Here is a 57,302-nt window from a genome sequence, read left to right on the forward strand (position 1 = left end):
CTTTGTCAAGGTTCACCATCAGCTCTAAATATGAACAGCATGGCAAAAGTTAAGCATGCGTAAATGGCAGGAGTTTAGTCTTGACTGGAAGTTGTAGCGAGTGTAACCATACCGAGACATGTAATGAGAAGAAATTTTAAATTGCTGTGGGGAGGTAAATAAAATGTAACATGTTTTACTTATGGCCTATGCTTACTCTAAGGTAAGTGACAAGTTGATTAATTAAAAAAAATGAAATTACCAACTTTTGGCCAAGTAACCTTATTTTAATGCTTTAATAATCGTTTTATTTTTCACTCCTACCTCCCTATTTCCAATCCTGCTTAAATACTGAAGAATGACTATTCTTGCAGAGTTGTTTTGGATATGAAGTTATCCTCAGAGTAGCTGTAGCACTTGAGAATTTTGGAGGCGATTCGAGGACGCCATTTGCAGCAGCTAATGATTCTCAGACCTGGTTTGGTACTTAGGTGATTCTGAAAAAAGCTGGTATCAAAAAAAGCTGGGAGCTGTTTTTGTGTTTGGTAAACATTCAACTTCAGCTTTTTTTCACAGTTTTGGGTGAAAAAAAGCCAAAAACAAGAAGCTGCAAAACCTAGCTTTGAAAAACTAGCTTTTTTTCACATCCGTTTTACATAAAAGTTTACCAAACATTGTAATACTGTTTTTTTTTTTCAAAAGCACTTTTACAAAAAAGTTTACCAAACACTCTGCTACTTTATTTCACAGCAGCTTATTCACACAGCACAGCAGAAGCAGTTTTTTTTCAAAGCACAGCAATACCAAACCAAACCAACCCTCAATCCCTCGAGTACACCTGTGAAAGTCCTCTATCTTCATTTCTCATAAACATTTTTTTTTCTTCGGATAACATAGTTGACATTGCTTTTAGCCTGTTATTATAATTACTGTTAACAGTTACTCTTCATCAAGCTCATGGTTAATTACAATTTACAAATGAACACACGATTGGAAAATTGCGTGAATTAGAAGATTGAAACTGCAACCAAGTTCTAGTACACACTACATAGCAACAACAAAAGAAAAATGACACGCCCGATCCCGATATCCCCAAATACAAGGATAGGCACATGCTGGCTGACACCTGAGGGTGACGAAGCCATTTTAACATGCAGACAACTAAAATAAGTAATTAGAAAGCGATACACCAATGCAGAACTGTGTTCAGAGCATACAACTACTCAAGAATAATATGGAAGAATTATTATAAAAAGGTATGAACAAAGGAAGGGGTCCTACCCTGAGAAGACTCGAAGATCCCTATGCGGAATTGCCTTGACGCTGGGATTGTATGCCTCAAATCTATCTCCTGAGGGGGCACAAAACAAAAGGGTAAGTGTACCAAAGTTTATAATATAGTACTAATAATAAGGAAATCATTTTCTTCATGAACATACTAACCCCCTGTTTTTAAAACACATATATAATACTATATAGTAGGTTTTCTGAAAGCTCTAGCATGCCATGAAAAACATTCCTAAAACATGTATGTGTAAAACAATGCTCGATAATGGTGTTATCGCCGCTCGAAGGTAAATCCATAAATCTCATCAATGATGTACTCACTAGGGGTACCATAGTGGCCCGAAGGCATAACCATCATCAAGGGTGATGTTGTACGACAATGGGTTACACCAGTGAAGAAACCATGGTCCATCACCCGAAGGTAAAGCTATCCGACTCCGGGTTACACCAGAGAAGAGGATATAACATATATATGTATATGTAGTGGGTCCATCACCCGAAGGTGAAGCTGTACGACTCCAGGTTAAGTCGAAGAAGAAAGGGGCAGTCTATCACTCGAAAGTGAAGCTGTACGACTCTGGATTACGCTAAAGAAGAAACATGTACATATACATATAACATATCACACTGACACTAGCCCTGGGCTAGTGAAGCTGGGGGTATATCATAAATCTCATCAACAGTGACCTATGGCCATAGACTTCTACATACCCGGTTGTGTGTATGTGCTTATGATAACCCGTTAGATAAGCACCGAAAACATACCTCAGAATTTATAGCAAATTCGGAGCTCAAAAGCTCAAGGCCTCACACATAAATTCATGATAATTCACATTCGTAAATACATAGAATTCCATATATGAAAATCCCATAATTCATAACCTTTAGTAAAAACGTAAATTTGATAAATCATAAATATTTCGTAAAAGCAATTTGAATAAATCATAAACACTGCATAAACGTAAAATCATGAAATCATTCGTGAATGCAAGCCTAATATTTTATAAAATTATGCAAGTTAAGAAGGGGTCCACTCATAGATATTTTGTTGCCCAAGAGCCGCTCCAGCAAGCGAGGATGGAGTCACTTCCCACCGATGCGCCTAGACACATATAATGGTCATTTAGTAAAACTCTACTAAAACATTATAATTTGGGAAAACAGACAGCTGATTCGGATCCAACACGTCGAAAAACCTAAAGAGAGACCTCAGTTCCCCCCACCCCGACGCGCCGCCACAGGACGGTGATAGGAGCATATTTAGGCGACTTACTTAGCTTGTTTTCGTTCATTTATATTGTTAATTCATAGTTGTTTTAGTAGTTTAAGCCATTTTCGTGTGTTTTTAGGTTCATATGGCTAAGGAAGCAAAAAGGTGCATTTTGGAGCATTTTGGAGCAAAATTGGGCTTGGAATGGATAGCATATGCTTGGAGCAAAAGGAATGGACGAAATTGAAGACCTAAAGATCTTATGTTTGAGCAACATTGAAGACTACTATGCATTTTAGAACACAAATCAAGTTTTCCTTGCAACCTAATTGCCTTGCCGTGGCCTTCCATAAGTGGTTCCCTTCCTTGCCATGCAAGAGAGGTCTTTGTTGCCTATTCTATGTCATTAAACTACATTCCTTTTTACCTTAATCTCAGCCACACTTTACATACTTTTTCTATCCTAAATCCTTCCCTAATTTCAGCCTTAAAACACATTCCCTTTTCTTACAATTCAATGCCGCAAGTTACTTTCCCTTTTTCCTTTGATTTCTGATTTCATATCTCATTTTCCTTAGGGATTTGGGGGTCCAATCCTTTCCTAAATTATGTAATAAACCTTAGGATATTTTTTGCCCAATATTTCCCACCATAGCCGCACCCTACATGCATTCACTCTTCATAATTCAGCCACATGCACTTCCCCCTTTACCATTGCAGCCACCAACCAACCTAGCTGTCACCCACATGTTATCCCATCATCATTCCCTCTTTAATCCATTCAGCCACATGCTTTCCCATTTGATTATTCAGCCACATATTCTCCCATTCTCCCTATAAAACCATGCACTCCCTCAACACAAGAACCATCTCTCATACACAACCATTCACGCCAGAAATTCATTCCCTCTCTCTAACACAGCCATACTTCACCATTCTTCATATTTTCTGCCCAAAAACACTCATTGCCGTCCCCTACATCCATCCCTACCCTAAACACATCATTCTACATCATCCATAACCCCCAAAACTCATCAAAACCCCTTGTGCCGCAACAACAAAGAGGAGGAGAAGAGGCCTAAACGTTCATACAATTCAAGTTTGAGTTGTTGGAATTTTTAGGTGTACTTCCTTTCCTTGATTTCAATGGTTACTTTGTTATTATCTTCTAAGTTTGCTATAATCATGAGTGGCTAAACCCCTAATTAGTTAGGGGAAAGTTTGAAGCCATGAACATGTTTGAAATATGAATTGATTTCTTCCAATTGTGATTTGTTAAGTTGTGATTGCAATTCAATTATCTGTTTATTAAAAACTTGTTTTTGTATGTTGATTAGGGATGCATACTTAGTCTTCATGCATAAACTCGATGCTAGTTTATAAACGAGTTTCACCTAATCGTCACAAGTTTATAAACATGAGTAGTGAAGGTTGCTAGTCACAACCGCGTTAATTGAATTCTTGGCATAAGTTTCATGCAATTCATAGTAACGAGTGCTTCGTCAATGCTTATGGTTTTCAAAGAACTTAATGATTCTTGCTTGTATCTCTATTATGCAATTCATGTAGGGAACTTGTGGGGAATACTTTGGGTTGTCGTATGCAATCATCCAATTCAATAACGTTAGGAAAATCTGAGGGTTAATTAGTGCAATTCACGGTTAATCTGGGGCGTTGAGAATTCATGGTTTATTGAAAAGCAATTGGAAATCATTTCATATACAAATGTGTCATGTGTGGAGAATGGACCTCTAACTAATCCATCCATTATCTTGTTTTCAAGGAATTCGTTTTACAATCTGCTTAGTTTATTAACTTGTTTTGTTATTTCAATTTTCGTCAAATCAAAACCCCCCTTTACTTTCTTGTTCTTTAGTGCTTAGAATCTGTTTAGTTTATGTTTCAAAGTGTTTTGAATCAAGCCATAATCTTAAATTCGTCCAAAATTGGGTTTAAGGTCAGAAACTGCCTAGTTAGTGTTTTTAGGCAGTTTTGAGTCTTTTGAACTTGTTTTGAGTCCTTTGAGTCTTTGTGAACGTTTTTAACTTTGTTTTTATGTTTTTGAGTCAGTTTAGAGGTTTTAGCAAGCCCTCTTAATCCCTGGTCTAGAACGATCCCTACTTATATCTATACTACAATTGTCAAAAAGAGGGTTTAATTTGTGTGTCACATAAGTTTCACATCAGACGGTGGCCTAGAGGGTCACCCGTCACCACATGCGATGATTTCCGGTGAATGGAAACCACAAATTCCGACCAACTCCAAAATTCACCATATTTTACAGGAATGTAGAGTTCATCAAGAAGAAGAACTTTCATACCTGGGCCAAAGTCCAATTCGGCCGAGAATGAGTGATCTCAATTCATCACCAAAACGAACTTTGACGCTTCATCCAATGTTTGGGCCTTGCTCCTGCTTATAACTCTTTCGTTATAACTCCAAATTACATTCCATTTACTCCTACGCATTCGTAACAACGAGTACTACCAAAATACGCCAAGGAAAATAGCCTTACGTGACATGACACAGCAGTTAACAAAAGTCAATGTTGTTCGCCTCGAAGGGCATTTTCTTAATTTCACGTTTTAAATTATAAAAACCGTAATATTTGGAAATGGATCATTACAGAAGGCCTGAGAGATTAAGGTTGAGAAGCTTTTGAGGAAGGCTATTTTCGGTTCGTAAACTCAGCTGTACTCTACAATTCCGATTTTCTTATTATAGACACGTGTGATGTGAGTGTTGTAATGAAGCTTACATGTATTTGCAATCAGAAATCACCAATCTTAGTATATGGGTAGGCATTGCCATATGCAACTCGATTTGATTGCATAATTATTTTCCTTTATTCCGTTTATATGGAGAGAACTCTTCGACATAAAAAAAATTGTGATGGTATTTAGAGTTTATCATGCATCATTATATAAAAAAGCTAAACATAGAACCGTTCGTGATTGATAGACATGGCAATTTTTTACACAACTCAATAACATGGCACGTAAATAACATGAAAATAACAGTTTTCGGATCAACACGATTACTCATTGGGTCGTTATCGAGTCACACGATAAGAACCCGTTAATAATCGGCTCTTAACAGGTTTACACGAGGGTGACAAGAGGGTAACACGTTTCGACACATTAAGAAAACATTTATTTTGATGACTTTAATTTTTTAAATTACTATAAAATAAAATAGTCATAGTGTATATGTAGATTGTCACATCCCGACCCGGGGCGGAACCACTTCCCGGCCCCGCTCCACCACCGTAGCACGATATTGTCCTCTTTGGGCCCCGATCACGCCCTCACGGTTTTATTTTTGGGAACTCACACGAGAACTTCCCGATGGGTCACCCATCCTGGGAATGCTCTTGCGCACTACTCGCTTAACTTCGGAGTTCCCATGGAACCCGGAGCCAGTGAGCTCCCAAAAGGCCTCGTGCTAGGTAGGGATGGAAATATACATTTAAGGATCACTCCCCTGGGTGATGTGGGATGTCACATAGATATTGTATATTAAATATGTATTATTGTATCATTATTCTATATAAATTTTAAAAATTAAAGTTTTATTTATTTATTTGTTTTTATAGTATATTTACAAGCAAAGAGTAGATTAAAAAATTATAATACACATTACAAAAATATTAAGTAATTTAAAAATACCAAAAATATTAAAATATTATAATAATTAATTACAAGTGCCAAAAATGTGAAAACGCTCGTGATTGCATCCTCTATGCCTTGAGGATGGATACATCGTCATTTGAATTTTTAAAATTATACAAACCCTCATGAATAGTATTTTAAGGAAGTTTAAATAAATAAAATTCATAATCATTAATGTGCAAGTCTGAAAATGTGAAAGCATATATAAATGCTCATGATTTCATCGTCTACGCTTAGACGATAGTTACATGGTCATTTAGATTTTTAAAACCCTCCAAATCTCATGAATAGTGTTTTTTATTTGAGTGCAAAATTAATAATTATTGTAGAAGTGTGAAAAATGTAAAAAATATATATATAAATTACTCATAATGACAAGTTTTACAACTTTTGTGACGACCCGTCCTGAATTATAATATGTATTATTCCCAAAAGCGTGGAAAAGGCGATTTTGCCCTTGAACGTTGAGTGTGTTGTGTGAATGAGCTTGGGATTTAGACCAATTCATTTTCTTCCTAAGTAGTTGGACCTAATTAGAACTTAAGATTTTGGTTTTATTTTGTTTGGTTGGCCAAACCTGGACTACACACACACACTCGTTAACCTCTCTCTCTCCCTCTCAGATTTTCTTCCATTTTCCGTACAACCTGTATGGTCACTCTCTCAAACCACTTCATCACTCACAAATCGAAGTTGTGGAAATCATTTTCATGTTCCTTGCAAGCTCAGGAGTCGAACTATAGTTTTGGTTGGACGTGAGGACTTCGGAAACTCGAGAACTAGGGAGCTCTGACGAGGTGCACTGTTACTCCGTCGTGATCGCAAATGTTTCGTTGGGTTTTAAGGTCCTAGGGAGTCTTAATACTTCTTTGCGAAGCTCATAGAAGAATTTTGGAAGGTTTTGGACTTCGGGACACTCGAGTTCGTCGAGTTGCAAGCGTGACCGGACTATTGAGATTTTTCCGGCCAAATTATGTTGGTTTTAGGTCCTAAAAGTTGTAAGGATGTGTTCCTTTCATCCTAAGCTTCATTTTGGTACAAATTTCATGAATTTTGGTTGAGAAATAGATGAGATATTAAGGTTTGAAATTTTTCCAGAATCTGGCGATAGCAGCGGTGGCCGAAGCTGGAATCTGGCGAACCATTAAAGAAGAAGGAGAATATTCCGTCAATTTTGACGGAATATGCTAACAGCGTCAGTTAAAATTAACGGTATATGTTGTTATCTAGCAGAATATTCCTTAACGCTGTTAGGGATTCCGTCCAATGTGCCAGGCACGTACCTGCGTGTGGCCTTGCCTTGGCCGGTGTGTGAGGGCGTGTAGGAATTTAGAAAATTATTCTAAAAATATGAGGATGTTCATGGGGTTGAGTAGGTCACGATGGTATATTCAAATACTCCAATTAAGCAACGTATGAGAAGTTATTACCTAGTTTTGTATATGTGCTTAAAAATAACGTTAAAATAGTTGTTTCGCATATAGATGAGACTTTTCTAGAGGACCAGTGCAGTCAAGTGAGACTCGGGGGCTACGATCCTTCCACATATCAATGAGTGGGCTTTTGGTTTTCAGTATATATATATATATATATATATGTTCCACATATCAGTGAATGGGTTTTTGGTTTTCAGTGTGTGTATATATATATATATATGCTTGGTATTTTTCCCAGAAAACGTGTGGACTTGTGTTTTAAAATGCCATCCCAAATGTTTTATATTTAGAATATGCATTTAGTAGTTGCATATATTTATGTTTAACACTGCGGACGCTCAGGTAAGTTCCAGGTGAGTTTATAGATTGTGTATGTGAGTTGCATGATTATGTTGAGATGTATTATAGCTTATAAACCTGCACCCCGGCGTTAGTGCTCCTGCCTGTGGTCAGGGCACAGTCCTTCACGTGATGTTTACCTCCCGCACCATACGCTCACCTTGGATCCAAGTTAGGTGCACAATCCTGTCGTACAGACCATTATAGATGGTTTTGACTCGTAGGTGACCAGCAATCATTCGCAGTCTTCAAGTAATCGTAGCACTTGAGCGTATTTATTTACACCCAGTCATGTCGTACAGACCACTTTAGGTGGTTCCGACTCGTGTGCAGGCATACTTATTGAGCTATTAGTTGAGCCGTACATGTCATATTAGGTGACTCCGGCTAGATGGATGAGCTATAGATTCAGTCGTACAGGTCATATTAAGTAACTCTGACTGACATATCATTTGCATTGATTTATATCACCTGGCTTATATATTTTATCCTGAGATATTTGACATAGCATATATGTGGATTTTGCTATTCCGAGTATGGTTTTGATATATGTATGTATTCTATTTTCTGGGAAATTATACAAGTTTTACAACGAGGGGTTATTACCTTTGACAAGTGAAATGGTTTTGAAAAGCTTTGTTTTTGCCCACTCACACTTTCTGTTTTGTGCCCCTCTACGTTTTAGGTAGGAGTGCTTGTTTGTGGCTTACGAGGAATTGACAGCGGTTCTAACAGATTATCATTAATGTAGGACCACTTCTGGTATTGTATAATTAGTACTTGTCCTGTTGGATTGCACCTAGGCTACCTATGCTCTGATTATGGTGTATCACACTTAAATATCGGGATTTGCACTTATATTTGCTTAATGTAAATTAGCTAGCTTGGTTCTTAGTTATTCACATTTCTTTATATCATTATCATTTCCACACTGCGCACGTGGTTACGTCACTCTCACGTGATGGCCAGCACGCCTTGATTTTGGTCGGGGTGTGTCAACTTTTGTGAATGGGTCAACTCCGAAATCTAACACCATAATCCATAAATCTTAGATTTAAATTTAACCGTCGATTGTCGTTTACGCTTTATTTTACTCACCAAATTACATTTTTTAGATTTTCTTTTTTGAAAAGTGATTTTTTAGCAGATATAAAAAAATGAATGGTTTGGATCATTGATATCACATTCCGATATTTAGGGTTAACTAAAATATAAGTTGATGTTATTTAGTTTGTAGAGACTTTATGTAATACCTAGAAATTTTGAAATATATGATTATGTGGAGTAAATCAAGAATAAATAGATTTATTGTTATAAAAATTCGATTAGAGAAATTTTAGAATTTTGTTTCCAGAATTTATTATAATATACGTCGAAAAATTTATCGATAAGTGGAAAAGACAAAAATGCCTAGTTGACTAAACATAATTTTATGAGGACATATTTTATCCTCATGTATTTTATCATATTTCTTGACGTATTTGGATAGAGCTTGATCCTACGAAAGCGTAGGCAAAAACGGTTTGTGAATCGGAATTGAAACGAAGAAATTAGAGGTTTTAGAAAGGAAAAAAAAGAAAGCGAAGTCTGGAAGCTGCCAAATTGCAACGTGAGAGAGGAGGAAAATGAAAGAATGGGGAGAGAAGAAGAAGGATGGGGACCAATCAGAGGAGGTGGAAATGAGAGCCTAATCATAAAGAGGGAAAATGAGGGGAAAGGAGAGAGTGGAAGAGCACCGGATCACCCTTGACTCGGTTTCTTTCCCCCGACCCGACCCATTCCGTTCATTTTCTCTGGTGGTTTTCATCGGTTTTTCCGGCGAATTATGTTACCAAATGACACACCCGTTCCTCAATAACTACTTTGCCCTCATGGCAAAAATGACTCCATGTTTTAGACCACTACGTTCACCAACAAACGTGACAATAGGCATGCCCGGTTGGTGAAAGGTAATAATCCAAGTTGGCACAATTGTAATGTAACCAATCCATGCCCAAGATAACGTCAAAGTCAACGATATCCAAAGGAACAAGATGGATGGCATCATGACATCCTCAATAAGAACGAGACATCCTTGATACTCCCAACCAACATAACAAACTTCACCCGTAGGCATCGAGAACTCTAACTTATAACCGATGGGAGTGGGGTAAAGTTGAGTCTCTTGAGCAAACGTATGGGAAATAACTGAATATGTAGCACCAGAGTCAATTAATATTCTATCAAAATGGCCAAGAACATTCAATGTACCCATAATCAAGTCGGGGTTACTCTACGCATCCTAAAAGCTGATGTGATTGAATCGGTCTCTATTTCCCTGATTCTGATTTCCTTGTCCCTAGTTACCTGGACCTTGATTTGTCGGATTAGGTTGCCTGGTATGCACCGCTACTAGAAACTCCTTCAAGGTGCTGGGATTGTCCCCCGGCATACCACTGCGATTCGCCACCCTGATATAATGTATATGGCGTATAGCCCCCTTGATATTGTGGATAACCACTTTGTTAGTAAGGATTTGTTGGGTACTTGTATGCTCCTCCTGGATACTAAGCTATGTCCCCCTTTGATAGGAGCATATTTATGCAATTTAGTTAGCTTGTTTTCTTACATTTATGTTGTTAGTTCTTCATTATTTTAGTATTTTAAGTTATTTTCGTGTGTTTGTAGGTCCAATTGGCTAAAGTGGCAAGAAAGTGCAATTTGGAGCATTTTGGTGCATTTTTGGGCTTGGAATGCATAGCATATGCATGGAGCAAGATGGATGGACGAAATTGAAGATCAAGAGATGCTAAGAATCTGCTAAAGAGATGGAAGAAATTAATTCAAGACTTGGAAGAAAAGGAATCAGCTACAAAGAAGGAAACATGAGTCAAACTTCCTTATTTTGACTTAGTCAATCCTAATCTTATCCTGCTTAATTCCCAACTACAAGGAGGGTTCCTAATTAATTTAGGACACTTAAATATAAGTTCTAGAAGTCCTAATCCCAGTCAAAGAGGGATGCCGCACCCTTTCCCTTCCTTGCCATGCAAGGCATCCTGCTTTTCCCTTTCTTTCTAGGCTTGCCGTAGATTTGCTTCCCTTTTCTCTTAGGATTCTGATTTATTACCCTATTCTTGGAGGATTTGGAGTCTTAAACCTTTCCCATTTTAATTCCCAGCCGTGCCCTTGCTTTCCCATATAAATAAGAGCCTTGTCGCAACTTTTGGGGGATCCATTCACTACCATTCAACCTTTTAGCCATTCTTTCATACAATTCATCACTCAAACCTTCACCCACACCTTGTGCCGCAGCAAAGGAGAAGAAGGAGGACCTTGGGACGTGCTTACCATTCAAGATTGGGTTGTTGGAGCGTTTTTAGGTGTACTCCATCTTTTGTTTTCAATGTTTAATTTATGTTTTCTTTGTTTTGCTGTGAACATGAGGAACTAATTTCATTTTGGCTAGAGGAGACTTTGAAACCATGAATATATTTGCAATATGAATTGATTACCTCCAGTTGTGATTTCATACATCGTGAATGCAATTTACTTAACTGTTTGATTGATAACTTATTCTTGTATGTTGATTAAGGATGCATACTTAGTTTGCATGCATGAATTTGATGCTAGAATATAAGGGAGTTTCACCTAATCGTTATGAACTTATATTCATAAGTAGTTGAGGTTGCTAGTCATAATCGTGTTAAGTAAATTCCTAGCAGGAGTATCATGCTATTCATAGTTACGAATGCCTTGTCAATGCTTATGATTTTCACAAAGCTTAATGATCTTTGATTGTATCTCTATTATGTTGTTCATGTAGGGAAATCTTGAAGAATAATTTGGTTGCCGATGCGTATTCCATCCAATTCAGTGACTTAAGGAAAATCTGAGGGTTAATTAGTGTTGTTCACGGTTAATCTGGGGCATTGAGGTTCATGGTTTATTTGAAAAGCAACTGGAAATCAATTTGTATGCAAGTGTGTCATATGTGGAGAAGGACCCTCTAGCCATTCACTCATAGTTTTCACCCATAGTTTTCCCTAAATTCATCCAAAGTTATTTAAGTCTTTAAATTTGTTTGTTTTTACTTTAAATTCGTCAAAAACCCAATCCCCCTTATTTTGTTGTGTCAATGATAGTCACATTTTGCATGCATGTATAGCTTTCTTATTTGGCGTTTTTGTATTGTTTTTGGATTAAACTAGTTGCATTTTACTTTGTTTGGTGTTAGTGTGCAGCCAAGTGTGTAATAAGATCAATTGGAAGGCAAATGAAGGAATGTGGTGAAATTCGGCCAAATTGAGTGATTCTAAATAAAACAAGCATTGAAGTCAGATTAGGTGGTTACAACACCAAAACATGCATTCACATGCATGTTCAAACACTTTGCACTTCCATTCCCATGTCCAGATTATTCTAACCAAGTTTCAGATTGTCCACTCCCTTGTTGCAGAAATACACATGCATTTCAATTAAATAAAACCCATGCTTGCACCTTTCCCTTTTGTTATTAACCCATTATTCCAGAAAATCAATCATTCTAAGTCCATGTCGTGTGTCCCTTCTCCTCTCCAGATTTTTACAAAGCATTTTCTGGTGGTCCAAGTCACCTTTGCAGGTTCCACTCACTTGTGGCAGCAAGAGCATGTGTTTCTTTGAATACATTAACATTCCCTTGCAGATCATGTCCAGGCCATGAGTCTACCATCTCAGAAACACAATCATTTCCATCACTTATGCACTGCCATCTGAGTTAAACAAATAGTAGATCCAATCTGAATGTTGGGGGATCACACACACTCTATTTGGCTCCATTTTCTGTCCATCATACACACTAATTCGTCCTCTCCATTGCATTGCATTCTACATTCTTTTCCTTTCACAGAAACAGTCCATTACACTCCCATAACCCCCCCATTTCACCTATAAATACTCATTCATTCATCTCATTTCAACACAACTCATTTCACAACAGAAATTGGCCCCTTGGGGCCGTGCCCTTCACAAGTCCATCCATTACATTTCATTCACTCATCCATTTCAGAATGTAGACATCAAACTTCCCTTGTGCCGTGCTCTCCCTTAAAATCCAAACACCATCCTTCCATTCCTCCACCACTTCCCAAACCATTCACACCATCAAACTATCCCTAGACCTTGTGCTACAACGAAGAGGAAGAGAAGAGTGCCTAAACGTTCATACAATTCAAGTTTGAGTTGTTGGAATGTTTAAGTGTTTCTTTGATTTCAAGGTTTAATTTCAATACTCTTTGTTTGTAAGAATGAGGAATGGAAGATAAGAGGGCCTAAACGTTCATACAATTCAAGTTTGAGTTGTTGGAATGTTTAGGTGTTTCTTTGATTCTTTTTGTTTGTACCATGAGGAACTTTCTCTTTCGATGTAACCTTGCAAGAGTGCCATGTAGTTAATTCAGAATTCTCATTTAATCTATCTATTTCTTGTTTCATTCTCCAATTTAATTGTGACTTAGTGTGTTGATTTTAGTGCTTGATCATCATTTGAATTAACCACAGGTTGTTTAGCCAAGATTAAAGCACACATCATGCATAATCTTGGTGGATATGTGAATGAATGAAGGGAATGTTTTGCAAACATCCTGTCGAGTGTTCTCTTTGGTTTTGTGAAAGTTTCTTATGCATTACATATTCTTGATTAGGAACCAAAGTTGCACATCACAATTAGGTTCATGATTAGGGACATTTGATCAAATCCACACATCATATGGCTGATCATATCTAAGTGAAACAAACTCAAGAAATAAGTAGAGGGATGAGTATAATCTGACTTAACAAGCATGGACTTGGTTTAGCAATGGTGAAATCGAATCTCTAGCTACATCTCTATTTGTGTTATTTCATTTCATTAGTTGTTGATTCATTCATTTTGTGTTTACTTCTTTTCCTTATGCTTTAATTTACAATCTGTCATTTAGTTTAATCAAAACATAAATCCCCCTTTACTTTAATGTCCAATTTAGTTAGAAATCATTTTAGTTTGTGCTTTCAAGTGTTTTGATTCATTTCATTTCCCAATTTCGTCCAAATTCACCAAAGTGCTCAAAACTGCCCAGAAAGTGATTTTAAGGCAGTTTTGAGTGTTTTGGGTGATGTTTGAGTCTTTTGGTTTGTTTTAGTGTTTTAAGTGTTTAGTTTTGCATTCCTTGAGTCTACTTAAGTGTTTTATATTGTGTTTTTACATTTGAATCAAGCCATAATCTTAAATTCGTCCAACATTGGATTTAAGGTCAGAAACTGCTTAGTTAGTGTTTTTAGGCAGTTTTGAGTCTTTTGAACTTGATTTGAGTCCTTTGAGTCTTTGTGAACATTTTTTAACTTTGTTTTTACGTTTTTGAGTCGAATCCAAGTGATTAACAATCCCTCCTAATCCCCGGTCCAGAACGATCCCTACTTACATATATACTACAATTTGATGAAAAGAGGGTTTAATTTATGCGCGTATAATTCTCGCAACAGTCAAATTAGCTAGAATTTGTCCAACTTGTGTTTTTAAAGTGTTTTCAGTCAAAGTTAAGTTAAATTCGTCCAAATCACCCTTTAGAGTCTAGTTTGAGTCTATTTGATTGTTTTGTGATGTTTTGAGTCTTTTTAGTTTATTTTGAGTCATATAAGTCTAGTTAAGTGTTTTTAAGCCTAGTTTTGTGTTTTTGAGTCAGTTTTAAATAGATTAGCAATCCCTCCTAATCCCCGGCCTAGAACAATCCACACTTACATCTTTACTACAATTGTCAATAAGAGGGTTTAATTTAAGTGTTGGTTTATAACACATCACCCCTGATAGTGGTAAGCACCACCATATCCTATTGGCGTGTAGGCACTAGGCCCTGCAATTTGCTGTGGAGGAACTGCAAGTGATAGAATAGGAGGCTGAGGTTTCTGCTAATTTTGTGGGTAGTTCCTAGCTTTATGCCTCATCTGTATATGAAGCTTCCATTACTTCCTCACCTACACTCACCAAAATGATGGTTATTACATCTGCGACAGAGCGGAGTAGGGTTCCTCTGATTCTAAAAGCGAGATCCACCTATGAACTTGTCGCCTTTCCATGGCGTATTGGAGTTTGAACCACCACTTGATGATCCCGAACTATTACCACTACACTTGAAATTTTGGGTCTTTCTAGGGCTAAAGGAAGACTGCCCCCTGTTATTCCTCCAAGCATTACTGTTATCTTCCTCATCATCATCATCATCGGGAGCATTCTATGAATCTTCAACCCAAAGCAAAACCTTGAAGAATTCTTGATAGGTAGAACAGGGAGTCGAAGTCGCCATAGAACGCAACTGCTTGCGAGTCCACTTCTTAAAATGACGAAGCATCTTACTGGGATTCTCAGCGATCTCAGGACAATACCATGATATAGCCTCCAGACGTAAGAACCAAGTTGATGTCTCGACCCATCTTTCTTTTGGAAGATTTCCATGTAGTTGCATAACTCGAAAAGGTCTCTCAATATGATCGAGCCAAAGTTCAGATTTCTATGGTCTTTCATTACCAAAGAAATTATTGATCTGTAAATGGGACACTGTCTTCAAAGTAATCATTTAAGGAAGACGAAGTGAGGACTGAATAGCTATTTAGATGATATTTTACATATTTTGTACCTTTTTTGTCTATAATTATGACCATGTATTAAATTGTTGAGTTTAATGCACTTTGTGTATGTATTGTAGATGGGATTAAATGCCTAAATACAAGAAAACCTGACGATTGCCAAATTAGACTGTGGTATTATTTTGGGCTGGAAAAATAAGAGACAAATTAGAAAGTTGGACCGGTCAAAGCTTTAATTAGTTGGCCCAATGGAATGGACTTATGCAAGATAGTCCAAGGAAGCTGCGGCAGAGATAAAAGAAGAGGTGGGGGATTTTAAAGAAAGGCAGACTAGTGGAAAATATAAAAGGGGGAGAACCCAGCGCCGCAAGAAAAAAAGGAAGATTGAAAGCCGAATCGGGGTGTGCCGCAAGGAAAGAAAGTTGCAGATTTCCATGGCATACATGCACACAAATACAAAATTGGAGTTTTGGATTTCATTTATGTCATCGAATTCATCCATGTTTATCATTAGTTTGATCATGAACTAAGTCATTTTGCTAGGACTAGGGTGTACTTTTATTATGAACATATACTTTTCGTTATTTTATATTAATCTCAGTTGTTTTCCATGTTGAGTGATTTTTATTGTGCTTTGTTGTAATCAAATAACTGACCATTATTTGTGTGAAGAACTAAATTGTGACTGACAGGTTAAGTTTAGTAGATTGCTTCTCATAACAATTATCATGAATTACATAGTTAAGTAGACATACTGGTTAAGATTTATGTAGTATGGTGTAATTATCCATTAAGCGTAAAGGGTTTCTATTATCTATATTTGTGGCTAGCCATAACATGGGTAGATAGTTAGAAATACGATTAGTATATTCTGACAAGAAATATTGACGAATCAAGGGATAATTGCCAGCAACATGGGAATAATTTGATGTTAATATGAATAATGGGATTAGATGGGATTGAGAATGAGGAACCTGATGTCCTAGTGCTTCCACATATTAATCTTTTATAATTCATTCCCTTTTACTTCGTGTTCGATCAATTGTTATTTTTACTTTCATTTCGTTTTTCTACGTATTTGAATTTGTCAACGTAATCCTTCTTTTATTTAAGTTTAGTTTGAATTGAAGAATATCCACTTTAATATGATGCCTTCCTTTCATGGCATGAACACTGAAGATCCATTGGCACATGTTGGAGATATCTTCAATATGTTGTCAAACATGGCATTGGTAGAAGGAGTCACCGAGGAACATCTCAGGATGAAGGTCTTTTTGTGCTCTATGAAAGACAAAATGAAGACCTGGTTGAATTCTTTAAGGCCTAGAACCTTGAAAAGTTGGAATGATATTCAAAATAAATTTGTGGAGAAATTCTTTTCGACTCAGAAGATTGATACCCTTAGAGATAATATCATGCAGTTCACTAACATACAGATGAGACTTTTTCTGAGGCGTGGGAGAGATTAAATAGTTTGTTGATTCAGTGTCCGCACCATGGTTTGCCTACTCTAGTTCTCATGTGGATATTTTATAAGGGATTAATAGTTTCAAGCAAAAGCTGCAGTGAACAACTATGCAGGGGATCAATTAAGAACAAGACATCAGCCGAATGTCAAGCACTTTTTGATACTCTAGCACTCAAAACGCAACATTCTGAAGCAAGAGGAAGACGTTCAGGAGTTTTTGAGATTAATAATTTTAGTGATTTTGTTTCAAAGGCACAAGTCGATGCAATTGCTAGTAAACTGAGCACTTTGCTTTCTATGAATAGGAAAGCACCAGTTCAAGAGGTTTGTTCCATATGTGCAGTTCCTGGTCATACCACAGTTGGTTGTTCGTATGGAGTTGATTTTCCAGAATTTGTTCAAGAGCAAGCGAACATGGTGAATGCTTATAGACGTCCTGGTAACGATCCGTACTCCAACACTTATAATGAAGGATGGAGAAGACAAACTAAAAAACAACTTTTTGGTTACATTCAAAGTAAAAAAAACAATTGAAGTAGCACAAAATTAGCTTGAAAACAATAATAAATTACCGAAGATCATAACATTATGCAATTGCAAACCCATCAACATAAATTGAATTTATCAGTTCAAGATATTATAAATAAAAAACTTACAACTTCATAACCAAGCAAGGCAATGGACAAAACCCACAAAGGATCCCAAAACCTCTAAGAATTCCAAAATTTTTTGTTTTTCAGTGTATCGAAACAGAACTAAAAGGCGTGATGTAATCAATTTAAAAAATCTCAAGAATCCACAGATCATTACAAAACCAAATTCATCGTTAAGATTAAGAGCAATCAAATAACACAATAACAAAACGGAAAAAAAAAAAAAAAATTTGTTAGGACCATATGGTTTGGGCTTTTTAGCTCTTTCTCCTAGCCCATGCTTGTTAGCCTTCAACTAAGTTTTGCTCAAGGCCCAACCTATTTGGTGTTAGGGTTCCCTTTTCAGATTGAATATAAATAATGTGTTGTAATCTGAAAAAGGCATGATGAATGAAATTGACTCTTCTTTCCTTTTATGTCTCTGTGATGTGATAGAAATTAACACACAAATTAAACTTTTTTTAGCCAATTGTAGTATACGTAAGTAGGGATCATTCTAGGCTGGGGATTAGAATAGATGCTAATCAACACAAACTAGACTTTAAAACACAAAACTAGACTCTAATGACTCAAAACTGACCAAATTAACTCAAAACAGCACACAATAAAGTTATCGACTCAAAACAGGAACTAAAGGGTGATTTGGACGAATTCTAGACTTAACTTGACTCAAAATACTAATGGGAACATGTTTGAACGAATTTTAAAACTAAACTAAAATGACACAATGATGGGGGCTTGGTTTGGACGAAATTTAAAACTAAAACTAAGTAACTTGCAGAAAACAAACTAATTGATACTAAATTGAGGTGAATGAAGGGGGTGAAAGGCTAGCTAGAGGATCCTTCTCCACACATGACACATATGCATACAAATCCATTTCCGGTTATTCTTCCTATAAACCATGAATGACAATGCCCCAAGTTAACCGTGAACTGCACAAATTAACTCTCAGATTTTCCTAAATTCATTGAATTGGACTTAGCAACGCAACCAAATTATTCTTATCAAGTTCCCTATATGAACTGCATAATAAAGATACATATCAAAGATCATTAAGTTCTGTGAAAATCATAAGCATTGACATGACATTCGTAACTACGAACTCCATGATACTCCTGCTAGGAATATACTTAACGCGATTGTGACTAGCAACCTTCACTACTTGTAAATATAAGTTCATAATTATTAGGTGAAACTCCCTTATATTTTAGCATCAAATTCATGCATGCAAACTAAGTAGGCCCCCTTAATTAACACATAAGAATAAGTTATCAATCAAACAGTTAAGTAAATTGCATTCATGATTTATGAAACAATAACTGGATGTAATCAATTCATATCACATATATGTTCATGGCTTTGAATTCACCTCTAGCTAAAACGAAATTAGTTCCTCATGTTCATCATAATTGAAAACTAAATTAAAATAAACATTGAACTATAAGGATAGAATACACCTAAAAACGCTCCAGCAATCCAAAGGTCTTGAATGACAGGCATGGCTCCAAGCTTCTTCTTCTCCTTCCTTGAAAAGCTATGGCACAAGTGTGTTTTTTCTGATTTTTAGGCTCTTATGTGTGGTGATCTGAATGGTGCGGCATTGTGGTGTATTTATAGGCTAAGGGCACACAGCACAAGGTAGTTTTGGAGAAGGATTAGGCACTCCAAAGGTTGTGTTGGAAAAGGATTACACATCATAAACCAACAAGGACAAGGGATAAGGTATGCGGCACCCTTTTAGGAAAAGGTAAGGCTTTCTAGAAATCAAGTTTTTAGATGTCCTAATATGAAAATAACTCCCCCTTGCAGCTGGAATTTAGGTACAATAGGATTAGGATACGGTTAAGATAAGATAAGATAAGGTTTTGGATAATGTTCCTCTCTTTAGCTGATTCCTTATCTTTTATGTCTTGAATTATTTTCTTCAACTCTTTAGCACATTCCTAGCCTCTTTTGATCTTCAAAAACGCCCATCCACCTCGCTCCATGCATGTGCTATCCATTCCAGGCCAAAAACTGCTCTAAAATGATCCAAATTGCCTTTTCGTGCCACTTTTGCCATTTGAACCTACAAACACACGAAAATAGCTTAAAACACTCTAATAAATATAAACTAACTGAGTAAATGCAAGGAAATAGGCTAGGCTAACAAAGTCGCATAAATATGCTCCTATCACTTTGTTTTTCTCTTATCTCCTTTATAATTTCTGCACTGTTCTGTCAATTCCTGTCTTTCTCTGTTTGTGGACCAATTAGGTGTACCAATTGGTATCAGAGCCCGTTGCTTGATGGGCAAGAACACCCAGTCCTCCACCTCTTCAGATTCGGACACGATTGATAGGAGCATATTTATGCGACTTTGTTATCTTATTTCATTGCATTTACTTCGTTAATTTTTATTTCTTTTGGTAATTTATGTTATTTTTGTATTATTGTAGGTCCAATTGGTAAAAATGACAATAAATGGCCAAATGGAGCAATTTGGAGCAGTTTTGGACTTGGATTGGATAGCACACGTGGAGAGCATATGGGCTAGACGTTTTTGGTGTTTAAATGGTGCTAAACATGTGCTAAGATCTGGAGGAATCAAAGTTGAAGCTTGGAAGACAAGGAAATACACAATCTTATCCAACGTTATCCAAACTTATCTCATCTTATCCACTCTTAGCTTATCTTATCTAATCTTATCCAACATTATCTCATCTTATTTCCAGCTGCAAAGGAATCCTTATCACATTCTAAATAATTCCCATCTCATTCTAGGAGTCCTAAGATAATTCAAACACCCTAATCCTTTTTCTCCTTGGATTCAGCCGTGCCCTTTGCCCTATATAAACAAGTTGTGCCGCAAATGATGCGAGATTTACTTGACACTCAAATTAAACCCTCGTTTGACAATTGTAGTAGAATGGATAAGTGAGGGATCGTTCTAGACCGGGGATTAGGAGGGCTTGCTAAAACCTTCTAAATTGACTTAAAAACATAAAAACTAAATTAAAATACTCTTAACAAGACTACTATGACTCAGAATGGCTTTGAAAAAACTCAAATTGTCTAAAACAATCAAATTGACTCAAATAGAAGCTAGAACTTGATTTAGACGAATTTGCAAATGTTTATGACTCCAAAAGCTTAAAGATACAAAAAATAAAACAAATACGAATGATTAAAACTTAACAAAATAGAGGGGGGGAATTGTGTTTGGACGATATTAAATTAAAAAGACAGAATATAATTAAAGGCAAAATGTAAATATGAATGTGATGAAAATATGGATGATGGAATAGCCAAGGGGTTCTTCTCCACACATGTTACACTTGCAAACAAAATTGATTCTCAGTTGGTCTTTCGATAAGTTGTGAAACTCAATGCTCCAAGTTAATTAGATCCGCTTAGATTAACTTTCAGATTTCCCTAAATTCGTTGGATTGAATGGAATACGCATTACAACCAAATTATTCTTAATCAAAGTCCCTAACTATGGAATACGCATGATAGAGACATTTAACCAAGATCATTAAGTTCAACGGAAATCATAAACATCGACGAGGCATTCGTTACTATGGAATACGCATGAAACTTATGCCAAGAATTCGTTTAACGCACTTATATTCTAGCGTCATATTTATGCATGAAAATTAAGCTTGCAATCTCAATGAACATACATAAATAAGTTATCAATCAAACAGTTAAACGAATTGAATCCACAACTTATGAAATTCCAACCAAACGTAATCAATTCAAATTGCAAATATAAACATAGTTTCGAATCACCCCCTAGCTAAAGGGGGGTTTAGTTCCTCATAACTTTGAAATCAAAGAAACACCTAAACATTCCAACAACTCAAACGTGAATTGTATGAACGTTTAGGCACTCTTCTCTTCCCTTCTCATACGTACAAAACAAAGAGAATTAAATTTAAACTTTGAAATCAAAGAAACACCTAAACATTCCAACAACTCAAACTTGAATTGTATGAACGTTTAAGCACTCTTTTCTTCCTCGTTGTTGTAGCACAAGGTCTAAGGTGAGCTTAAGGGCTTTAGGTGTATGTGGAATGGAGTAGGGAGTGGTTGGAGATGGAAGAATGAAGAGAAAATATGCAGAAAATGAAATGGGACTCACGGCAATGGAATGGTATTTGTGTTGTGTGAAGTGTTGTGAATGGAAAAATATGAGATATGAATTGAATGGGTGCAAGGGTATTTATAGGAGTAGTGGAGGGAACATATGGTTGTTTGTTTAAGATGCAAGTGGCTAATTAATGATGGAAAAGTATGTGATTTAAAGGATGCAAAGTGAATGAATCATGAATCATTGTGGATGAAAGGTGGAAGTGCATGTGTTGATGACTAGGTTAGTGGGTGGAAATATGAAAATGGCATATAGGAATGGGAGCTCACGGTTTGAATGTGTAAAGTGTGTGTGAATGCATGTGAAGATGCAATAAATAATGCATGTAGGGTTAGAGAGGGAGAATGTGGTGAAATGATGAAGTAGGAAGGTGGAAATGCATGTGAGATGTTTGGAAAGGAATAAAGAATGAATGGTGGAAATGTGAGTGAATGATGTGCATGTGTGAGAATGCATGTGAGTTAAAGAGGGAGAATGTGGTGAAATGATGAAGTAGGAAGGTGGAAATGCATGTGAGATGTTTGGAAAGGAATAAAGAATGAATGGTGGAAATGTGAGTGAATGATGTGCATGTGTGAGAATGCATGTGGAATTAAGAGGAGTATGGAAGTGAAATAAATGAATGATATGTTAAGTGATAAGTGAATGATATGTGGTGAGTGATAAGTGAATGGTTTGATAAGTGATCAATGAATTAGTTTAAAGGGCTAGGGTTTAAGTACATAGAATGGGCCTAAAATAGGTTGGTTTGTATGGCATAATGTGTTTGATTGGGCTAGAGCCATTGTTTTGTGTCTTCAAGTGCATACAAGGCCTTCAAATTCGTCCATTCTCTTGGCTCCATGGATAAGCTATCCAATCCATGCCCAAAAATGCTCCAAATGGCCTCAAAATGCACTTTCTTGCTCCCTAGGCCCTTAGAACCTGAAAACACACAAAAGAAGCATAAAGGACTAAAATAACGAGAGAAACATAACGTAAATGCACGAGAACAAGCCATTTAAGTCGCATGAATATGCTCCTATCAAATACCCCCACACTTAGCTTTTGCTAGTCCTCGAGCAAAACAGAATAAAAACAAATAAACAAAACGACACTAAACACGTAAAACACAACCTAAACCTTCCAACAACCGTCTTAGGGATTTCCAATGCACATGACAAGTTAAAAATCATCATTCTCACAGATTTTAGTCATCTTCACATTTAAGTACATTCTTAATCATAGTCACCATATACTAGTTCACAATTAAGCATTTAAAACCATGTTTTGAATGTAGTAACATGCCTTAGAGAATTTGCTCAATTCCGTTCAAGATATGCACTCAATTTTTACTCAGATTTTCTAACTACACACCCTAATCTAGTCATATGTGAGAAGATTGATGTAAACATGAAAACGACACTCACATATATGTATCACAAAGAACGCAAATTCTGGAGTTAATAATCAAGTTTAGATATGATCTCATGAATGGAATGCTACTACTTAGACGCGAGAACCAGTGACACCATAAGCTCATACCAAGTTCAAACTCCACAAATTGAAATACACAACACTCAAGATAGAAGTCAAGGGTTGTAACGGGGCTTGGGGTATGTGGATAAAGAAGGGATATGGAAAACAAAGGTTCTTAAAGAAATAGTGAGCAAAGCATTTTAATCAACTTAGAATTCACTTTTGAATGAAAACTCAACTTTTGAACAAAAAGGGAGAATTTAGACAATTTACGCCCAGAATTGGTGTTTTGGAACCTTTCTTCAATCACTTATTCTTTTCTCTCTTTTTTTTTTTTTTTTTTTTTTTTTTTTTTTTTTTTTTTTTTTCTTTTGAATCTCAAAACAAAACACTTAAACATTCTCTCCCCCACACTTATTTTCTTTCATAATGTAACTCAAAAGGAATTCAATTAAGTCATGCTCACTATCTTTTAAGAACAAGGGTAAGGACGGTCATATTCTAGGTTAGGTGAAGATAAAGTGGGTAAACAAAGAACATGGGTTAACATGGCTCAACGGGGGTAAAACTTACAACATATACGAAATATGGGAAGCGAGGCTATTTGGCTATGGTGGCAACTACACAACTTCATCTTGATATATGTTATGCAAATCAATAACATGCTTTGAATGAAATGGGCATGAGTTCTAGCATTTGGAACTATATGATGAAACGCCTTCTAAGTAGTAACCAAGCAAAGAATAATGAGATCATGCAACGATTTTAGAAAACAAGAAATCACAGATTATACTCTCCAAAGAACGTTATAGGCTCAAGTCTCTTAGGGTTGTAGCATTTGTTTGAGTTCCTTCCTTCAGGCATGTTACAAAAACTAAATTTTCTTTTATGATTGCATGTGAAGTTATACATTATAACCATAACCAAGCATATACCAAGAGTAAATCAAACTTTTCTCTATGTTAATAACTCTTTTTAACAGTCATGCAATTACAAACCAAATCCTTATCATTGTGTTGGAAGGTATCCTAAGACACAAACACACACACAAAAACAACTTTAAAACAACTCTTTTTGGGTTTTTCAAAACAATTTTTCAAATTTTTATGGGATTTTCGAATTTTTAAGACAAAACACACTAAAACAGTTTTAAAACAGTGAGAAACAACATGTGAAGTGATAGGTGATAAAATCCAACGAATTTGCATCAAATATACTTAGTTACCCCCCCACACTTAAATCAAACATTGTCCTCAATGTTTTAAGCATAGATTCACACAAAGCATAAGTAAATACACAAAAAGCACTTAAACATACTAAACATGGCATAATGTAATTAACAAAGAGAAGAGTTTAGAGACGCAAATCTGGTTATAGAGTGTAAATTCCATCTTCTCTTTGTTGATTGCATTGAGGCTTGATCTTGATGATTCCACAGGCTTACTCTCGAACTGGTTTCCGCCCATCGTTGATTTTCCTTTGTGCTACTTCTTGAACTGGGCAGCATGATGGTTCATTTGGTCTCCCCCGAAGGTCTGAGCTTACCCCTTTGGTCTGTTTCTTTGTTCAATCTTTCCAATTCGTATTGAAAAGGGTTGGAGGATAACTCAGCCTATGTTTGTCTCCACATGCTTCAATGTATCATTTTCACTTGCCTTACTCGCTCCCCTTTGCAGAAGTGGTCCCTTCTCCGGAAGTGTATCAACCGTTGAAGATGACTACTCGAGAGCAACGCTAGGTAAGCAATCAGGAATAGATTCCAGGCAGTTGGCTCCAGATCGGAAGACTGACTCCAAGTGCCGGCTGATTGCTTGTTTTACTTTGCCATGCGAGTAAGAACAAGGACAAAGAAAAAGACAGGGAAAGAGCATGATATGAGATACTTTTGCTTTTGACCTTGATGATATGAGATACCTTTGCTTTTGAAGAAGCGGTGAATGAATCAGCACATGTATTTGTTGTGCTGTTTCCTCCTGGGTCATATGTACTCCAGGCATCTGGTATCATCTTTGGGGAAGAAGAAAGAATTGAGTCTTTCGAAAGGCTTTGCTGGGAGTACGCCCTCAGAGGTGAGGGAGAGTTGGGCATTTTTCTTCAGGTTTGCCCTGCCATAAAAGACGAAGGTCGACATATATAGAGATAATATCAAGTGGTGGTACTTTTTACCTTTGTCGACAAACGTTTTGATCCCGCAAATCTGGCTTTTTGAAATAGTGGCGCCTCTTCGATCTCTGAACACGCCTCTTCGATTTCTGAACACACCTCTTCGATTTCTGAGCAGGCGCCCCTTCGCTTTCTGAACGACACGTGGTAGTGCAGATGCGGCTCCTTTTGACAAAGCTGCACGCGTCTTCTGAAAAGCAGAGAAAGCGTCGCCGAACTTTGCGCTTGTCGGCTAAAGATGTGTAGTTGCGGTGATGGCCTCCACGTGTTGTCTAAAAAGAAGAAATCTTTTGACAAAGTTGAACGCGCCTTCTGAAAAGCCGAGAAAGCGTCGCCGAACTTACGCCGGAAATTCCGGCTTTTTGAATTGGTGGACGCGTCGCCTTGGCTTTTTTTATTGAGCTATCGATCACCACAACAAACACACTCTGAAGAAAATCGACTCCGGCCCTTTGAAATTTAACTCCATCCCTTCTCTTTGAACACTTTTGAAAAATGGCAAACTCATCGAACCTTAGCTTGGAATTGAGCCTTAGCAGTGATACGGGCGCGCCGCGTCAAGGTAACGTATGGCGTCCTTCTTTCTTTTCTTCTAACGGTCCTCTTTCAGGTGAAGACTCTGTGATGCAGGACGCCACAACAGCTACAATAGTAGCTAGGAACCTCCTCACACCAAAAGATAGTAGGCTGCTGTCAGGACGGTCCGATGAGTTGGCCGTTCAAGAGTCCCTCGCACTTAGTGTTCAGTGTGCGAGTTCTGTGTCCAACATGGGCCAACGCCTGCTTGCCCGCTCCCGTCAGGTGGAATCATTGATGGCAGAGGTGGAAAGTCTCAAGCAGGAGATCCAGCAGCTGAAGTATGAGAATAGAAGTTTGCATGTGCTTGCAAATAACTATTCGTCGGGCATGAAGAGGAAGCTTGATGAGCTGCAAGAGTCTGAAGGTCGGATTCACAGTGACCGTCAAAGGTTTTCGTCTTTCCTCCAGAGGCACCTTTTTCCTGGCTCATCCAGCGCTTGGCCAAGTATTGAGGCCTGGAATGCTCTATCTTCGATGCCTCCTGCTCCGATGCCTTCTGCTCCTACGCCTTCCGCTCCGATGCCTTCTGTTCCTACGCCTTCCGCTCCGATGCCTTCTGTTCCTACGCCTTCCGCTTCAAGAGTAAAGCCACGTAGTGGGGCCTCAAGCAAACAACCTTTGTGAAGCACCATCTTTCTTTGTTTAGCAGTGCCTATCAATAAATCAAACATTTTCTCAATGTTACAATCATAGACTCACACAATTAATAAACAAACAAACAATAACAACTAAACAACCTAACAAGGCAGAAACGAAATAGCAACAAAGAGAAGAGTTTTTTTTTTTTTTTTTTTTTTTTTTTTTTAATTTTTATCAAATTTTCGAAGTTTTATACCAAGACACTATAAAACACTCTAAAAACGCTTAAAACAGCAAGAAACAACATTCTAAGTGATAGGTGAATAAATCCCACGAAATTCATGCAAATACAAATTGTTTACCCCCCCACACTTAAATCAAACTTTGTCCTCAATGTTTTAAGCAGAAAGTCACAACAGAGCAAGCAAATAAACAAATACGAGAAAGAAAGCAAAGTAAAGGCAGTAAAGAAAAAGAAAGGAATAAAAATAAGTCTCTTAAAGGGGTTTCCAAGTTCTTCTCTATTCGGATGCATGGGTTGCCTCCCACGAAGCGCTTTCTTTTACGTCTTGCAGCCGGACGGTACCTCCGTTTAAGCTTGACTAGGTTCCACGGCATGGAGGGGTACCTCCTCCACGACATGCTCCTCAAACATCTCGTAATAGGGCTTCAATCGATGCCCATTCACTTTGAATTCTTGCTGCGTCCTTAAACTTTTGATTTGCACTGCACCATGAGGGAAAACATTAGTAACAACAAACGGGCCAATCCATTTAGAACGCAACTTACCAGGAAACAAACGTAGGCGAGAGTTGAAAAGTAACACTTTCTGCCCAACTGTGAAGGTCTTGGTTCGAATCATTTTATCATGGAATGCTTTGGTCTTGGCTTTGTACATCCGGGCATTCTCATAGGCTTCATTCCGAATCTCCTCAAGTTCATTCAATTGGAGCTTCCTATGAACTCCCGCTGCATCTATGTCCATGTTGAAAATCTTCACGGCCCAATGTGCCTTGTGCTCTAACTCTACGGGCAAATGACATGGCTTACCATAGACGAGCCGAAAAGGTGACATCCCAATGGGTGTTTTGTATGCCGTACGATATGCCCACAGTGCATCATCTAAACGTAAGCTCCAATCCCTCCTTGTTGGTCCAACGGTCTTCTCCAAAATTTGTTTGATTTCTCGGTTAGACACCTCGGCTTGGCCATTTGTTTGAGGATGGTAAGGTGTGGAGACCTTATGGTTGACATGGTACTTTCTTAGCAACGCCTCAATGGTCCGATTGCAAAAGTGAGACCCTCCATCACTTATGATTACTCTCGGCATTCCAAACCTAGCAAAAATGTTAGTTTTCACAAAATCTGCAACCACCTTAGAATCGTTAGTACGGGTGGCTTTTGCTTCCACCCATTTAGAAACATAATCAACGGCTAGCAAGATATAAGTGAAACCATAAGATGGAGGAAAAGGGCCCATGAAATCAATGCCCCAAACATCAAAAATTTCAACATTAAAGACAGGGGTTTGCGGCATTTGGTCCTTGGTACCTATGTTACCCATTCGTTGGCAACGATCACAAGACATACAAAAGGTTCTAGCATCCCTAAATATAGTCGGCCAATAAAAACCACACTCTAGAACCTTGAGGGCAGTGCGTTGTGTGCCAAAATGACCACCACATGCATATGTGTGACAAAAGCTTAGAATTGAGTGAAATTCAGAATCATGCACACATCTACGTACAATTTGATCTGAGCAATACTTCCACAAATAAGGGTCATCCCAAACATAGAAACGTGCATCATTTTTAAGCTTATCACGTTGGTGCTTGTTTAGTTCATTTGGAATTTGTTTAGTCACCAAGTAATTCACTAAATCTGCATACCATGGTTCACTTACCTCAATGGATAGCAGCTGCTCATCGGGAAAAGTTTCAGGGATAGGTACGGCATGTTCATGCTCCTCGTGGATCATTCGGCTTAAATGGTCAGCCACTACATTCTCGCTTCCTTTCTTATCCCGGATTTCAATATCAAATTCTTGAAGAAGAAGAATCCAACGGATAAGCCTCGGCTTTGCTTCCTTTTTCGTGAGCAAGTACCTCAAAGCTGCATGATCAGAATAAACGATTACTTTAGTACCAATTAAATATGAACGAAATTTATCTAAAGCAAAAACCACAGCTAGAAGTTCTTTTTCCGTCGTGGAGTAGTTCAATTGGGCATCATTGAGAGTCCGAGAGGCATAGTATATGACATGCGGCCGCTTGTCTCTTCTTTGTCCTAGAACAGCTCCTAATGCATAGTCGGATGCATCGCACATGAGCTCGAACGGAAGGCTCCAATCTGGAGGTACAATAATGGGGGCCGAGACTAGCTTCTCCTTGAGTTGGTTAAATGCTGAATTACACTCTTCATCAAACTTGAATGGCACATCTTTTTGAAGCAATCGGCAAAGAGGGTTGGACATCTTGGAGAAGTCCTTGATAAAACGCCTATAGAACCCTGCATGGCCAAGAAACGAACGTACCTCTCTAACCGAAGTAGGAGAGGGTAAGTGACGTACAAGGTCTATTTTCGATTTATCTACTTCAATTCCTTTTTCTGAAACAATATGTCCTAAAACTATACCTTGTTTCACCATAAAGTGACATTTCTCCCAATTCAAGACAAGGTTAGTTTCAACACATCGTTTCAAAATTAAGGTCAGATTATCCAAGCAATTATCAAATGAACTCCCAAATACACTGAAATCATCCATGAAAACCTCAATGATCTTTTCAACAAAATCGGAAAATATACTTACCATACACCTTTGGAAAGTGGCCGGTGCGTTGCATAAGCCAAATGGCATGCGACGATAGGCAAATGTTCCAAAGGGACATGTGAATGTGGTCTTCTCTTGATCATCCGGGGCTATCACAATTTGGTTATATCCAGAGTATCCATCAAGAAAACAGTAAAAAGCATGACCGGCTAACCTTTCGAGCATCTGGTCGATGAATGGCAAAGGAAAGTGATCTTTCCTAGTCATGGCATTTAGCTTCCGGTAATCGATACATACTCGCCATCCAGTCTGAATGCGTGTAGGCACGAGCTCATTCTCATCATTCTTGATAACAGTTACTCCGGACTTCTTGGGAACGACTTGAACTGGAGAGACCCAACGGCTATCGGAGATAGGGTAGATCACTCCGCAATCCAAAAGCTTGATTATTTCCTTCTTCACCACTTCCATCATTGGAGGGTTGAGACGGCGTTGAGCCTCTCGAGTTGGTTTAGCCCCCTCCTCAAGAAGTATACGGTGCATGCATGTGGTAGGGCTTATTCCTTTAATGTCGGCCAAAGTCCACCCTATGGCCATTTTGTGCTCTCGCAGCACCCTCACAAGCTTCTCCTCCTCCATTGCTGTGAGACTTGATGAAATGATGACGGGCAATGTTTCGCTTTCTCCCAAAAACACATACTTCAAATGGTCCGGCAACGGCTTAAGTTCAAGCGATGGTGCCTGAACAACAGAAGGTAACATCTTAGTGGAAACTGAATTTGAAAGTGAGAGTGGAACCTTACCATATTGTTGTGGCAATGACTCAAGGGCTGCCACAACCTCAATTATTTCTTCACCAGAACCCATTGCAAAGAATTCCTCCTCCTTGCCGTGGCCTTGCATTGGCCCAAATCCTTCATTTTTGCGCTCTATGGCCTTAGTGATGGTTGTTTCCAGGGCGTCCTCGTTCAATTCTTCAAGGTATACCTGCGCCAAAGAATCGATAACATCAATGGAAAAACAAGAATGGTCATCAACGGGATATCTCATAGTTTCAGAAATATTAAAATCAATCACTTCCCCATCGAATTCCATTGTCAAGGTGCCTTTGTATACATCAATCTTCGTTCGGGCCGTCTTCATGAATGGCCTACCAAGGAGAATCGGCAAAGATGTAGAATGGGCTGAATCCTCCATGTCTAGGACGTAGAAATCAGCCGGAAAAATTAAATGGTTCACCTGCACAAGCACATCCTCCAAAACTCCTTTTGGATACGCGTTAGAACGATCAGCCAATTGTATAATTACACCATCTTGTTTTAATTCACCCAAATTCATAGATGCATAAATAGAATAAGGCATGACATTTATGGATGCACCTAAATCAAGCATGGCATGTTCAAAACGATTATGTCCAATTACACAAGGAATCGTGAAACTACCGGGGTCTTTGCACTTGGTAGGCAGTTTACGTTGCAAAACAGCGGACACATTCTCGCTTACCTTCACTACCTCTTTGTTTGCCCTTCTTCTCTTTGTATTGCATAGGTCCTTGAGGAATTTAGCATACTTTGGAACCTGTTTGATTGCATCGAGAAGCGGTATGTTCACTTGCACCTTCCGGAACGTTTCAAGAATGTCCTTCTCGCTTTCTTCCTTTTTTTCTTGCATGAACCTGCGAGGAAAAGGTACATTGGGCAGATTAGGACGTGAAGTACATGAATTTGAACTTAAATTACCTGATTTGGCCGAGTTAGGGTGATCTGCCTCAGGTTGTGTCGTCTCTTCATCTACTTTCTGGGCAGATTTGGGATTGTTTGGCTCGGTCCCAACTTCTTTTCCACCCCTTAGGGTGATGGCCTTGGCGGATTCGAATCCTCCCTTTGGATTGACTGTGGTTGAGCTAGGAAGCTTTCCTTGCTCTCTAATCTGTCCAAGGAACTCAGAAATCTGCCCTATTTGTTTCTTCATATCCATCATCTCCTTCTCGTTATTTTCTATTCGGTTGTTTTGATTTTGCAACCCCTGCGAAATAGAGGTTAGTAATTGCATAGCTTGATTACTTTCCAAAGACGTACCTGAATGAGATGATGCCGAAGGTTGTTGGGATTGTTGGGGTGCATACGGCTTGGAATAAAAACCAGGGGGGTTTGGCCTAAATCCTCCTTGTTGGGCAGCTTGTTGTGGCTCCCTCCATTTGAAGTTTGGATGGTCCCTCCATCCGGCATTGTAAGTGTTCGAGTATGGGTTGTTTTGATTTTGTCCTTGGAAACCAATTGCATTGGCAGATTCCCACCCACCATTCTCGATTAGTTGAGGGCACTTGTCGGATGGATGCCCTTGAATTGAGCACACGCCACAAACTTGGTGTTCTTGTGCTTTTGGACCAATCACAACCTGAGAAACAAGAGAAGTAAGATTAGCAAGTTGTGATTGAATTTCAGAAATAGCACTCACCTCATTTACACTTTGTTGCCGTGGGGCTTCCCTTTGGCCCACTCCTTCATATTGTTGAGCGTTGAGCGCTCGGTTGGCTATGAGAATCTTGGCATCCCTTGGTGTTTTGTCCACCAATGCTCCTCCCGCTGAAGCATCAACCATTTGACGTTCGATAGGAAGGAGGCCCTCATAGAAATATTGAAGGAGAAGTTCCTCCTTCATTTGATGTTGAGGACATGAAGCTACAAGGCCCTTGAAGCGCTCATAATAAGCCGGGAATGTCTCACCATGATTCTGTTGAATACCACTAATTTTCTTCCGTAGGAGAATCACTCTCGAAGTAGGGAAGAATTTCTCCAAGAAAGCACGCTTCATACTCTCCCACGAAGTCACAGTTCCCGGGGCTAGTTCGTAGAGCCAATCTTTGGCCTTGTCCATAAGTGAAAATGGAAAGGCCTTCATCTTCAATATACTCTCATCCACATTGACGGGGGTCATGCTCGAACAAACCACCTCGAACTCCTTCAAGTGTTTGTTGGGGTCTTCCATAGACAAGCCATGGAACTTCGGAATATGGTGTAACAAACTGGATTTGAGTTCAAATTCCTCAGTCTTCCCCTCTGCAGCCGTGGGGTATTGGATACAAAGAGGCAATGCATTATCCAAACCCGAGGCCGAAAGCTCCTTGATGGTTCTATTATCTGCTGCCATGGCTTGTTCTTCTTCAAAAATCTGATCCGTGGGCTTTTCTTCTACACCTTCTTCGTCTTCTTCAAGCCCAGGTTGTGGTGGAGGTTGTGGTGGCTCTTGTTGACTCCTCGTTCTCCTCAAAGTGCGTTCAAAATCACCGTCAAAGTCGGAGATGTTCTCTATAATAGGCCGAGAGCGACGAGTCATACACAGTACCTAAAAAACAAGGAAACAAACAAACTAAGAATCTAAAATAAGAATGCACGAAAAACAAAAAAAATATAAAAATAAAGACAAAGGATTAGCAAAGTTGCTAATCCCCGGCAACGGCGCCAAAATTTGATGCGAGATTTACTTGACACTCAAATTAAACCCTCGTTTGACAATTGTAGTAGAATGGATAAGTGAGGGATCGTTCTAGACCGGGGATTAGGAGGGCTTGCTAAAACCTTCTAAATTGACTTAAAAACATAAAAACTAAATTAAAATACTCTTAACAAGACTACTATGACTCAGAATGGCTTTGAAAAAACTCAAATTGTCTAAAACAATCAAATTGACTCAAATAGAAGCTAGAACTTGATTTAGACGAATTTGCAAATGTTTATGACTCCAAAAGCTTAAAGATACAAAAAATAAAACAAATACGAATGATTAAAACTTAACAAAATAGAGGGGGGGAATTGTGTTTGGACGATATTAAATTAAAAAGACAGAATATAATTAAAGGCAAAATGTAAATATGAATGTGATGAAAATATGGATGATGGAATAGCCAAGGGGTTCTTCTCCACACATGTTACACTTGCAAACAAAATTGATTCTCAGTTGGTCTTTCGATAAGTTGTGAAACTCAATGCTCCAAGTTAATTAGATCCGCTTAGATTAACTTTCAGATTTCCCTAAATTCGTTGGATTGAATGGAATACGCATTACAACCAAATTATTCTTAATCAAAGTCCCTAACTATGGAATACGCATGATAGAGACATTTAACCAAGATCATTAAGTTCAACGGAAATCATAAACATCGACGAGGCATTCGTTACTATGGAATACGCATGAAACTTATGCCAAGAATTCGTTTAACGCACTTATATTCTAGCGTCATATTTATGCATGAAAATTAAGCTTGCAATCTCAATGAACATACATAAATAAGTTATCAATCAAACAGTTAAACGAATTGAATCCACAACTTATGAAATTCCAACCAAACGTAATCAATTCAAATTGCAAATATAAACATAGTTTCGAATCACCCCCTAGCTAAAGGGGGGTTTAGTTCCTCATAACTTTGAAATCAAAGAAACACCTAAACATTCCAACAACTCAAACGTGAATTGTATGAACGTTTAGGCACTCTTCTCTTCCCTTCTCATACGTACAAAACAAAGAGAATTAAATTTAAACTTTGAAATCAAAGAAACACCTAAACATTCCAACAACTCAAACTTGAATTGTATGAACGTTTAAGCACTCTTTTCTTCCTCGTTGTTGTAGCACAAGGTCTAAGGTGAGCTTAAGGGCTTTAGGTGTATGTGGAATGGAGTAGGGAGTGGTTGGAGATGGAAGAATGAAGAGAAAATATGCAGAAAATGAAATGGGACTCACGGCAATGGAATGGTATTTGTGTTGTGTGAAGTGTTGTGAATGGAAAAATATGAGATATGAATTGAATGGGTGCAAGGGTATTTATAGGAGTAGTGGAGGGAACATATGGTTGTTTGTTTAAGATGCAAGTGGCTAATTAATGATGGAAAAGTATGTGATTTAAAGGATGCAAAGTGAATGAATCATGAATCATTGTGGATGAAAGGTGGAAGTGCATGTGTTGATGACTAGGTTAGTGGGTGGAAATATGAAAATGGCATATAGGAATGGGAGCTCACGGTTTGAATGTGTAAAGTGTGTGTGAATGCATGTGAAGATGCAATAAATAATGCATGTAGGGTTAGAGAGGGAGAATGTGGTGAAATGATGAAGTAGGAAGGTGGAAATGCATGTGAGATGTTTGGAAAGGAATAAAGAATGAATGGTGGAAATGTGAGTGAATGATGTGCATGTGTGAGAATGCATGTGAGTTAAAGAGGGAGAATGTGGTGAAATGATGAAGTAGGAAGGTGGAAATGCATGTGAGATGTTTGGAAAGGAATAAAGAATGAATGGTGGAAATGTGAGTGAATGATGTGCATGTGTGAGAATGCATGTGGAATTAAGAGGAGTATGGAAGTGAAATAAATGAATGATATGTTAAGTGATAAGTGAATGATATGTGGTGAGTGATAAGTGAATGGTTTGATAAGTGATCAATGAATTAGTTTAAAGGGCTAGGGTTTAAGTACATAGAATGGGCCTAAAATAGGTTGGTTTGTATGGCATAATGTGTTTGATTGGGCTAGAGCCATTGTTTTGTGTCTTCAAGTGCATACAAGGCCTTCAAATTCGTCCATTCTCTTGGCTCCATGGATAAGCTATCCAATCCATGCCCAAAAATGCTCCAAATGGCCTCAAAATGCACTTTCTTGCTCCCTAGGCCCTTAGAACCTGAAAACACACAAAAGAAGCATAAAGGACTAAAATAACGAGAGAAACATAACGTAAATGCACGAGAACAAGCCATTTAAGTCGCATGAATATGCTCCTATCAGCAAATATCAGGGGGGAGAGATTATGCCGTAACCTACCATTCAACCATTGGAGTTTTTGGAGTTCTTTCTATCCTTGTTAGTTTTAATGTTTATTTTAGATTGTTTTTCAGTTATGTTGAACATGTGTAACTAAATTTCTTTTTAGCTAGAGGTGAATTCAAAGCCATGATCATGTGTTTTATATAGATTGATTACATCCAGTTATTGTTTCATAAAATATGAATGCGATTTACTTATTTGTTTTATAGAAAACTTATCCTTGTATGTTTATTAAGGATGCATACTTAGTTTGCATGCGGAGATTTGATGCTAGAATATAAGGGAATTTCACCTGATCGTTATGAACTTATATTTGCAACTAGTAAAAGTCACTAGTCATGATTGAGTTAAGTAAATTTTTGGTAGGAGTATCATGCTTTTCATAGTTACGAATGCTTATGATTTTCACAAAACTTAATGATCTTTGAGATGTATCTCTATCATGCTTTTCTTAGTTAGGGAACTTGAGAAGAATAATTTGGTTGCGTCGCTAAGTCGAATTCAATGAACCTAGGAAAATCTGAGAGTTAATTTGTGCAGTTCATAGTTAATTTGGGGCATTGTCATTCATGGTTTATAGAAATAATAACTGGAAATCGATTCGTATGCATATGTTTCATGTGTGGAGAACAATACTCTAGCTAGCCTTTCACCTATATCTCATACAAGACCTAATTCGTTTGCTGCAATTTACTTTATTTTTATTAAAATTCGTCCAAAAATCACCCCATTCATTGTTTTGTTTTTAGTTTAATTTAGTTTTCAGTTTTATAAGTTTAATTTGTGTTGATTAGCATCACTTATAATCCCCAGAATAGAACAATCCCTACTTACTCATACTACGATTGCATAATTTATAGGGTCTAATTGCATGTTAGTGTTTACCACGTCAACGATCGCCACCGCCATGGACTTTCACCATAAGTACCTCTGCTCTAAGGTGAAGGGAGTCTGTGATTCCCTTGCAGCTCTTGAAACCCAGCACACTAACCTCCAGAAATCATTCGACAGTATGAATAGCTCAACCTCGGCTTTCCAAAATGCAATGTCATCCCAGCTCGTAGCTTTTCAGTCCTTGATGCTCGAAGAACTCTATCAACTGAAGTCGGGCCTCCCCTTCGCCCAACCAACTGCTTCACCCATCTCAACCCCAACCCCGGTGACCAGTCGACCATCCACAACCACTCCCACAACTTCATTCTACTCCCTGTTCTTACCCCCAACCCACCATTTTTGGGTCTGGCTCTCTCTCACCCCCATTCACCAAGTCTGGCCCCCTACCCCTTTTTTGGCATTAACATGCACCACCCCATCCCCCACAACCATCACCAGCCGCCCAACCCATTCCCAACACCACACCACATCTTCTTCAAATTTTCCCCAAACCCCAACTCTCTCATACCCATCCACCCATATTCCTTTTATATACTTCCCTCCACAGTGCCATTTCCAGTGACTCCCAACCCATATCACCAGCCTTTCAATTTTAAGGCCATTAAAATAGAATTACCTCGATTTAATGGGGATGATCCTTATGGGTGGCTAATAATGGCATAAAGGTACCTAGACTACTATGAGGTACTACCACATCAGTGGGTTCTGGTAGCAACTTGTAACTTTGGGGCTAATGCCTCTATTTGGATGTGTGGCTTCGAACAGCGGTATGGCTAAGATAACTAGAGTCTCTTCATGGATTTATTATTTCAGAGATTTGGGGGAAGGAGTGATCGAGCAAATATCGAATCACAACTCACTCATATCCAACAGAGAAGCTCAGTCGATGATTACATAGTTGAGTTTACAAAACTTTCTTGCCGAGTGATTGATTGGACTGAAAACCAACTAAAACATGTTTTCCTTGGTGGCCTACATGATGATATCCATCATGATGTCCTCACTCTCAAACCTGAATCTCTTCACCAAGCCCAGAAATTATCAAAAAAATTTTAAACAAAAAAATAAGCTGAACGCTTATTCCGCCTTAGCTTTTCTCGCCAACTCAAATCCCCATCTTTTTCCAGACCCTACTTTCCCACCACCACCTTCCAAGGCAACTTCCCTTCCCCACAAACCCATAACCCCAATGTTGCCTCCAAACACCTAACCCTTGCTGAGGTCCAAGAAAAAATACGAAAGAAAGAGTGCTTCCATTTCACCGAACCCCATGTTCTTGGACACAAATGTAAAACCCCTATGATTGTGTTGTTGGACATTGAGAACCTAGATGATGATCACACTGAATTCCATGATTGCAATGCCGAGGAAAAACCCCCCATTGACCCCCTTTGCCACATGTTGGAGTTATTCTCCATTCTGGGATGCAATATTGGCCTTCCTATGCATTTGACTGGCTCAATTAACTCAACACCTTGATAGGAGCATTTTCATGCGACTTAAATGGCTTGTTCTCGTGCATTTACGTTATGTTTCTTTAGTTATTTTAGTACTTTAAGCTATTTTCGTGTGTTTGTAGGTCGAAAGGGCTAAAGGAGCAAAAAGATGCATTTTGGAGACTTTTGGAGCACTTTTGGGCTAAGGACGGATAGCTTATGCTTGAAGCCAAAGTGTTGGACGAAATTGAAGACCTAATTGGAGCCAAAGTGTTGGAACCTTGTTCTCTTTAGTTTTAGGACATTTAAACCTTTCCTAATCCCAATCATGCCATGCATAACACACATCCATTCTAACACATTGTCATTGCACATGCATTTCCTTCATTAGTTAACCCACATGCACTTATCACTTATCATCACCACATATCATATCACTTATCACTTATCACTTAACATATCATCCACCTACTTCACCTACAACATCCACTTCACCTACAACATCCACCTACTTCACCTACAACATCCACCTACTTCACCTACAACATCCACTTCACCTACAACATCCACCTACTTCACCTACAAATGACATAGCCATATGTTCCCTCCACTACTCCTATAAATACCCTTGCATTCATTCATTCATGGACATCTCATTTTCATACACAACACATTACAAACACATTCTCCCTTCCCTAGCCGTGAGCTTCCCATCTCTCCCCTTATAATCCAAACACCATTTTTCCATTCCACACTTCCATCCCCCAAACCAACTATCCTTAGACCTTATGCTACAATAAAGAGGAAGAGAAGAGGGCCTAAACGTTCATACACTTCAAGTTTGAGTTGTTGGAATGTTTACGCGTTTCTTTGATTTCAATGTTTAAATTCAATTCTCTTTGTTTTGTAATATGAGGAATGGAAGAGAAGAGTGCCTAAACGTTCATACAATTCAAGTTTGAGTTGTTGGAATGTTTAGGTGTTTCTTTGATTTCAAAGTTATGAGGAACTAAACACTTTTTGGCTAGGGGTGATTTCAATACCATGATTATTTATGTGATATGAATTGATGAATTCCGGTTATGAACTCTTGATTCGTGAATGCAATTGGCTTAACTATTTGATGATTAACTTATTTGTGTTTGTTGATTGAGGGTCGACACTTAATTAGCATGCATAAATATGTGGCTAAAGTTTAAGGAGGTTTCACATAATCGTTACTAACTTATACTTGGAAGTAGTAAAGGTCGCTTGTCACGATCGCGTTAAGTTTAATTCTTAGCATGAGTAACATGATGTCATAGTTGCAAATGCTTTGTCAATGCTTATGGTTTTCATTATTCTTAATGATCTTCGATTGTATCTCTATTATGATGACATGTAGGGAACTTTTGAGAATGTTTTGGGTTGTCGAATGATGCCATCCAATCCAATAATATAAGGAAAATCTGAGGGTTAACTAGTGATGTCACGGTTAATTTGGGGCATTGTCGTTCATAATTCAATGAAGGAATAACTGGAAATTGATTCATATGCATAAATATCATGTGTAGAGAAAGAACCCTTAGCTAGCTTCCCATCCATTCATTTCCGTCAAATCCATATTTACAATTTGTTTTGTTTCCAAGTATTCATTTTAGTTTAAATTCGTCCAAATCCAATTCCCCCCTATTTCGTTGAAGTCTTAGTCTTAATCTTTCTTATTTTTAGTTTTGCTTTCTTCGAGCATTAAATAGTGTTTTATATTGTGTTTTTATGTTTTTAAGTCAATTTAGAAGGTTTTAGCAAGCCCTCCTAATCCCCGGTCTAGAACGATCCCTCACTTATCCATTCTACTACAATTGTCAAACGAGGGTTTAATTTGTGCGCGTATAAATCTCGCATCAAATTTTGGTGCCGTTGCCGGGGATTAGCAACTTTGCTAATCCCTTGGTTCTTTTCTTTTTTTTGGTTTAGTTGTTTTCGTTTTAGTTTCTAACTTAGTGTTGTTTTCTTTGTTTGTTGTTACTTTTGATATTTGATTTAGTTCTCTTTCTTTGATTTTAGGTACTAGAGAAGTAAGATATGGATTTTGCTAGCATTCAAGCTCAATTGGCAAATCTTACTTCTAAATTGTTGCCGTATGCCGAAAGGACCACAATGCAGAGTGTCCCTACATTTGGTGCTTCATATAGGCAAGGATTTCAAGCCAATCAATGTCCACAAGGAGATTGGAGGGATCATTCAAACTCTATATGGTGGGAAGATCAACAAGTTCAACGTGAAGCATATTGGCAACCATATGAGGAGTTCTATTCAAGACCTATGCAGCCACCACAACTTCATATGCAATATGCTCAATTAAATTCAAGTTCGCCAATAGATTATATTCAAATTCTTAATGAAATAAATTCTTTGGCGCAGGGGTCACAAAATCAAGCCAAGGAGGCTCAACAAGAAGCATATTGGCAACCATATGAGGAGTTCAATACAACACCTATGCAGCCACCACAACCTCCCCCACAACAATTCCAATCAAGTTCAAGTATGTCCATGGATAATGATAAAAATTTTCAATTACTAACCTCTTTGACGCAGGACGAACAAAATCAAGACAAGAAGTTGGGTAAATTGGACGAGCAATTTGGGCAGATTATGGAGTTCATGAAACAAATTCAAGAGCAAAGTGAACTTTCCAACTCAACTATTGAAAACTCGAAGGAAGATTTTGAAATCCATAATGCTATCACTTTGGGAAGTGCTATGGAGGTTGGAGCTGACCTAAAAATGTCCAAACATAGCCTAGAAGTGGATGAACAGCTGTTAATTGAGGAGGAGAAAGAAGACATGCACACGGCAAGGGTAGAACAACCCTTGCCGCAGCCCCCTAAGCCCTCTAAACCACCCACCACCAGTAAGGACGTCCCAATTCCATGTTATTCTGATGTTATTCCACCCAATGTCCCTTTTCCTAGCAGGTTTTTGATTCCCAACCAAGAAGAGAGTAAAAAGGACATCGTGGAAGCCTTCCCAAAGGAGCAAAATGCTATTCAAATTCTTGGTGCAACACAGCAAGTTTTAGATGGTGTTGAATTCTTCAAAGGACTTTGTACACCAAGAAGAATGATTCAAGAGAAGGTAGTGGCTGGAAAAGATGTAGAAGGCATCAAAGAGGACATATTTGAAACCACAATTCCCAAGGAAGTTGGATTTTATGACACAGGACAAGTCATAACTTTCGAAGGGGTGTTTATTCTGGAGTTCATTTTGGAGCACACAGGTAAGCCGCCTCCCCGAATTTCAATTTTCTTTTATACTAACATGTGGTTAATGATTCAGGCACCCAATCTGGAATTTAAACTATTATCGGATCATTTCAAGTATCACCGCCCATTCAAAGATAAATTCCATGCCGTTTGATTTTATTTATGTGTAAAAAAAAAAAAAAAAAAAAAAAAAAAAAAAAAAAAAAAAAGATACTAAACATGGAGAAAGGTGGAGCTTCACAAAGGTTGTTTACGTGAAGCCCCACTACGAGGCGCAGAAGCGGAAGGCGCAGAAGCGGGAGGCATCGGAGCGGAAGCCATCGGAGCGGGAGGCATCGGAGCTAGAGCATTCCAGGCCTCAATACTTGGCCAAGCGCTGGATGACCCAGGAAAAAGGTGCCTCTGGAGATAAGACGCAAGCCTTTGACGGTCATTGTGAATTCGACCCTCAGATTCTTGCAGCTCATCAAGCTTCCTCTTCATGCCCGTCGAATAGTTGTTGGCAAGTACGTGCAAACTTCTATTCTCATGCTTAAGCAGTTTGATCTCCTGCTTGAGACTTTCCACCTCTGCCATCAATGATTCCACCTGACGGGAGCGGGCAAGCAGGCGTTGGCCCATGTTGGACACAGAACTCGCACACTGAACACTAAGTGCAAGGGACTCTTGAACGGCCAACTCATCGGACCGTCCTGACAGCAGCCTACTATCTTTTGGTGTGAGGAGGTTCCTAGCTACTATTGTAGCTGTTATGGCGTCCTGCATCACAGAGTCTTCACCTGAAAGAGGACCGTTAGAAGATAAGAAAGAAGGGCGCCATACGTTACCTTGACGCGGCGCGCCCGTATCACTGCTAAGGCTCAATTCCAAGCTAAGGTTCGATGAGTTTGCCATTTTTCAAAAGTGTTCAAAGAGAAGGGATGGAGTTAAATTTCAAAGGGCCGGAGTCAATTTTCAAGAATGGGAAATCTTCAGAGTGTGTTTGTTGTGGTGATCGATAGCTCAATAAAAAAGCCAAGGCGACGCGTCCACCAATTCAAAAAGCCAGAATTTCCGGCGTAATTTAGGCGACGCTTTCTCGGCTTTTCAGAAGGCGCGTTCAACTTTGTCAAAAGATTTCTTCTTTTCAGACAACACGTGGAGGCCATCATCGCAACTACACATCTTTAGCCGACAAGCGCAAAGTTCGGTGACGCTTTCTCAGCTTTTCAGAAGACGCGTGCAGCTTTGTCAAAAGGAGCCGCATCTGCACTACCATGTGTCGTTCAGAAAGCGAAGGGGCGTCGTTCAGAAAGCGAAGGGGCGTCGTTCAGAAATCGAAGGGGCGCCTGCTCAGAAATCGAAGAGGCGTGTTCAGAGATCGAAGAGGCGCCATTATTTCAAAAAGCCGGATTTGCGGGATCAAAACGTTTGTCGACAAAGGTAAAAAGTACCACCACTTGATATTATCTCTATATATGTCGACCTTCGTCTTTTATGGCAGGGCAAACCTGAAGAAAATGCCCAACTCTCCCTCACCTCTGAGGGCGCACTCCCAGCAAAGCCTTTCGAAATACTCAATTCTTTCTTCTTCCCCAAAGATGATACCAGATGCCTGGAGTACATATGACCCAGGAGGAAGCAGCACAACAAATACATGTGCTGATTCATTCACCGCTTCTTCAAAAGCAAAGGTATCTCATATCATCAAGGTCAAAAGCAAAAGTATCTCATATCATGCTCTTTCCCTGTCTTTTTCTTTGTCCTTGTTCTTACTCGCATGGCAAAGTAAAAGAAGCAATCAGCCGGCACTTGGAGTCAGTCTTCCGATCTGGAGCCAACTGCCTGGAATCTATTCCTGATTGCTTACCTAGCGTTGCTCTCGAGTAGTCATCTTCAACGGTTGATACACTTCCGGAGAAGGGACCACTTCTGCAAAGGGGAGCGAGTAAGGCAAGTGAAAATGATACATTGAAGTATGTGGAGACAAACATAGGCTGAGTTATCCTCCAACCCTTTTCAATACGAATTGGAAAGATTGAACAAAGAAACAGACCAAAGGAGTAAGCTCAGACCTTCGGGGGAGACCAAAAGAATCCTGCTGCCCAGTTCAAGAGTAGCACAAAGGAAAATCAACGATGGGAGGAGCCCCTGTGGAATCAACAACATCAAGCCTCAATGAAATCAACAAGGAGAAGATGGAATTTACATTCCACAACCAGATTTGCGTCTCTAAACTCTTCTCTTTGTTATTTACATTCTGCCATGTTTAGTATGTTTAAATGCTTTTTGTGTGTTTACTTATGCTTTGTATGATTTTAAGCTTAAAACATTGAGGACAATGTTTGATTTAAGTGTGGGGGTAACTAATGTTGTTAATGCAAATTCGTGGGATTTTATCGCCCATAACTTTAAAGGTTGTTCCTTACTGTTTTAAGGTGTTTTTAAGATGTTTTAGAGTGTTTTAGTATGTTTTGTTTTTATAAATCCGAAAATCACATAAAAATTTGAAAAACATGTTTTGAAAAACCTAAAAAGAGTGTTTTGAGTCGTTTTTGTGTGTTTGTGTCTTAGGGTACCTTCCAACACAATGATGAGGATTTGGTTTGTAATTGCATGACTGTTAAAGAGAATTATAAACATGGATGAAAGTTTGATTTACTCTTGGTATATGTTTGGTTATGGTTATAATGTATGACTTCACATGCAATCATAAAAGAAAAATTCGTTTTTGTAACATGCTTGAAGGAAGGAACTCAAACAAACGCTACAACCCTGTGAGACTCGAGCCATTACTTTCTTTGGAGAGTTATTTTCTGTGATTCTTTGTTTTCTAAAGTTGTTGCATGATCTCATTATTCCTTGCTTGGTTGCTACTTAGAATGCAATTGTATCATGATAGAACTAAATGCTAGAACTTATATCCGTTTCATTCAAAGCATGATATTGATTGCATAACATATATCAAGATGAAGTTGTGTAGTTGCCACCATAGCCAAATAGCCTTACTTCCCATATTTCGTATATATTGTAAGTCTTAACCCCGTTGAGCCTCGTTTAACCTATTTTCTTTGCTAACCACATCAACCCTTACCTAGCCTAGATTAGGACCATCCGTACCCTTGTTCTTAAAAGATAGTGAGCATGACTTAAATGAATTCCTTTTGAGTACATTATGAAAGAAAATGAGTGTGGGGGAGAGAATGTTTTGTTCTTAAGCGTTTATGTATGTTTTGAGAAAAAAAAAAAAAAAAAAAAAAAAAAAAAATGTGTTAAAAATATATGTAAAAGAAAAACAGAAAAGAAAAGAAAGAAAGGAAAAAGAACTTGTTCCCCCTTGATCAAAAGTTGAGTTTTCATTCAAAAGTGATTTCTACGTTAATTCAAATGCTTTGCTCGCTATTTCTTTGAGAACCTTTGTTTTCCATATACCTTCTTTAGCCAAACACCTTTAGCCCCGTTACACCCCTTTGACTTCTATCTTGATCGTTATGTGTTTAATAATGTGGAGTTTGGAATTGATATGAGCTTATGGAATCACTGGTTCTCATTCTAAGTAGTAGCATTCCATTCATGAGATCATATTCATGTCGTTATCGTAAATTCAGAAAATGCTTTCCTTGTTATAACATATGTGAGTGTTCGTCTACATGTTTACATCAATCTTCTCACATATAACTAGTGTAGGGTGTGTAGTCAGAAAATCTATGTGAAAATAGAGTGCATTCTAGTAAGGAATTGAGGGAATTCTCTAAGGCATGTTACTACATTCAAAACATGGTTTTAAATGCTTAATTGTGAACTAGTATGTGGTGACTATGAGTAAGAATGTACTTAAGTGTAAAAATGGCTAAAATCTGTGGGAATAATGATTTTTAACTTGTCATGTGCTTTGGAAATCCCTGAGACGTTTGTTGGAAGGTTTAGGTTGTGTTTTACTTGTTCATTTTGTTTTGTTTCTGGTTTCTTTTGTTTTGTTTTGCTCGAGGACTAGCAAAGATAAGTGTGGGGGTATTTGATAGGAGCATTTTCATGCGACTTAAATGGCTTGTTCTCGTGCATTTACGTTATGTTTCTTTAGTTATTTTAGTACTTTAAGCTATTTTCGTGTGTTTGTAGGTCGAAAGGGCTAAAGGAGCAAAAAGATGCATTTTGGAGACTTTTGGAGCACTTTTGGGCTAAGGACGGATAGCTTATGCTTGAAGCCAAAGTGTTGGACGAAATTGAAGACCTAATTGGAGCCAAAGTGTTGGAACCTTGTTCTCTTTAGTTTTAGGACATTTAAACCTTTCCTAATCCCAATCATGCCATGCATAACACACATCCATTCTAACACATTGTCATTGCACATGCATTTCCTTCATTAGTTAACCCACATGCACTTATCACTTATCATCACCACATATCATATCACTTATCACTTATCACTTAACATATCATCCACCTACTTCACCTACAACATCCACTTCACCTACAACATCCACCTACTTCACCTACAACATCCACCTACTTCACCTACAACATCCACTTCACCTACAACATCCACCTACTTCACCTACAAATGACATAGCCATATGTTCCCTCCACTACTCCTATAAATACCCTTGCATTCATTCATTCATGGACATCTCATTTTCATACACAACACATTACAAACACATTCTCCCTTCCCTAGCCGTGAGCTTCCCATCTCTCCCCTTATAATCCAAACACCATTTTTCCATTCCACACTTCCATCCCCCAAACCAATTATCCCTAGACCTTATGCTATTGTGCCGCAACAAAGAAGGAGAAAGAAGAGAGGAGAAGCCTTGGACGTTTTGGCTATTCAAGCTTGGATTGTTGGAGCGTTTCTAGGTGTATTCAATCTTTGTTTTCAATGTTTAATTTATATTCTCTTTGTTTTGTTGTAAACATGAGGAGCTAAACTTGTTTTAGCTAGGGGAGACTTTGAAACCATGATTATATTTGCAATATGAATTGATTAATTCCAGTTGTGATTTCATAAATTGTGAATGCAATTTACTTAACCGTTTGATGGATAACTTATTCTTGTTTGTTGATTAAGGGTGCACACTTAGTTTGCATGCATGAATTTGGGGCTAGAATATAAGGGAGTTTCACATAATCGTTACAAACTTATATTCACAAGTAGTTAAGGTTGTTTTCACAATCATGTTAAGTAAATTCCTAGCATGAGTATCATGATGTCATAGTTACAAGTGCTTTGTCAATACTTATGATTTTCATAGAACGTAATGATCTTTGATTGTATCTCTATTATGATGTCATGTAGGGGACTTTTGAAGAATGCTTTGGGTTGTCGTATGATGTCATCCAATCCAATAACTTAAGGAAAATCTGAGGGTTAATTAGTGATGTCACGGTTAATCTAGGGTGTTGAGGTTCATGGTTTATCGAAAAGCAACTGGAAATCAATTTGTATGCAAGTGTGTCATGTGTGGAGAAGGACCCTCTAGCTAGCTAATCACCCATCCATATCCCCAAATTCGTCCAAAGTTTACTTAAGTCTTTTAGTTACTTGTTTTTCTTTTAAATTCGTCAAAAACCTAATCCCCTTTATTTAGTTGTGTCAAATCTGTCCTAATTGTGAGTTTGAGTGTTTTTGAGTCAAAACCAATTCTATTTTCGTCCAAGTCAAGTCCTAGAGTCTAAATTGAGTCTTTTTTATTGTTTTGAGTTGTTTTGAGTCTTTTAAGTTTGTTTTGAGTCATACAAGTTTAGTTAAGAGTCTTTTGATTTTGTTTACGTGTTTTGAAGTATATTTTTACATCTTTGAGTCAGTTTTCATTAGATTAGCAATCCCTCCTAATCCCCGGTCCAGAACGATCCCTACTTATACATATACTACAATTGTCAAAAAGAGGGTTTAATTTGTGTGCGTATAAATATCGCATCACACCTATCAGGGTCTTAATCTATTATGGAGCTGCTTGCAACTTGCTGCGGGTTGACGTATCACAGCAATTAGCCTTGCCTATTGAGCAGATCACCCCCGTGCCATTTACAACAACATCAGATAACCAAATCACAGCCAACATGCGGGTCCATAATGTGAACATAATGTTCTAAGACTACACCATTACTGGATCATTTCTCTTATTAAACATACCTGGCTATGATTTAATATTGGGAACTGAATGGCTTGAATCTCTCAGCTATATAGGATGGCATTTCAAACACAAAACAATGCTCTTCATGGTGCAAGGCACGACCTACACCCTCCAAGGCCTTATTACAGCCCAACCAACAATTCATCCTTGCCAATCAACCCAATATACCTATTCCTATACCCCACCACCACTCATACCCAATTCTCTCACAGAAAGCCCACTTTCCCCACCACCCACCTACCCCACCGACACCCACATCTCCCCACCACCTAATACACATCCTGCAATTACCTCCGTCATGTCCCAATACTCTAACCTTTTCACTCTTCCCCTCGGCCTACCCTCACCATTCCAAATTGATCACAAGATCCCCTTGATACCTAACACCAAAGCCATAAATGTCTGCCCATATTGTTATCCACGTTCACAGAAAGCAGAAATTGAAAGATAAGTGGAGGAGTTGCTTAATTCTAGTGTCACTCACAATAGCAACAGTCCATTTTCTTCACCTATTCTCTTGGTCAAAAAGAAAGAAGAGTCATGGTGCCTTTGTATTAATTACAGGGCACTTAATGTTGCCATCATCAAGGAACATTTTCCAATACCTATGGTAGATGAATTGCTAGATGAGCTACATGGCGCATCCATTTTTTCCAAGCTTGACCTCCAATCCAGCTATCACTAGATACGCATGTGCATAGAAGACATCGCCAAGATGGCCTTCCATACACACGATGGACACTTTAAATTCATGGTAATGACGTTTGGCCTATCAAATGCCCCATCTACTTTTCACGCTCTAATGGATTCAACCTTTCGTCTGTACTTATGTAAGTTTATCTTAGTTTTTTTTTTTTTTTTTTTTTTTTTAATTTTTTTTTTTTTTTATGATATACTAGTGTATAATCCTTCTTTGAACACTCACATCTCCCATTTGGAGCTTGTTTTCCAAATTTAATCAACACACAACTTGAAAGTGAAGCTCAACAAATGCTCATTTGGCCAACATAAAATTGATTACTTGGGCCACTCCATCTTGGGTTAAGGTGTTTCGGTGGACACTTCAAAAATTCAGGCAATCATCGATTGACCCCGCCTAACTTGCATCAAAAGCCTTCGAGGATTTTTGGGGTTGGCCGGTTATTACCGTAAATTTGTCAGGCATTACAGGTTGATAGCAAAGCCCTTAACAACCATGTTATAGTAGGGCAATTTCTCTTGGTCCCTAGAATCTGTTGTTGCCTTTGAGAAACTTAAACAGGCCTTGGCATCCACTCCAGTTTTGGCTCTTCCAGATTTCATCAACACATTTGTTGTGAAAACCGACGCATCAGACATCGGCATAGGAGTAGTTTATGTCAGGAGGGCCACCCAATTTCTTACCTTAGCAAAGCTTTATCAGGACGAAATCTTGCTCTCTCCACTTATGAAAAAGAGCTATTAACTATTGTCTTTACAGTCCAGCATTGGAGACCTTATTTGCTAGGTCAACAATTTCGAATTGTTACAGATCACAAGCCAGTCAAGTACTTCCTCGAGCAACGAATCATAACCCCACATCAACAGAAATGGCTTGTCAAACTTTTGGGGTATAACTATTCGGTGGAATACAGATTGAGGTCTCAAAATAGCACTACAGATGCTCTTTCACGCCAAGCCGAGTCAATGCCACTTATGGGGACTCTCCTCTCCCATCTTTGAATGTATCCCTACCTTCCAACAATCATATGCCACATACCATTCTATTAAAGATGTTTGGCCTGCATTGTTGACATCCCCGGATACAACCACTCACGGCTTTTCAATCCTTAATGGAGTCCTATATTACAAGAGAAGAATTTTCGTTCCTTCTACATCACATTGGCGCTCAAAAATACTCGAAGAATTTTAGTCTTCCCTACAGAGTGGGCACTATGTGTTCCTTCGGACCTATCATCGAGTTAAACGTAGCTTTTTTTGGCCTGGCATATGGCGAGACGTCAAGACATTTATTGCCCACTGCACCAAATGCCAGCGACAAAATCACGAAACCATCCACCCACTGGGTCTCTTGCAGCCATTACCAATTCCAACTGGCATTTGGCAGGATATTATTACCCTTGATTTCATCGACGGGTTGCCTTCATCCAATGGTTACACAGTTATCTTGGTAATGGTGGATCGCTTAACCAAATATGGTCACTTCATTCCCATCAAACATCCATACACTTCAGCTTCCATTGCGGACACCTTCATCAAGGAAATTTTTCGTTTACATGGCCTGCCCTAATCCACAGTGTTTGATCGTGACCTAACGTTTCTCAGTAACTTCTGGAAAGAATTTTTCAAACACCAAGGTAGCAAACTCTGCCATAGTTCGGTATACCACCCTCAATCAGATGGCCAAACGGAAGTACTCAATCACACTTTGGAGCACTACCTCCGCTGTTTTTTTGCCGATAAACCAAGCAAGTGGTCCATTCTCCTTACCTAGGCCAAATGGTGGTACGACACCACCTTCCAATCCGTCATCAAGATGTTGCCATTTCAAGCATTATACGGTGTCCCTCCTCCATCCATTCACAGTTATCTACCGGGAACAACTGCAAGATAATTGTTAGATGCCCCTCTACAAGACCGTGATCAGTTGCTTCGTCTTTTAAAGACTAACTTGTAGCTCGCTCAAAATTGAATGAAACAAATCCATGACAAAAGCCGAACAAAGCGTGAATTTATGGTTGGTGATTAGGTCTTCCTCAAATTGCAACCATATAGGCAATAATATGTCGCCATGCGCCATTCAAACAAACTTGCGCCTAAGTTTTATGGATTATTTCAAATTCAAGAACACATTGGATCTGTGGCTTATCGTCTCCACCTTCCATATGACTCAAAGATCCATCCTGTTTTTCAAGTGTCATTGCTAAAAAAGAAGGTTGGTGCATCGACTTATCCAAATCCCACCCTCCCATCGATCGACTCCACTAGGTTCTTCCCTTGGCAACCTGAAACAATACTGGAAATAGGCATATTCAAGAAAAAGACCATTATAGTGACCAAATGGCTAATCAAATGGGCTGGACTGCCAACAGAAGATGCTACTTGGGAAGAAACCGATGACATAATTGCCTGTTATCTTGATTTTTAGACCTGTTGATAGGTCACTTCTTAGGATGCATAATTCAAGGCTTTAAAATGCCCAAAATCACAGAAAAAAATCCAAACACAAAATCCACCTGCAAATCGAAAACCACAAAAAATGTCACACTGAAAAATACCTAAAACTCACCAGAAGACGCTAGATCACGAGGAAAAAAATGAATTTCAGTGAAATCGACAACAACAAAAACTTGTAGCCACCTAAGAGTTTCGAACCAAAGAAATTTGCAGGAGCAAAAGACTTTTCGAGCAACAAAAAAAAGGGCGAATGATCATTGAGACAAAGACTCAAACAATAAACAACAAGAAAAAGGGCAGGGTGAGAGAGGAATAAACCCGGGTTCAAAAGGAAGCAAAATGCTGTGGGAGAGAGAAACATGAAGGAAAAGGTGAAGAAGAAATCAGAGCTAGTGATGATTGATGTGTGGCCAACAAGGGCAAAAACAACTTTCCGCTACAGAAAATGAGAAATGACACGCTAAGCAAAGAAGAAATCGAGGGCATTTCCATCTTCACACTGCTTATGAACAATGCCATTCGAAACTGAATTTTAGTATTATGACTAATAAGTATGCCCACACGTTGATGTGGGATTGAAAATTATATTTAAGATTATGCAAATTCATTCGCTTTATAAACAATGTTTGAGTCAACAACTGAGGATTACAAATGCAAAAAAAATTAGAATGAAAATATAACTTAACAAAGAGACCTTAATGATTTGGCTCAATTCATAATTGAAGACTTGGTCGAACTGTGATTCGCTCACTCTATCCCTAAACAAAAGAAAACCAATCCAAGTTCAACAAGAATTATGCATGATCTTTGTGAAACTATATAATGAATGATACATATTAAACGATATGGGGTGACTGATGCTGCCAGATTTTATGTTCCCTCTTTCCATGAGATTCTCTATTAAGCCTAATCCCTTAATTTGAGGAAGATTGACATCTGGATGACTTGTTGATAGTTGTGTGCTAGCTACTTGCTGCACTCCCTTAATTTAAGAAGTGACAGCTTTAGGGTTTACCGGGTTAGTAGGATTTGCCAAGGTAGGGTTGCTTGTAACCTTCTACCTCATTATATATCCCCCCTTGTACATTCAAACAAACTTAAAATTTCCACATGGTATAAGAGCAGTGTCATCCTTGACCTGTCTCTGCCCTTTTTTTTTCACTGTTGTTCATCTTCAAGCTCCAGTTATGGCTGAAGAAAGTTCAGTAAACCTTGGGGGAGAAAACTCACAAAGTTATCCCTCTTTTGTTCTGGATACTGAGATAAATACGAATATGCGCTTATGCTTAGTTTTGTTGAATGAATTCAACTATCTCCCATGGTCTAGAGCAGTGTCTCTTGCTCTCGGTGGAAGAGGAAAGCTAGGGTTCATCAATGGAGGAGTTGAAACACCCGAGACTTCTACCCAAGCATATGAAGCATGGTTGTGCATGATAAGAGCATATTTATGCAACTTAGTGAGCTTGTTTTCTTGCATTTATGTTGTTAATTTCTAGTTATTTTAGTAGTTTAAGCTATTTTCGTGTGTTTGTAGGTCCAATTGACTAAAGTGGCAAGAAAGTGCATTTTGGAGCATTTTGGAGCAGTTTTGGGCTTGGAATGGATAGCACATGCTTAGAGCAAGGTGGATGGACGAAATTGAAGTTTAAGAAAGGCTAAGAATCTACTAAAGAGATGGAAGAAACTAATTCAAGACTTGGAAGAAAATGAATCAGCCACAAAGAAGGAAATATGAGTCAAACTTCCTTATTTTGACTTAATCAATCCTAATCTTTTCCTACTTATGTTCCAGCTATCAAAAGGGTTCCTAATTAATTTAGGACACTTAAATATATGTTCTAGAAGCCTAAATCCCATTCCCAAACTCAATGCCGCAACTTATTTCCCTTTCCCTTTCCTTGTCGTGCAAGGCAGCACCTTTCTCTTTCCTATTTCCTATTTTTTGTCCTTGCCGCACCCTTCTTCCTTTTTCCCTTGGGATTTTGACTTTAATTACCCTTTTTCCTTGAGGATTTGGGGTCCAAATCTTCCCAAAACATTTAATTAAAGTCATGATCCTTTCCCTAAAATATATACATTATGCCGCACCCATTCACACATCCATATAATCACATACACAATTTTGAACCATTCATCCCTTACGCACCAACCATTCAACCATCATCCTTCATACACAATTCTGCACCCTACCATTCATCCATCCTTGACCATAATACACCACAACCCAAATTCAACATTCCACACCCTTGTGCGGCAGCCTAGCAAGGAAGAAAGAGAGGAGTAAAAGCCTTGGACGTTTTTGCCATTCAAGTTGGATTGTTGGAACGTTTTTAGGTGTAATCTATCTTTTGTTTTTAATGTTTAATTTAAATTCTCTTTGTTTTGCTGTGAACATGAGAAGCTAAACTTGTTTTAGCTAAAGCAGACTTTGAAACCATCATTCTATTTGCAATATGAATTGATTAATTCTAGTTGTGATTTCATAAATTGTGAATGCAATTTACTTAACTATTTGATTAAGAACTTATTCTTGTATGTTGATTAAGGAGGCCTACTTAGTTTGCATGCATGAATTTGTTGCTAGAATATAAGGGAGTTTCACATAATCGTTACAAACTTATATTCACAAGTAGTGAAGGTTGCTGGTCACAATCGTGTTAAGTTAAGTTCCTGGCATAAGTATCATGATGTCATAGTTACAAATGCCTTGTCAAAGCTTATGATTTTCACAAAGCTTAATGATCTTTGCTTATGTCTCTATTATGCAGTTCATGTAGGGAACTTAGGAAGAATAATTTAGTTGCCGATGCGCTGTCCATCCAATTCAATGACTTAAGGAAAATCTGAGGGTTAATTAGTGATGTCACGGTTAATCTGGGGCATTGAGGTTTATGGTTATGCAAGTGTGTCATGTGTGGAGAAGGACCCTCTAGCTAGCTTATCTCCCATTAATTCACCAAATTCGTATTCCTTTAGTTTGTTATTCAAATCTGTTTGTTTAAACTTTAAATTCGTCAAAAACTCAATCCCGTTTACTTTGTTGTGTTAAATTAGCTAGAATCTGTCCAATTTGTGTTTTAAAGTGTTTTGAGTCAAGTTAAAGTTAGAATTCGTCCAAATCACCCTTTAGTGTCTAGTTTGAGTCTTTTTTATTGTTTTGTGTTGTTTTGAGTCTTTTTAATTTGTTTTGAGTTCTTTGAGTCTAGTTAGGTGTTTTTAATCCTAGTTTTGTGTTTTTGAGTCAATTTTTTAGTAGATTAGCAATCCCTCCTAATCTCCGGCCTAGAACGATCCCTACTTGCATCTTTACTACAATTGTCAACAAGAGGGTTTAATTTGAGTGCTAATCTATAACACATCAGTGCAAGGACCAACAAGTCATGTCAATGCTTCTCAACTCAATCAAAAAACATATTGCTGAAATCTTCGGCTATTCTGAGTCCTCACACGATCTATTGAAATCTGTGAAGGACATGTATGGGAATCAAAATAATTATGCACGAGTGTTTCAGCTAAAGAGGGACATTGCCAGTCTTCAACAAGATGGAAAAACCTTTGTTCAGCTCTTGGGAAGTCTCAAGACTATGTGGGATGAGTTAAATGTTTATCTACCTAACACCATTGATGCTCCAATTCTTCTGAAAAGAGCTGAAGAAGACAAGATATATCAGCTACTTAAGAGTTTGAACTCGGACTATGAGGGTCTGAGGAGTCACATTCTGATGAATGTCGAACTTCATTCCTTCAAAACGGTGTGTGCCACAATTCAACGTGATGAAGCTCAAAGAAAGGTAATGAACTTGGAGAAGAATTCCAAGATTTCTGAGTCAAGAGTCTATGTTGCCAAACACAAACCCTCAGACAGCAGGCCTTACAAGGGTAAAAATCAACACTTTAAGTGCAGTTACTGTGACGTTGTAGGTCATGTGGAGGAAATGTGCTGGATTTTGCACCCCGAACTGAAACCTAAGTTCAACAAGGATCACAAAATGATTCCTTCAAGGCAGTTCCATACTGGCTTATTCAAACCTCAACATGCAGCAAATCACAACTATACCTCATTCCCTGAGAGCATTCAGGACTTCACTTCAAATCTTGTCTCGCTCATAAATGACTTTGCAATATACATGCAAACCAAGGGACATAGAGAAGCTGCAGAAAGCTCAAGGGTTACAACTGAAAATCCCTCTGCGCTACTTAGACAATTCGTAGGTTTCCTTGCTGAAAATGAGAATATATCAAGAAGCAAAGCTCCAGGTATTTTTAGTGCATTCTCAACTGTTCTTCACACTAATATTGAACATGATTGTTGGATTATTGACTCAGGAGCCACTGACCATATGACAAACAAAGCCTCAAACTTACATAGTTTTCAAACTTTGTCAAAACCCTCTCATGTTTCAGTTGTTAATGGAAAAAAGGCCATGGTTTTGGGCTTGGGAAAAGTAAAATTGCTTTTTAACAACCTTCAGTCTACTGCATTGTTTGTTCCTACCTTTTCTTTTCAACTTCTGTCAATAGGAAATATCACTAGAACCCTAAACTGTATTGTCACTTTCTCACCAAGCAGTGTTAGGTTTCAAGATTCTCTCACCAAGAAGACGATTGGTGAAGGGTTCTTCCTGAATGGTATTTACTATCTATGCAAGGAACCTCGTTTAGTCAAAGCTTTCCAAGTTGATTCAATTTCTTCCAAAGACCAACAAATCTGGCATCAAAGATTAGCCCCATCCATCAGAGACTGTTTTGCTTAAACTATTTCCCAAAAACTGGCTAGCAAACCTTTTGAACTTGTACACTCCAATGTTTGGGGTCCAACTATTGAATCTTTTAATGGATATAAATATTTTGTTATCTTTGTCGATGATTTTTCTAGAACAACATGGCTATATCTATTAAAATCAAAAAAGGATGTCTTCACTATGTTCAAAGACTTTCATCAACTTGTCATAACTCAATTTCAGTCAATCATTCAGAACCTAAGAACTGACAATGGCACTGAGTTCTTATCCAACAATATGAGCCAATATTTGAGCTCTCATGGTATTGTTCACCAGACAAGCTATGTGGAAACCCCACAACAAAATGGGATCTCTGAAAGAAAGAAGAGGGATTTACTTGAGAAGACTCGTGCATTGATGTTGCATATAAACATACCAAAGAAATTTTGGTCACAAGCCATTTTCACTGCAACTTATTTAATCAATAGATTGCCTAGTCGTGTTTTAGAGTTGAAGTCTCCTTATGAAACTCTTAAAGGAAGACATATAACTTTATCACATTTGAGAGTCTTTGGCTGCACGTGCTTTGTTCATGTTCAAGCATTACACCATTACAAACTGGATGCTAGGGCTGCAAAGTGTGTTTTCATGGGATATTCATCCTCCCAAAAAGGTTACAAATGTTTTCATCCTATTACTAACAAGATGCTTGTGTCTAGGGATGTAAGATTTAAGGAAACAGTTCCCTATTTCTCCAAGAAGGCTATTCACTCCTGAAAGGGGGAGCTAATGTGTGATTTATTTCCCTTGCCTGCATGCATTGATACTCAGTGCACTTGGATCCAGAAGCCACTAGCAATCATGAACAAGCAGAGATTGTGAGTGAAACTACTCATGTGTCTTCTCAACTAAGAAACCTGGAGGATGGTACTGAATCTATTCAAGATGAAAGTCGTGAAGAGGCTCCCACTTTACCACATACACGGCATAATCATGTGCGTGCTCGACAACCTCCAGCAAGGCCCCAAGACTATGTCACCTTTACTTCCGAACACCCCATCACTGAGATGTTGAGTTATAGTCGTGTTTGATGTGATATATTCTAACACTCAAATTAAAACCCTATGATTGTAGTATATGAAAGTAAGGATCGTTTTAGGCGGGGGATTAGAAATGATTGCTAATCTACTCTAAATTGACTTAAAAACACAAAACTAAACTTAAAAACACTTAACTAGACTTATATGACTCAAAGCAAACTAAAAAGACTCAAAACAGCACAAAACAATCAAATAGACTCAAACTAGACTCTAAAGGGTGATTTGGACGAATTCTAACTTAACTTTGACTTAAAGCACTTAAAAACACAAGTTTGGACATATTCTAACTAAGTTGACACAACAAAGTAAAGGGGGGATTGGTTTTGACGAATTTAAAATAAAACAAACAGAATGTAAACTTAAACTAAGTTACACGAAATTGGGGTGAATGGATGGGTGATAAGCTAGCTAGAGGGCCCTTCTCCACACATGACACACTTGCATACGAATCGATTTCCAGTTATTATTCCTTTAAACCATGAATGACAATGCCCCAAGTTAATTGCATCGCACAACCAACCATCAAATTTTCCTTATTTCATTGAATTAAATGAATACGCATTACAACCAAATTATTTTTCTCAAGTTCCCTATATGAAACACATGATAGAGATACTTATCAAAAGTCATTAAGTTCTATGAAAATCATAAGCATTGACAAAGCATTCATCACTATGAAACGCATAAGACTCCTGCCAAGGATTCACTTAACACAATCATGACTAGTGACTTCCACTATTTGTGAATATAAGTGAATAATTATTACGTGAAACTCCCTTATATTCTAGCATCAAATTCATGCATACAAACTAAGTAGGCCTCCTTAATTAACATTCAAGAATAAGTTATCAATCAAGCAGTTAAGCAAATTGCATTCACGATTTATGAAACAATAATTGGATGAAATCAATTCATATCACATATATGTTCATGGCTTTGAATTCACCTCTAACTAAAACGAATTTAGTTCCTCATGTTCACAAAACAAAGATAATTAAATTTAAACATTGAAAACAAAGAATAGAATACACCTAGAAACGCTCCAACTATCCAATGTTTTGAATGGCAAGCACGGCTCCAGGTGTGGTGGATGGTGTGGTGTGAAATTGTGGTAGAGGGTGGTGATTGAATTATGTGGCATAGACATATATTTATAGGCTTAGGTGCGGCACAACAGTAGCTTAGGAAAAGGATTTTAGCAGTTCAAATCCATAAGGAAAAGGCCATCTAAAAATCAAAAACCAAAGAGAATAGGGATAGGGGGTATGGCAGATTTTTAGGACTTCTAGAAAGAGGTTTTATGGTAGATTTCTAGAAGGAAAGGGATAAAATATGTGGCACAAACTTAGGGCATGAAAATAGAAGTTCTAGGACCTGATATTTAGGTGATTTAATGTAAAAAGGAGTCCTCTTTGCAGCTAGAATTAAGGTGGAATAAGATTAGGTTAGGATAAGATAAGATAAGGTTGGATAAGGTTTGGATAAGATAAGGTTGTTTGGATAATGTTCC

At 38.2% G+C, this 57,302-nt stretch overlaps 1 protein-coding gene and 1 non-coding gene across 2 annotated transcripts; both read right to left on the reverse strand.

Annotated features, from left to right (window-relative positions):
- Positions 1-16,897: 16,897 nt before the first annotated feature.
- Positions 16,898-17,003, reverse strand: LOC137709596 (small nucleolar RNA R71). Its single transcript, XR_011064888.1, has one exon. It is a non-coding gene; the product is annotated as a small nucleolar RNA R71 (small nucleolar RNA).
- Positions 17,004-30,304: 13,301 nt separating this feature from the next.
- LOC137709009 (uncharacterized) lies at positions 30,305-32,458 on the reverse strand (the record flags this gene model as incomplete). Its single annotated transcript, XM_068448155.1, has 2 exons — positions 31,850-32,458; positions 30,305-31,012 (listed from the first exon to the last, which is right to left on the reverse strand). Coding segments are annotated over exons 1-2 (1,317 nt in total), but the record flags the coding sequence as incomplete, so codon positions are not given.
- Between the last annotated feature and the right edge of the window lie 24,844 nt (positions 32,459-57,302).

This window comes from Pyrus communis, chromosome 11 (genome assembly GCF_963583255.1).
Source record: "Pyrus communis chromosome 11, drPyrComm1.1, whole genome shotgun sequence".
NCBI lineage: Eukaryota > Viridiplantae > Streptophyta > Magnoliopsida > Rosales > Rosaceae > Pyrus > Pyrus communis.